The sequence below is a fragment of the Ranitomeya imitator genome, chromosome 6 (genome assembly GCF_032444005.1).
Source record: "Ranitomeya imitator isolate aRanImi1 chromosome 6, aRanImi1.pri, whole genome shotgun sequence".
NCBI classification, from domain to species: Eukaryota; Metazoa; Chordata; class Amphibia; order Anura; family Dendrobatidae; genus Ranitomeya; species Ranitomeya imitator.
Genome location: NC_091287.1, coordinates 439,838,150 through 439,910,238, shown reverse-complemented (window position 1 = coordinate 439,910,238; position 72,089 = coordinate 439,838,150). Strand labels below are relative to the sequence as shown.

Sequence of the window (72,089 nt, the reverse complement as noted above, 5' to 3'; positions counted from 1 at the left end):
AAAAGTGTTGGAGGCGTCTCAGCTACAGCAACAAAATTTTGCACAGACACACGTCTGGACCCTGAGAGCGTCATAGGCTATGTTGTGACGTGAAATTTTAACCCCTCGCTTTCCAATTCACCAAACAATTTTGCCCCTATCTACATAATGGGGAACAAGTGAAAGGAAAAGTGTTGGAGGCAAATTGACAGCTGCCAGATGTGAACAAGGGGGACTTAAAGAGTGAAAGCGATGGCGCCAAAGAGTATATACAGTACAGTTGCTAAGGTGGGGCCTCACCACACACGGGGATATGAACACACACACAAAAGGCGCCACAAACTACCACGTGCTTGAACACATATACCACCCTCAGCACACATTTCACCACACATACACCAACCTCGCCACATATAAGTCGAAACACAAGTCGCCGCTCAAAACTCGCCACGCTCAAAACTCGCCACGTGCAAAACTAGGCTCACGCAAAACTCGCCACACGTGCAAAACTCACCTCATGGAAAACTCACCACACGCAAAACTTGCACACGCGGAAAAATTGCCACATGCACAAAAGTTGCAACACATGCAAAAGTTGCCTCACACAAAACTTGCACATACTCAAAACGCACCACACACAAAACTCGCCACGCGCAAAACTCGCCATGCGCAAAACTTGCTGCACACAACTTGCTACACTAACCTGTCACATGCAACTCGACACACAAAAAGTTGCTATACGCATGTCGCCATACAAAACTCATCTCACAAAAGTCGGTACATGCATGTCGCCACACCAACTCAACACACACAACTTGACACATGAAACTCGCCCTAAAACACACACAAGTCTGGTATTGTCCTTCAAAACTAAAAATCTGATTAATAAGCAGACAAACTACAAGAGCAACAAATGTACCATATAGGAAATACGGCAGCTGTCAGTCACATGACCTGTCTATTATGTGTATGTGTGAGCTAATATATACTGTCAGGGGGAGGGCTTCCTGTTGGCTGGGGATTTATCAGGCTGACAATTTAGCTTACAAATACTGAGGTAAAAATACTGACCAAATAATGTGTGAATGCGGTCTAATACAGGAGGAGATGACACACAGATATATGCTATATACAGGAGGAGATTACACACAGGTATATGCTATATAAAGGAGGAGATGACACACAGGTATATACTATATACAGGAGGAGATGACACACAGGTATATACTATATACAGGAGCAGATGACACAAGTATATACTATATACGGGAGCAAATGACACACGTATATACTATATACGGGAGCAGATGACACACATATATACTATATACAGGAGGAGATGACTGACAGGTATATACTATATACAGGAGGAGATGGCACACGTATATACTATATACAGGAGGAGATGACATACAGGTATATACTATATACAGGAGGAGATGACACACACATATATACTATATACAGGGGAGATGACATAGGTATATACTATTTACAGGAGGAGATGAAATACAGGTATATACTATATACAGGAGGACATGACACACAGGTATATACTATATACAGGAGGAGATGACAACCTGTTATATACTATATACAGGGGAAATGACATACAGGTACATACTATATACAGGGGCGATGACACACAGGTATATACTATATACAGTGGAGATGATACACAGGTATATACTATATACAGGAGGAGATGACATACAGGTATATACTATATACTGGAGGAGATGACACACAGGTATATACTATATACAGGAGCAGATGATACACAGGTATATACTATATACAGGAGGAGGTGACTTACAGGTACATACTATATACAGGAGGAGATGAGACACGTATATACTATATACAGGAGGAGATGACATACAGGTATATTCTATATAAAAGAGGAGATGACATAGGTATATAGAGGAGATGACATACAGCAGGTATATACTATATACAGGGGAGATGACATACAGGTATATACTATATACAGGAGATGACATACATGTATATACTATATATAGGAGGAGATGACATACAGGTATATAGTATATAGTATATACAGAAGAGATGACATACAGGTATATAATATAGGAGATGACACATGGGTATATACAATATACAGGAGGAGATGACATACAGCAGGTATATACTATTTACATGGGAGATGACATACAGGTATATACAATATACAAGAGAAGACATACAGGTGTATACTATATATAAGGGAGATGACAAACATGTATATACTGAGGTGAAAATGAGGGGTGTGAGGTGAAAATGAAAAGGTGTGAGTGCAAAATGAGAGGAGTGAGGGAAAATAGTGGAGTGATCGGAAAATGACAGATGTGAGGTCGAAATGACAAGTGTTATGGGGGTATGAGAGGAGTGACGGGGAAAATAAGAGGAGTGAGGGGGAAAATGAGAGGTGTAAGGGAGAAAATGAGAGGCATGATGGGAAAATAAGAGACGTGAGGTGCTATAACTAACCACAGATATTTACTATGCCCAGGCAACGCCAGGCTCTTCAGCTAGTCTAATATATAAAGCTGAATGTGTGTGTGTATGTGTGTGTGTGTGTGTATGTATGTATGTCCGGGATTGGCATCTGCACCGTCGCAGCTACAGCCACAAAATTTTGCACAGTCACACGTCTGGACCCCGAGAGCGTCATAGGCTATGTTGTGAGGTGAAATTTTAACCCCGTGCTTTCCAATTCACCAAACAATTTTGTCCCTATCTACATAATGGGGAAAAAGTGAAAGGAAAAGTGTTGGAGGCGTCGCAGCTACAGCCACAAAATTTAGCACAGTCACACGTCTGGACCCTGAGAGCGTCATAGGCTATGTTGTGAGGTGAAATTTTAACCCCGCGCTTTCCAATTCACCAAACAATTTTGCCCCTATCTACATAATGGGGAAAAGTGAAAGGAAAAGTGTTGGAGGCAAATTGACAGCTGCCAGATGTGAACAAGTGGGACTTAAAGAATTAGAGCGATGGCGCCAAAGAGTATATACCGTACAGTTGCTAAGGTGGGGCCCCCGACATGGGATACTCACCAAACACGGGGATATGAACACACACACAAAATGCGCCACACACTACCACGTGCTTGAACACATATTACCCTCAGCACACATTTCACCACACATACACCAACCTCGCCACATAAAAGTCGAAACACAAAAGTCGCAGCTCAAAACTCGCCACGCGCAAAACTCGCCACATGCAAAAACTAGGCTCACGCAAAACTCGCCACAAGTGCAAAACTCACCTCATGGAAAACTTGCCACACGCAAAACTTGCACACGCGGAAAAATTGCCACATGCACAAAAGTTGCAACATATGCAAAAGTTGCCTCACACAAAACTTGCACATACTCAAAAGGCACCACACATAAAACTCGCCACACGCAAAACTTGGCATGCGCAAAACTTGCTGCACGCAACTTGCTACACTAACCTGTCACATGCAACTCGACACACAAAAAGTTGCTACACGCATGTCCCCACACAAAACTCAACACACACAACTTGACAAACGAAACTCGCCCTAAAACACACACAAGTCTGGTATTATCCTTCAAAAATAAAAATCTGATTAATAAGCAGACAAACTACAAGAGCAACAAATGTACCATATAGGAAATACGGCAGCTGTCAGTCACATGACCTGTCTATTTTGTGTATGTGTGAGCTAATATATACAGCCAGGGGGAGGGCTTCCTGTTGGCTGGGGATTTATCAGGCTGCCAATTTAGCTTACAAATACTGAGGTAAAAATACTAAGCAAATAACGTGTGAACGAGGTCTAACACAGGAGGAGATGACACACAGGTATATACTATATACAGGGGAGATAACACACAGATATATACTATATACAGGAGAGATGACATACAGGTATATAGTATATACAGGAGGAGATGACATACAGGTATATGTTGTATACAGAAGATGACATACAGGTATATACTATATACAGGGGAGATGACACACAGATATATACTATATACAGGGGAGATGACACACAGGTATATACTATATACAGGAGGAGATGACATACAGGTATATACTATATATAGAAGGAGATGACATACAGGTATATACTATATATAGGAGATGATGACATACAGGTATATACTATATACAGGGGAGATGACACACAGCAGGTATATACTATATACAGGTGAGATGACATACAGGTATATACTATATACAGGAGATGACATACAGGTGTATACTATATATAAGGGAGATGACAAACATGTATATACTGAGGTGAAAATGAGAGGTGTGAGGTGAAAATGAAAAGGTGTGAGTGCAAAATGAGAGGAGTGAGGGAAAATAGTGGAGTGATCAGAAAATGACAGATGTGAGGTTGAAATGACAAGTGTTAGGGGGGAATGAGAGGAGTGAGGGAGAAAATAAGAGGTGTGAGGGAGAAAATGAGAGATGTGATTGGGAAAATGAGCGGCGTGATGAGAAAATAAGAGAAGTGAGGTGCTATAACTAACCACAGATATTTACTATGCCCAGGCAACGCCGGGCTCTTCAGCTAGTCTAATATATAAAGCTGAATGTGTGTGTGTATGTATGTATGTATGTATGTATGTCCGGGATTGGCATCTGCACCGTTGCAGCTACAGCCACAAAATTTTGCACAATCACACGTCTGGACCCCGAGAGCGTCATAGGCTATGTTGTGAGGTGAAATTTTAACCCCGCGCATTCCAATTCACCAAACAATTTTGCCCCTATCTACATAATGGGGAAAAAGTGAAAGGAAAAGTGTTGGAGGCGTTGCAGCTACAGCCACAAAATTTTGCACAGTCACACGTCTGGACCCCGGGTGTTATGATGCGGTGGTCTAGGAGCAACATGGAACGAGCTCTGAAGGAAGTGGTAACTGTACTGACCACAGTCCCTAAGCTCAACACAACACTAGAAGTAGCCGTGGAATGCTCCTAACTCTCCCTAGGCATCTCGTCACAGCCTAAGAGCTAACTACCCCTAAAGACAGAAGCAGGAAAACTATCTTGCCTCAGAGAAAATCCCCAAAGGATAGATTAGCCCCCCACAAATAATGACTGTGAGTGGAGAGGGAAAAGATATACACAGAATGAAACCAGGATGAGCACAGGAGGCCACTCTAGCTTGATAGATAGGACAGGATGGAATACTGTGCGGTCAGTATAAAACACTACAAAAATCCACGCAGAGTTAACAAAAAAAATCACCACACCTGACTAAAGGTGTGGAGGGTAAATCTGCTTCCCAGAGCTTCCAGCAAGACAGAATTAATTCATACTGATAACGCTGGACAAACATAGAAAGCACTGAACGGATAAGTCCACAATCTGTGAACAGAAAAGCGCAAGCAAAAACTTAGCTTTGCTGAACTGGTCAGGATAACAGGGAAATCCAAAGAGATGTGAATCCAACCAGGAAACATTTACAAGTGGCACTGACTGAAGGAAGAGCCAGGCCTAAATAGCCGAGCAGAAGAGATGATAAGTGGAGGCATCTGATGACAGCTAACTCCAAGGAGCAGCCATACCACTTAAAACCACAAGAGGGAGCCCAAGAGCAGAACTCACAAAAGTGCCACTTACAACCACCGGAGGGAGCCCAAGAGCGGAATTCACAACACCCGAGAGCGTCATAGGCTATGTTGTGAGGTGAAATTTTAACCCCGCGCATTCCAATTCACCAAACAATTTTGCCCCTATCTACATAATGGGGAAAAAGTGAAAGGAAAAGTGTTGGAGGCGTTGCAGCTACAGCCACAAAATTTTGCACAGTCACACGTCTGGACCCCGGGTGTTATGATGCGGTGGTCTAGGAGCAACATGGAACGAGCTCTGAAGGAAGTGGTAACTGTACTGACCACAGTCCCTAAGCTCAACACAACACTAGAAGTAGCCGTGGAATGCTCCTAACTCTCCCTAGGCATCTCGTCACAGCCTAAGAGCTAACTACCCCTAAAGACAGAAGCAGGAAAACTATCTTGCCTCAGAGAAAATCCCCAAAGGATAGATTAGCCCCCCACAAATAATGACTGTGAGTGGAGAGGGAAAAGATATACACAGAATGAAACCAGGATGAGCACAGGAGGCCACTCTAGCTTGATAGATAGGACAGGATGGAATACTGTGCGGTCAGTATAAAACACTACAAAAATCCACGCAGAGTTAACAAAAAAAATCACCACACCTGACTAAAGGTGTGGAGGGTAAATCTGCTTCCCAGAGCTTCCAGCAAGACAGAATTAATTCATACTGATAACGCTGGACAAACATAGAAAGCACTGAACGGATAAGTCCACAATCTGTGAACAGAAAAGCGCAAGCAAAAACTTAGCTTTGCTGAACTGGTCAGGATAACAGGGAAATCCAAAGAGATGTGAATCCAACCAGGAAACATTTACAAGTGGCACTGACTGAAGGAAGAGCCAGGCCTAAATAGCCGAGCAGAAGAGATGATAAGTGGAGGCATCTGATGACAGCTAACTCCAAGGAGCAGCCATACCACTTAAAACCACAAGAGGGAGCCCAAGAGCAGAACTCACAAAAGTGCCACTTACAACCACCGGAGGGAGCCCAAGAGCGGAATTCACAACACCCGAGAGCGTCATAGGCTATGTTGTGAGGTGAAATTTTAACCCCGCGCTTTCTAATTCACCAAACAATTTTGCCCCTATCTACATAATGGGGAAAAAGTGAAAGGAAAAGTGTTGGAGGCAAACTGACAGCTGCCAGATGTGAACAAGGGGGACTTAAAGAGTGGGAGCGATGGCACCAAAGAGTATATACTGTACAGTTGCTAAGGTGGGGCCCCGACATGGGATACTCACCACACACTGGGATATGAACACACACACAAAATGCGCCACACACTACCACGTGCTTGAACACATATACCACCCTCAGCACACATTTCACCACACATGCACCAACCTCGCCACATAAAAGTCGAAACACAAAAGTCGCCGCTCAAAACTCGCCACGCGCAAAACTCGCCACATGCAAAACTAGGCTCACGCAAAACTCGCCACACGTGCAAAACTCACCTCATGGAAAACTCGCCACAGGTGGAAAAATTGCACACGCGGAAAAATTGCCACATGCACAAAAGTTGCAACACATGCAAAAGTTGCCTCACACCAAACTTGCACATACTCAAAACGCACCACACATAAAACTCGCATCGCGCAAAACTCGCCATGAGCAAATCTTGCTGCACACAACTTGCTACACTAACCTGTCACATGCAACTCGACACACAAAAAGTCACTACATGCATGTCGCCACATGCAACTCAACACACACAACTTGACACATGAAACTCGCCCTAAAACACACACATGTCTGGTATTATCCTTCAAAAATAAAAATCTGAATAATAAACAGACAAATTACAAGAGCAACAAATGTACCATATAGGAAATACGGCAGCTGTCAGTCACATGACCTGTCTATTATGTGTATGTGTGAGCCAATATATATTGCCAGGGGGGAGGGCTTCCTGTTGGCTGGGGATTTTTAAGGCTGCCAATTTAGCTTACAAATACTGAGGTAAAAATACTGACCAAATAACGTGTGAACGCGGTCTAATACAGGAGGAGATGACACACAGATATATACTATATACAGGAGGAGATGACACACAGGTATATACTATATACAGGAGATGACACACAGGTATATACTATACACAGGAGATGACACACAGGTATATATATACAGGAGGAGATGACACACAGGTATATACTATATACAGGAGAAGATGACACACAGGTATATACTATATACAGGAGCAGATGACACACATGTATATACTATATACACGAGGAGATGACACACGTATATACTATATACAGGAGGAGTTGACATACAGGTATATACTATATACAGGAGGAGATGACACACATGTATATACTATATACAGGAGGAGATGACACACACATATATACTATATACAGGGGAGATGACACACAGGTATATACTATATACAGGAGGAGATGACATACAGGTATATACTATATACAGGAGGACATGACACACAGGTATATACTATATACAGGAGGAGATGACATACAGGTATATACTATATACAGGAGGAGATGACAACCTGGTATATACTATATACAGGGGAGATGACATATAGGTACATACTATATACAGGGGCGATGACACACAGGTATATACTATATACAGTGGAGATGACACACAGGTATATACTATATACAGGAGGAGATGACATACAGGTATATACTATATACAGGAGGAGATCACACAGGTATATACTATATACAGGAGCAGATGATACACAGGTATATACTATATACAGGGGGAGATGACTTACAGATACATACTATATACAGGAGGAGATGACACACGTATATACTATATACAGGAGGAGATGACATACAAGTATATACTATATAAAAGAGGAGATGACACATAGGTATATAGAGGAGGAGATGACATACAGCAGATATATACTATATACAGGAGATGACATACAGGTATATACTATATATATAGGAGGAGATGACATACAGGTATATAGTATATACAGAAGAGATGACATACAGGTATATACTATATACAGGAGATGACACATGGGTATATACAATATACAGGAGGAGATGACATACAGGAGGAGATGACATACAGCAGGTATATACTATTTACAGGGGAGATGACATACAGGTATATACTATATACAAGAGAAGACATACAGGTGTATACTTTATATAAGGGAGATGACAAACATGTATATACTGAGGTGAAAATGAGGGGTGTGAGGTGAAAATGAAAAGGTGTGAGTGCAAAATGAGAGGAGTGAGGGAAAATAGTGGAGTGATCAGAAAATGACAGATGTGAGGTCGAAATGACAAGTGTTAGGGGGGAATGACAGGAGTGAGGGGGAAAATGAGAGGTATAAGGGAGAAAATGAGAGGTGTTAGGGAGAAAATGAGAGGTATGATGGGAAAATAAGAGACGTGAGGTGCTATAACTAACCACAGATATTTACTATGCCCAGGCAACGCCGGTCTCTTCAGCTAGTTTAAGTAATAAATGAGACAGCAGAAGGCGGCTGATGGGACTATTACTCCCATCAGCTTACCCCTGCTGCCGCTAATAACAGTGACAGCAGGAGCTGCCCATGTGGGTGTATTCATCAGCTGCCGCCTGTGCTATAAATAAATTAAAAAAACAGAGTGGGTTCTCCCCTAGTTTCTATAACCAGCCAGGCAAAACTCACAGCAGAGGGCTGCAGCCCTCAGCTGTCAGCTTCAGCAAGGTTGGATGCCAAGAATAGAGGGGTCTCCGCTGTGTTTTATTAAATTATTTAAATAAGTAAATAAGTTTAAAAAAGGCTTGGGGTCCCTCCCCCCCCCATTTTTGCAACCAGCTTTGCTAGCTCACAGCTGGGGGTTGGTATTTTCAGGCTGGTAAGGGGCCATGGATATTGACTCCCCAGCCTAAAAATAGCAGCACACAGCTGCCCAGAAAAGGCACATCTCTTAGATGCACCAATTCTGGTGCTTTGCCTGGCTCTTCCCACATGCCCTGAAGCGGTGGCAAGTGGGGTTCATATTTGTGGGGTTGATGTCACCTTTGTATTGTCCAGTGACATCAAGCCCACTACTTAGTAATGGAGAGGTGTCTATAAGACACCTCTCCATTACTAATCCTATAGTTATATAGTAAATAAAGATACTAAAGAAACAGCCAGAATAAAGTCTTTCATTAGAAATAAAACAAAACACACTTTTCCATTTTTATTTAAAAATAACAAACATAGGCGAGTATAACTAATGTCTAATTCTACTGATGTCCTCATTCTCCTGTAATAAAACAAAAATAAAAAACAACCATATCCTTCAGCTGTCGGTTGTCTGTCCCATACCATAATCGAGGTCTGGGGGAGAAATAGTTTTCAACCTGGGTGGTGCCAAGATGCGATCGTCCAGACTGGAAACCACTGGTGAATGAGATGCTGACCAGCGGTGACGTCATAGAGGTTACCTCCAGTCACTGAGGCTCCGTTCCCAGCCAGGCTGAGCTGCGGTGACCTCGGTGAGATTGTCACTAGCACCATGAGCTAGCAGAGATCTCACCGAGGTCAACTAGTTTTTTTCATTTATTTATTTATTTATTGCGCAGGTGGCTGCTGATGAATACCCCCATCAGCCGCTCCTGCCATCACTGGTATTAGCGGCAGCAGGGGTAGGCTGATGAGTGTAATAGTCCCATTAGCCACGGCCTGACATCTCTTTTATCACTTAATTATAACTCTCATCATTCTCCCCTGCTTGCGCCAATCTCCGGCAGAGCAGGGGAGAGTGATGAAAGCCGTGTTCAGCACCCGGTGCCGGGGAACAGCGCTTAATATAACGCTTCTTCCCTGGCGCCCATCCATGTGGTACTAATGCGGCACACGGGCAGCAAAGTGATGCCACACGTGTGCCGCAAGTACTACACACACGGACACACAGATACTGACCTCTCTGATACCGTTTTTTTCCGGTACCGGAAATATCAGGACGTGTGAAAGAGGCCTTGTAGCGGGTATTTATGGTTGGCTTCTGTCACACACTAAAAGATGCTTTTTATTGCAAAAATTAGTTTTTGCATCACCACATTTTGAGACCTATAATTTTTCCATATTTTGGCACACAGAGTCATGTGATGGCTTGTTTTTTGCAGGACGAGTTGATGTTTTTATTCGTACCATTTTCAGGCACATGACTTTTTTGATCGCTGAATGAGCAAAAACTAGGTATCCATGAATTTATTGTGGGGGTGGGGTTTATGCCATTCCGTGTGCGATAAAATGGATAAAGTAGCTTTATTCTTCGGGTCAGTACTATTACAGCGATATCTCATTTATATAATTTTTTTATGTTTTGGCCTTTTATACAATAAAAACTATTTTTATAGAAAAAATTATTATTTTTGCATCACTTTATTCTGAGAGCTATAACTTTTTTTTTGCTTATGGAGCTGTATGGCAGATTGTTTTTTGCGGGACAATATGACGTTCTCAGCGGTGCCATATTTATTTTATTTATATCCGTCTTTTTGATCGCTGGTTATTCCACTTTTAGTTTGGTGGTATGATGATAAAGCATTGTTTTTTGTCTTGTTTTTTATCTATTTTTTTAATGGTGTTCACTAAAGAAATTATACAGAGGGACAGTTTTATAGGTTGGGTCCTTGCTGTAACGGTAGTACCAAATATGTGTACTTTTATTGTTCATATTTTTTTTCATTAAAATATTCATTTAGAATATACAGTTGCTTCTCACAAAATTAGAATATCATCTAAAAGTTAATTTATTTCAGTTCTTCAATACAAAAAGTGAAACTCATATATTATATAGAGTCATTACAGACAGAGTGATCTATTTCAAGTGTTTATTTCTATTAATGTTGATGATTATGGATTACAGGCATCCAATGAAAATACCCCAAATCATTATCTCAATAAATTAGAATACTTTATAACACCAGCGTGAAAAATTATTTTAAAATCCGACATTTTGGCCTTCTGAAATATGTGTTCAGTAAATGCACTCAATACTTGGTCGGGGCTCCTTTTTGCATCAATTACTGCATCAATACGGCGTGGCATGGAGGTGATCAGCCTGTGGCACTGCTGAGGTGTTATGAAAGGCCAGGTTGGTGTGATAACAGCCTTCAGCTCCTCTGCATTGTTGGGTCTGGTGTCTCTCATCTTCATCTTGACAATTCCCCATAGATTTTCCGTGAGGTTAAGGTCAGGCGAGTTTGCTGGCCAATCAAGCACAGTGATACTGTTGTTTTAAACCAGGTATTGGTACTATTGACAGTGTGGACAGGTGCCAAGTCCTGCTGGAGAAAGAGATTTCCATCTCCAAAAAGCTTGTCGGCAAAGAGAAGCATGAAGTGCTCTAAAATTTCCTGGTTGACGGCTGCGCTGACTTTGGTCTTGATAAAACACAGTGGACCTACACCAGCAGATGACATGGCTCCCTGTTATGTCTGCTAATGAAAGGTGTAATGAAGGCAATCCAGAGACACAGTGTGCCTAGCGATCAGAGCGCACACAGTGATCTGACAAATACCCAAAAACAAAAGAACGAGCTCTGAGACGTGGAAACTCTGTAGACTGCACACCTGATCCTATCCTAAACACAACTAAAAGTGGCTGTGGATTGCGCCTAACCACTACCTATGCAACTCGGCACAGCCTAAGAAACTAGCTAGCCTAAAGATAGAAAAATAGGCCTGACTTGCCCCCAGAGAAATACTCCAAAGGAAAAGGCAGCCCCCCACATATAATGCCTGTGAGTAAGATGAAAAGACAAAACGTAGGGATGAAATAGATTCAGCAAAGTGGGGCCCGATATTCTTAGACAGAGCGAGGACAGTAAAGCGAACTTTGCAGTCTACAAAAAACCCTAAAGCAAAACCCACGCAAAGGGGGCAAAAAAGACCCACCGTGCCGGACTAACGGCACGGCGGTACACCCTTTGCGTCTCAGAGCTTCCAGCAAAACAAAAGACAAGCTGGACAGAAAAAAGGCAACAAAATAGCAAAAAAGCACTTAGCTATACAGAGCAGCAGGTCACAGGAACAATCAGGAGAAGCTCAGATCCAACACTGGAACATTGACTAGGAGCAAGGATAGCAGCATCAGGTGGAGTTAAGTAACGAAGCAGCTAATGAGCTCACCAGAACACCTGAGGAAGGAAGCTCAGAAGCTGCAGTACCACTTGTGACCACAGGAGTGAATTCAGCCACAGAATTCACAACAGTATCCCCCCCTTGAGGAGGGGTCACCGAACCCTCACCAGAGCCCCCAGGCCTACCAGGATGAGCCGCATGAAAGGCACGAACAAGATCGGGAGCATGAACATCAGAGGCAAAAACCCAGGAATTATCTTCCTGAGCATAACCCTTCCATTTAACCAGATACTGGAGTTTCCGTCTAGAAACACGAGAATCCAAAATCTTCTCCACAATATACTCCAATTCCCCCTCCACCAAAACCGGGGCAGGAGGCTCAACAGATGGAACCATAGGTGCCACGTATCTCCGCAACAATGACCTATGGAATACATTATGTATGGAAAAGGAGTCTGGGAGGGTCAGACGAAAAGACACAGGATTGAGAACCTCAGAAATCCTATACGGACCAATAAAACGAGGTTTAAATTTAGGAGAGGAAACCTTCATAGGAATATGACGAGAAGATAACCAAACCAGATCCCCAACACGAAGTCGGGGACCCACACGGCGTCTGTGATTAGCGAAAAGTTGAGCCTTCTCCTGGGACAAGGTCAAATTGTCCACTACCTGAGTCCAGATCTGCTGCAACCTGTCCACCACAGAATCCACACCAGGACAGTCCGAAGACTCAACCTGTCCTGAAGAGAAACGAGGATGGAACCCAGAATTGCAGAAAAATGGAGAAACCAAGGTAGCCGAGCTGGCCCGATTATTAAGGGCGAACTCAGCCAACGGCAAAAAGGACACCCAATCATCCTGGTCTGCAGAAACAAAACATCTCAGATATGTTTCCAAGGTCTGATTGGTTCGTTCGGTCTGGCCATTAGTCTGAGGATGGAAAGCCGAGGAAAAGGATAGGTCAATGCCCATCCTACCACAAAAGGCTCGCCAGAACCTTGAAACAAACTGGGAACCTCTGTCAGAAACAATATTCTCAGGAATGCCATGCAACCGAACCACATGCTGAAAGAACAAAGGTACCAAATCAGAGGAGGAAGGCAATTTAGCCAAGGGCACCAGATGGACCATTTTAGAAAAGCGATCACAGACCACCCAAATGACTGACATCTTTTGAGAAACGGGAAGGTCAGAAATGAAATCCATCGAAATATGTGTCCAAGGCCTCTTTGGGACCGGCAAGGGCAAAAGCAACCCACTGGCACGAGAACAGGAGGGCTTAGCCCTAGCACAAATCCCACAGGACTGCACAAAAGTACGTACATCCCGTGACAGAGATGGCCACCAGAAGGATCTAGCCACTAACTCTCTGGTACCAAAGATTCCAGGATGACCAGCCAACACCGAACAATGAAGTTCAGAGATAAGTTTATTAGTCCACCTATCAGGGACGAACAGTTTCTCCGCTGGACAACGATCAGGTTTATTCGCCTGAAATTTTTGCAGCACCCGCCGCAAATCAGGGGAGATGGCAGACACAATGACTCCTTCCTTGAGGATACCCGCTGGCTCAGATAAACCCGGAGAGTCGGGCACAAAACTCCTAGACAGAGCATCCGCCTTCACATTTTTAGAGCCCGGAAGGTACGAAATCACAAAGTCGAAGCGGGCAAAAAATAACGACCAACGGGTCTGTCTAGGATTCAAGCGCTTGGCAGACTCGAGATAAGTCAAGTTCTTATGATCAGTCAATACCACCACGCGATGCTTAGCTCCTTCAAGCCAATGACGCCACTCCTCGAATGCCCACTTCATGGCCAGCAACTCTCGGTTGCCCACATCATAATTACGCTCAGCGGGCGAAAACTTCCTGGAAAAGAAAGCACATGGTTTCATCACTGAGCAATCAGAACCTCTCTGTGACAAAACCGCCCCTGCTCCAATCTCAGAAGCATCAACCTCGACCTGGAATGGAAGAGAAACATCTGGCTGACACAACACAGGGGCAGAACAAAAACGACGCTTCAACTCCTGAAAAGCTTCCACAGCAGCAGAAGACCAATTGACCAAATCAGCACCCTTCTTGGTCAAATCGGTCAATGGTTTGGCAATGCTGAAAAATTACAGATGAAGCGACGATAAAAATTAGCAAAGCCCAGGAACTTTTGCAGATTTTTAAGAGATGTCGGCTGAATCCAATCCTGGATGGCTTGGACCTTAACTGGATCCATCTCGATAGTAGAAGGGGAAAAGATGAATCCCAAAAATGAAACTTTCTGCACACCGAAGAGACACTTTGATCCCTTCACAAACAAAGAGTTAGCACGCAGGACCTGAAAAACCATTCTGACCTGCTTCACATGAGACTCCCAATCATCTGAGAAGATCAAAATGTCATCCAAGTAAACAATCAGGAATTTATCCAGGTACTCACGGAAGATGTCATGCATAAAGGATTGAAACACTGATGGAGCATTGGCAAGTCCGAACGGCATCACTAGATACTCAAAATGACCCTCGGGCGTATTGAATGCAGTTTTCCATTCATCTCCTTGCCTGATTCTCACCAGATTATACGCACCACGAAGATCTATCTTAGTGAACCAACTAGCCCCCTTAATCCGAGCAAACAAGTCAGATAACAATGGCAAAGGATACTGAAATTTAACAGTGATCTTATTAAGAAGGCGGTAATCAATACACGGTCTCAGCGAACCATCCTTCTTAGCTACAAAGAAGAACCCTGCTCCCAGTGGTGATGACGATGGGCGAATATGTCCCTTCTCTAGGGATTCCTTCACATAACTGCGCATAGCGGCGTGTTCGGGCACGGATAAATTAAATAATCGACCTTTAGGGAATTTACTAGCAGGAATCAAATTGATAGCACAATCACAATCCCTATGCGGAGGTAGGGCATCGGACTTGGGCTCTTCAAATACATCCTGATAATCAGACAAGAACTCTGGGACCTCAGAAGGGGTGGATGACGAAATCGACAAAAATGGAACATCACCATGTACCCCCTGACAACCTCAGCTGGATACCGACATGGAATTCCAATCCAATACTGGATTATGGGTTTGTAGCCATGGCAACCCCAACACGACCACATCATGCAGATTATGCAACACCAGAACGCGAATAACTTCCTGATGTGCAGGAGCCATGCACATGGTCAGCTGGGCCTAGTACTGAGGTTTATTCTTGGCCAAAGGTGTAGCATCAATTCCTCTCAATGGAATAGGACACCGCAAAGGCTCCAAGAAAAACCCACAACGTTTAGCATAATCCAAATCCATCAGATTTAGGGCAGCGCCTGAATCCACAAACGCCATGACAGAAAACGACGACAAAGAGCATATCAAGGTAATGGACAGAAGGAATTTGGACTGTACAGTACCAATGACGGCAGACCTAGCGGACCGCTTAGTGCGCTTAGGACAATCAGAAATAGCATGAGTGGAATCACCACAGTAGAAACATAGCCCATTCAGACGTATGTATTCCTGCCGTTCCACTCTGGTCATAGTCCTATCGCACTGCATTGGCTCAGGTTTAACCTCAGGCAATACCGCCAAATGGTGCACAGATTTACGCTCGCGCAAGCGTCTACCGATCTGAATGGCTAAAGACAAAGACTCATTCAAACCAGCAGGCATAGGAAATCCCACCATGACATCCTTAAGAGCCTCAGAGAGACCCTTTCTGAACAAAGCTGCCAGCGCAGATTCATTCCACTGAGTGAGTACTGACCATTTCCTAAATTTCTGACAATATACTTCTATATCATCCTGACCCTGGCACAAAGCCAGCAAATTTTTCTCAGCCTGATCCACTGAATTAGGCTCATCGTACAGTAATCCGAGTGCCAGGAAAAACGCATCGACACTACTCAATGCAGGGTCTCCTGGCGCAAGAGAAAATGCCCAGCCTTGAGGGTCGCCGCGCAAAAAAGAAATAATAATCAAAACCTGTTGAATAGGATTACCAGAAGAATGAGGTTTCAAGGCCAGAAATAGCTTACAATTATTTTTGAAACTTGGAAACTTAGTTCTATCTCCAAAAAACAAATCAGGAATAGGAATTCTTGGTTCTAACATAGATTTCTGATCAATAGTATCTTGAATCTTTTGTACATTTATAACGAGATTATCCATTGAAGAGCACAGACCCTGAAAATCCATGTCCACACCTGTGTCCAGAAACACCCAAATGTCTAGAGGAAAAAAAAAAAAAAAAAAAGTGAACACAGAGCAGAGAAAAAAAAAAAATGATGTCAGAACTTTTTCTTTCCCTCTATTGAGAATCATTGGGCGGCTCCTAGTACTGTTATGTCTGCTAATGAAAGGTGTAATGAAGGCAATCCAGAGACACAGTGTGCCTAGCGATCAGAGCGCACACAGTGATCTGACAAATACCCAAAAACAAAAGAACGAGCTCTGAGACGTGGAAACTCTGTAGACTGCACACCTGATCCTATCCTAAACACAACTAAAAGTGGCTGTGGATTGCGCCTAACCACTACCTATGCAACTCGGCACAGCCTAAGAAACTAGCTAGCCTGAAGATAGAAAAATAGGCCTGACTTGCCCCCAGAGAAATACCCCAAAGGAAAAGGCAGCCCCCCACATATAATGCCTGGGAGTAAGATGAAAAGACAAAACGTAGGGATGAAATAGATTCAGCAAAGTGGGGCCCGATATTCTTAGACAGAGCGAGGACAGTAAAGCGAACTTTGCAGTCTACAAAAAACCCTAAAGCAAAACCCACGCAAAGGGGGCAAAAAAGACCCACCGTGCCAGACTAACGGCACGGCGGTACACCCTTTGCGTCTCAGAGCTTCCAGCAAAACAAAAGACAAGCTGGACAGAAAAAAGGCAACAAAATAGCAAAAAAGCACTTAGCTATACAGAGCAGCAGGTCACAGGAACAATCAGGAGAAGCTCAGATCCAACACTGGAACATTGACTAGGAGCAAGGATAGCAGCATCAGGTGGAGTTAAGTAACAAAGCAGCTAATGAGCTCACCAGAACACCTGAGGAAGGAAGCTCAGAAGCTGCAGTACCACTTGTGACCACAGGAGTGAATTCAGCCACAGAATTCACAACAGCTCCCCAAACCATCACTGATTGTGGAAACTTCACACTAGACCTCAAGCAACTTGGATTGTGGCCTCTCCACTCTTCCTCCAGACTCTGGGACATTGATTTTCAAATGAAATGCAAAATTTACTTTCATCTGAAAACAACATCTTGGACCACTGAGCAACAGTCCAGTTCTTTTTCTCCTTGGCCCAGGTAAGACGCTTCTGGCATTGACTATTGGTCATGAGTTGCTTGACACAAGGAATGTGACACTTGTAGCCCATGTCCTGGATATGTCTGTGTATGGTGGCTCCTGAAGCAATGACTCCAGCAGCAGTCCACTCCTTGTGACTCTCCCCAAAATTTTTGAATGGCCTTTTCTTAACAATCCTTTCAAGGCTGCAGTTATCCCTGTTCCTTGTGCACCTTTTTCTACCACACTTTTTCCAACTCAACTCATTAATATGCTTGGATACAGCACTCTGTGAACAGCCAGCTTCTTTAGCCTTTTGTGGATTACCCTCCTTGTGGAGTGTGTCAATGACTACCTTCTGGACATCTGTCAAGTCAGCAGTCTTCCCCATGATTGTGGAGCCTACTGAAACAGACTAAGGGACCTTTTTAAATGCCTAGGAAGCCTTTGTGTTTTTTGTTAATTATTCTAATTTACTGAGATAATGACTTTTGAGTTTTCACTGGCTGTAAGCCATAATCATCAACATTAACAGAAATAAACACTTGAAATACATCACTCTGTTTGACTCTATAATATATGAGTTTCATTTTTTTGTAATGAAGAACTGAAATAAATGAACTTTTTGATGATATTCTAATTTTGTGAAAAGCACCTGTATTTATATTTTTTATTATTATTTTTAAAATATTTTTATAATTATTGGAAAAAAAATTATTATTATTTTTTTTTTCATTTTTACTTTGTCCCACCATGGGTGGGACTCTCATTTTTTGCAGGCTGATCGCTGCTATAGCATGGAGATAAAGCAGCATCTCCATGCTGCAGAACTCTCAGCTCTGCACTGACAGAGAAAGCTGATCATGCACTGCGCAAGATCAGCAAGTCTCTTAGCTCTTGTGACCCAAATGTTGTCATGATGACATCCGGTCACCATGGCAACGATCGGGACCCTGTATGACTGCTCCTGGCACTCAGTTCCGGGTGTCAGCTGATTCTGTGTGAGCATGTTGATCGCGACGATGTAATATTCCGTCCCTGGTCAAATAGGCCCAGGGTACAAGGACGGAATATTAAATCAAATGTCAGAAAGGGGTTAAAGGGGTATTCCCATATCTAAGATCCTATCCTAATATGTAGTAGGTGTAATAATAAAAATATTAGCAAATACCTCCAGTTACAAATGTAGTATAGTTTTTCTGATTTGCTATGTCTTTTTCCTCATGTGCAGGCATTGTAGGACCTTAGGTATCAATGGTTACAACCACTGATTAGTGACAGCTAGTTGCTAGTGGTTGTAACCATGGTTATCTAAGATCCTGCAATGCCTGCACATGAGGAAAAAGACATAGCAAATCAGAAAAACTATACTACATTTCTAATTAGAGGTGTTTGCTAATATTATTATTGCACCTACTACATATTGAGATAGGATCTTGAAGATGGGAAAACCCCTTTAATCGAGGTCCTTGGTTTTAGTCACTATGAGCCAATGCTGTTAAACATCTGGATCATAGAGTCAGTAACTTTAATTAGGTGCAGAGGAGTGATTACTGATCATTTTTTTACTTTTTTTGTTGAAAAGTCAGTGGACCATAAATGACAATAAGAGCTGTATAAATCAGACAAGTGCTATCTGTTGTTTTGACAGATAGCACTCATCCCTGTTGTGAATTCTGTTGTCGAACTCCCTCCTGTGGTCGTGAATGGTACTTCGGTGAGTTCTGTCCATGGACTCCCTCTGGTGGCTGTGAGTGGAGCTGCTGCTTCTGAGGTTCCTTACACAGGTGACGTGGTTTATCCTTTGGCTGGCTGCTCTATTTAACTCCACTTAGATCGTTACTCCATGCCAGCTGTCAATGTTTCTGCATTGGTTCAGTTCGCTCCTGGATCTTTCTGGTGACCTGTCTACTCCAGCAGAAGCTAAGTTCCTGATAGTATCTAATTTGTTCATTGTTTTCTTGTCCAGCTGGATATCATGATTTTGTCTTGCTAGCTGGAAGCTCTGGGATGCAGAGTGGCATCTCCGCACCGTTAGTCGGTGCAGAGGTCTTTTTGCACACTCTGCGTGGTCTTTTGTAGTTTTTTGTGCTGATCGCAAAGCTACCTTTCCTATCCTCTGTCTATTTAGTAAGTCTGGCCTCCCTTTGCTGAAACCTGTTTCATTTCTGCGTTTGTGACTTTCATCTTTACTCACAGTCAATATATGTGGGGGGCTGCCTTTTCCTTTGGGGAATTTCTCTGAGGCAAGGTAGGCTTTATTTTCTATCTCTAGGGCTAGCTAGCTCTTAGGCTGTGACGAGGCGCCTAGGTAGAGTCAGGAGCGCTCCACGGCTATTTCTAGTGTGTGTGATAGGATTAGGGATTGCGGTCAGCAGAGCTCCCACATTCCAGAGCTTGTCCTGTGTGAGTTTTAACTATCAGGTCTTTCCGGGTGCTCCTAACCACCAGGTCATAACACATCCCCCATCCGCGTGATATTTTATGGGGCCGTGCACATCTTTGATTTTTTTTTCTAAGACCGAGTCAATCCAAGGAAAAAAATTGCAGGATGAAGGAATTGCATCAGATTATTGGATCATACTCAGCCATTCATGTCTATGGATCTGTGGAAAAAAATCAGGCCTCACTCGGACGTCATTCTTTTTTCCTGAACTGACAAAATGGAGAAGGTGGAGAATTTTTTTTTTTATTCTCCACATGTGAGAAAATCGGATCACACCGTCATCAAAATCTGATCAGAGTTTGATCGGAGTGTTATTAGCATAATTGGCACAATTTTCACAGATAAAAAAATCAGTCCTGTTAAACTTGCCTTACAGAAACAGCCAGAGAGCAAAGGCCTTGTTACTTAAACCAATCAGTGAACAAGTGTTCGTATGAACATGCATTCTCGATTATCTGCCTGTGTAAACATGCCAGCACTCACCTGACAAATAAGCAGTATGTTCATTTTGTTCATTATGTTCATTTGTTGAGAGTTTGTACTTTTATGCAAGCATAAAAATCGGCAGCACATTGTCCCATGTAAACAGGTTATGTGCAGTCGATAACATGTACTGTAGGACACGGCCATCATATTTGTGACCCTTCTTTCACCATCATTACTCATTGGCCTGTTTAAACAGGCAGGTAATAATGAATTTTCAGCCACATGAAAATAATCAAAATCCTTGGCATGTCCCCCTACACACTAGATGACAGTCAGACGGACAATGTTTTGGCTAATTGTTCGGCCAACAGTCATCTCAGCCGTCTTTCCCATACACAAAAGAGCTCGTTCAGCTTAGCGCTTCTGTTGTCTTACCACAGACTTCACTGCCGGTGGCTTATTTCCAGGAAAGCAAAGTGATCGGCGGTCTATAATCAAGAATGCCAAATTGACTTCTTCCCTAGCAATCAGTTGACTGGCACCTCTATATAAGTTAGAGTTTTGGCTAAACCCGTCGATTTTGGCAGTTGCGGTCAACATTAGTCCAATGGATACAAGCCTTAAATGAGCAAGTGTAAATGGCCCATAAGTATTGATAAAGGAGGGTGATAACATGAAAAAAGTTCCCCCCAACCCAGCAATATGTGAAGCCATGCAAGGACAGGAGGGGATTACAAAGCACGGTTCCTCCTTTTTCCCCTGATGACTGCGAGCATATCTCCCGATGGCTACCCTGGACTCCTATACATGTGTCAAACTGGGGTACCTATGGCCCACAGATATAACTGAGTATTCAGCGCGCTCTTGCGGCTTATGAAAGTGGAGGAGAGGGAAAGCGCGCGCTGGAAACTGGGCTTTGACTGTGGTGAAAAGCCGCCCACAGCCCGGTTAAGCATAGGGGTGCATGCGACTGGGTCACGCCTGGGTGATTCCAGGAAATCTGGAAGTTGACGTGACATCAGCGGATGCGTACTAAGCGAGCAACAATAGCGCCACTCAGACAAATATTGCAGCAGAAGGTATTTACAAAAATACTTAGTTAAAAGGTATAAATTGATGGGGGTATTATACAATTTAGTGACCAACCTCTCTAAATGTTGTTGACCACGGTCACACTATCAGTATTTGGTCAGTATTTTACATCAGTATTTGTAAGCCAAAACTAGGAGTGGGTGATAAATACAGAAGTGGAGCATATGTTTCTATTATACTTTTCCTCTAATTATTCCACTCCTGGTTTTGTCTTACAAATACTGATGTAAAATACTGACCAAATACTGATAGTGTGACGGCAGCCATAGTGTCAGCAATGAAAACATCAGTGCACCACACAAAAAATAAACACCCATACAGCTCTATAAAAAAAAAGTTATGGGTCCCAGTAAATGAGAATACAAACCAATTACTTTTGCAAATTTTTGGATTCCAAAAGCCAAACTGTACACATTTTTTTTATTACCATAATCGTACCGACCCAAAGAATCATATTGACAAGTAGTTTTTTCTGCGCAGTAAATGTCGTAAAAACAAAACCGACCGACAACGTTGAAATTGCATTTTTGTCGCCAATTTTATAATACCTATGTATAGTAAAATCAATAATGTCACTCGCACAACAAGAAAAACAAGCCCTCATACAGCTATGGCAAAAGAGAAGTAAAAAAAGTTACGGCTCTTGGAAGAAGGGGGGAAAAATTAAAGCACAGAACTAAAAACTGGGAGTGGTGGGAAGGGGTTAATGTTATTGCTGATCAGTGTGTATCTGTGCTTCTTTTTAAGGGCACTAAATGTTAAGCTACACTTAAAAAAAAAGGTATTTTATGTTTATGGTAGGAGAAAGATATTTTAATGGACCAATCATAGTTCAAGGAACAGGAGAAAAAAAATGCACCGTCCAGAGTTCAAAAGGTTGTGAATGTTGGAATGGCATTTGTGTATCCACCAGGAGCAAATGTAAACAGATGCCAGGTCTAAGCCTTCCTAAAACTGACCATGTGCACAGGCCCTGGCTGGAAAAAATGCCTGTGCATGTGAAAGAGCAGACTGTAAGAATTCAGTGCAATATTGGTGTCAGACTTCCCATCTTAGTATACAAATGTTGCATATAAGAATATTATGAATATTACACCTTCCTCGAGGCTGCTTTTTTAATCTACCTACTTACAACAGCGGCCCCATAGTCCTTGAAAGGGTTGTAGGAAAATAGACAAAACGCATCTCATTCTCCCATAGAAAGTGGTGCTATTGTCTATTGGCAGTGTCTGGTTCAGATCAATTCACCAAAGTGTGGCTCAGCTGCAATACCAGCCTTATACAAGGGACAGGAGACTATTGCCAATGATTTTGCTTAGCACCAGAGATATGTTAGGTTGTGACCTTGTGCTTGGTTAAAGGGGTTTTCCCACAAACAAAAGTTCATTTTAATCAATAGATCTTGGAATAATAATAAGTTCCACAATTGGATGTGAGTAAATAAATTGTTCCTGTGCTGAGATAATCTCATAAATGTGCCTGTGTGCCATGTAATGGTCGTGTGACTTGACATAGGGTATTCGTGATGCCTGTGAGTTTCACCTATAAACCAACCTTTTGAAAAACATATTCGACCTACCCAACCAAAGTACCCCGACCCCCGCCCAAATAACGACTCACCATACCTTCATTTGGATAAATTGGCCACAGCAGCCTTTATTATCATTTAATATAACAGTTTATTTGTTTAACATTATCCAATTATCCACGGGGAGGGCGGTCCTCGAAGCCCCAATAAGTAACCAACTCAGGTCAATGTCCATAAACTTGGCCTCCAGGTCACGTCTTGCCTCTAGCCACTATGCACCAGCTCAGAGACACTAAAAGACTCGCCCGGCCAATATCCGCCAAAATACCCACGGACCCAGTCATCTCATCCGTATGACCACTATATTCCATTCCATTTAAACCACACCAGGGGGAGTCCAGGACCTTTAAGTTCCCCCCCTCCGAGCCGCCATTTACTACCACCACCAAATTCGAGGACCTCCTCCCCCCAGCCACCAGCATAAATGTTCTGACCCCTCAAACATTTATGTCACGCCACACCAACAACCCCTTCTCAATGCCCTCTTGTATCGCCAAGCACCATAAATCCAGACCAATTGCATTCAAGTGAATACCATCCTTCCTCCAGAACTCCTTTACCTGATTCCAAATCAACATGCCGAACCACAATAGCCCCATTTCTGACCATAAAGCGGGAAACTGCTCTATTCACTTTTATCCTGGCCCTGTTTAAACCTTGCACGGACCGCACCCCATACCACACTTTTCTGGGGATGATATCTGACCAGATCACTAGCAGTCGTGGAAACATTGTCCATAGCCTCAGCAAGTCATATTTAATGTCATTAATCAATTCTCTGCATGGACGCTTCCCTAGGTCATTGCCCCCTAAATGTATCACCAACAATTCCGGCGCCCGTTCCACACGACTAAATCTGTGAAACTCGGGTAACAGTTGTTTCCATGTCATCCCTCGTTTACCGATCTACCTCAAGACTGCCGATGTCTTCGGCACACCCAGTTGTCTCCCTTCTGGACGAACGTCTGCCCTCAACGCTGCCCAAAAGATGAAGGAATGACCCATAATCCACGTGAGCAATGACTCCGGCACTGAAAGAGAAAGAAAAAACACAACACCACAACCATAACAACTGAAAATCACTACCCAGTCATCAACCAGACAACACCCCTTGGATCAGAGACGGGCGAATGTACGAATGGAATCTCATGGACTCCCAACGGCCAATCCTCTGCACTAATTCATCACCCAAACCTCATCTGGCTGCCTCTGTAGCCGCCCCAATGCAGAATGAGCGCCCACTGAAATTCTTTGTCGAAATGCCCCCTCTTGCTAAACAGCGCTTAAATACCGTTACAGACTGAAAATGAGATAAGAATGAAACATCCTCGTGTACTAACAACGGATCGCTTCCCAAAACCGAACCCCCCCAAGAATTGTCTAAAACAGTGTAAAGGACATAGAGGGGAACCGTTTACCTCGAAAAGAACTACCCTACAACCCTTTCCATCCGTATCTATTTTTGAATACCTTAAAAATATCACCAACCTGTCCCCATACATATCCACATATTGTCTAAGTAAACCCCCTTTACGATATCTGGAAGAGCTAACCAACTCGCCCAAACGAAACGCGCCAAAAAATGCCAAAGAAAAAGCCAGTTTCAACAGAGTTGCCTCCGTTGGAGTAGAACAAACGTCCACCAATTGCTCCCCTAAAATCAATAGTACTTCATAAAACACGGGACGCCTCCCATCCACAACCTTCCAACCTTTTCACCACCCCCTTAGCACTTGAAGAACCAAAAACGACTTTGGGAAATCTTGCAACCCTCTGAATTTAAAGCCAAAAGCTATACCTGATAAAAAAATTATTAACTCTCGGGACCGACCATCCTGATTCCAAATTATGCCCCATTAGCAACAGCAACTTGCTCTCATCCTCCAAACCCGTCCCCAATTTAGCCTTTTAATCCTCCCATATGTTCCATGCCCTAACGTAATGTGACCATGTCCCAGCTGCCAAGGATCTGGATATCAGATTTCTTACTGCCCCAACGGAAGATTCCATAAGTCCTCTGGGCAGGCCAATCCTGTGAGTTCCGTTTGAGGTGCCAATTCCTGAACACTATCCCACTACGAACAAGAAAGAGCTTCAAGAATAGGGTAATTTTTATTAGGCTGGAATTCCACCGTGACCCATAAATTACACTGCAAGCCTACCCACACCATGTGCTGTAAAACTTTCAGCAGAGCCGGATCGGATGATGACAGCGAGTTTATGGCCTTCACAGCCCCCTCCGATCCGCAACCAAAACAAATCTTTTTATTCTGAACGCTCCCTCCCCACAATGATAGCGCCACAACGATAGGGAACACCATGCACAACACCTGATTGGCCGATAAGCCCTTCTCTACCCACAAATGCAGACAGTGGCACACCAACCAACTGTTCCTGAAAAACAAGCTAAATCCTTGCTCGTCAGCTGAGCCCACCAGAATGCCCAGGGACTCGGCTAGCACCACTGATGCAATCCACAGCGACTTCCCATTGTATGAGTCCAAGAAAAGTGCCAACACCTTCAAATCATCCTTCAACACCTTCCTAAGTCTAATGAAATGTGACGGCACTTGAATCCCTGCCATAGCCAAAGACAGCCTACGACAAAATGCTCTGCCCATCAGCATGATCCGACAAATTCAACTTTCCCAGTAATGATTGAACCTCGCGCAACGTTACCTTCTTCAGCCCAGTAACCCGCTTCACTTCCATTCTCATGTCCACCAATTTTTCCTCTGGCAGCCTGCACTCCATCGCGACCGTATCTATCTCAATACCCAGAAAGCTCAATGACGTTACAGGACCCACGTTTTTTTCCGCTGCCAACGGAACTCCGAACTTCTTTGCCAGTCCCTCCATTGTGTGAAGCAAAACTGAATAATCTGCAGACTGCGCCAAACCAGCAAACAAAAAATCATCGAGATAATGAATACAAGACCGAAGCCCAGACACGTCTTTTACTGCACTTGACAGTGAACACCCCATCGGCAGCAACGATCCACGTAAAATCCCTCGTTCCAAAAACACCCCAACAAATGCAAGCTATCCGGGTTAACTGGTAGCAAGCGAAACGCAGCCTCAATGTCTGTTTTTGCCAACCAAGCCCCTTGCCCACAATGTCTAATCCAACTCATAGCCGCATCAAAGGACGTAAACAAAACCGAACACAATTGTGGGTCAATGCCATCATTAACCGATAAAACTTTTGGAAACGAAAGGTGATGAATCAACCTGAATTTATTAGCCTCTTTTTTCGGAACTACCCCAAAAGGTGAGACCCTCAAATTCTCAATGGGGATTGAGTGAAATGGGCCAGCCATTCTACCTAACACCACTTCTTTATTCAATTTCTCTGTGACCACTTCCGGAAATTCGTAGGCTGACTTTACATTTTTTGTTGATAACTGCACCTTAACATCCACAAAAAGAATCGTAAACCCATCCCTAAAACCGTCCCGTAATACGGATGCTGCTTCCCTATTTGGGTACCTACTTAGAAACTGCACTGGTGTCACTCCTTTTTCAAACCCATCTGACCCTTTCTGTTTCCCTCCCCTGAAACATCTCGATGCCCCATGATTGCCTCCGCACGATGAACATTCATGTTTAAATTTACATTTGGCCCTGAACCTGCAAGCCCCTTCGTTAAAGGAAAAACACAGTCCTTTTGGTATTGCCACCGAGTGCCCTGACTGTCCTGCACCCACGGTGTCCCCGAGAAATGACTGAGATCCCTGTCCTGATCTACCCGGAGGTGCTACTCTCATCCATAAAGCAATGTCTTTATGATCCCAATGGATGCTCGTTCGGACCGCCTTCTGCTGACGGAATTGCTCATCGTATCTAAGCCGACCCTGTCTCCCATAAACTCTATACGCTTCTCCAATTGCATCCATATAACAAAACAATGGGGCACAATTCTGACTTTTCCCTGATGACACTAGCTAAGATAGCAAATGCCTGTAGCCAATTAGAGAAAGTGCGGGGCATCATCCTAAACCTCCTCATGTCCTCGTACTCTGGCTCCCCTTCTGACCTAGCCGTTCCAGATGAGGGGAAGGCCGACACTTCCCCCCGATGTAGGCCCCGCCAAGATGGAGGATTCCTCCCGGCTCCCTGTCCGCGAGCCCTGGGCCTGCGGCACGCGACATCGGCCGGAGGGTCCCCGGAGGGGCTCCTTACATGGCGCCGGGCCCGGGGGGGGTAACCTCAAGGCTAAGGCGCTCCGGAGGCCTGGATCTCCGAGGCCGGCGCCCTTCATTCTGGGGCTGAGGGTGCCCAGCTCCCCGTCAGATAGCAGGCCTTGTAATGATGCCTGCAGCCAGCCTGTACCTCTGGTACCGGCAGCATCCCTCAGTTTTTGCAGTATTGCCTCAGTCTCCATGGAATAAAGGTACCCTCCAGCTAAGTTTGCTTTTCTGATATGGGGGTGCAGTGCCCCAGAGTCCTGGTCGTTGCAGTAATGTCGTTCTTCCACCAGGGGGAGTGATGTTACGTCTGATGGCACCAAAGGAGTTCACCCTGCCAGGTATCACAGCCACACACACACTTCACACGCCAGTCCACCAGGGGAGCTAAGGGTTCTATGTACTAGGCCACTCCTCACAAAGGGTAAAACTGGTGGGTTGGTTAGGAAGTCAGTCAGTCAGAGTCGGAGAGTCGGAAGGAGAAGGAGAGGGAGAGAAGCAGACTGGGCTCAGCCCAGGGAATTCTTGTCAGGCAGACAGAGGAAAAAGGAAAGAACATCAGCGGCTCAGTGGGAAAGAAGGACACGGAGCTGCGCCTGCAACCCATGCGGCAGCCTCCTAAGAGAGGACAAGAAAGGAAGTGTGCCATAGTGAGTGAGCACAGAAGTCACAGTAACAGGAGTGAAACATCAGTGGGAGACCAGCTAGAAGCAGGCTGCCTCCATCTGAAGCGCAGATCCAGTGGCCGGAACACCGAGGGAGTAATAGACTCTACGCTTTACTTCAGAGACCGGCATGGCAGTCAATTCCAAGTTGGCTGTCCAACCTAAACACCTAAGCAGACAATGTGGCAACGCTGAGGAGGGGCGACACTAGGGTCCCTATAAAATAGCCTCAGGCCACCACCGTCATACGGGTATGTCCTATCCATCTGGGGGACAGAGAGAGAGAAGTACAACAGTGAGGACCTTATGGTAGCTAATGCAAGTAGGGACCTACTACGTTACTGTGCACAAGGGGAAGGCTACTGATTTCCACCTGGATAAGGGGACTCTGGAATTGCCATCAGACCGGCCAGACCCTGCCTACCCTATCATCCGGCACTCTGGACTGTGGATGCTGAAGCCTTCAGTAAAGGTAAAGAGACTGCACCCATTGTGTCCTCGTCATTTACCGCACTCTGCACCATCCACCATCAACATCTACATTTCTTGGAAGCCCTGGGGATATACTTCACCTGTGGGAAGGTACACCATCTAGCTGCCATTCCATCACCCCAGCGGACCCCTAAGCAGCATCGGTCACTCTGACCGAATACCACAGGTGGCGTCACGAACACTACCGTTATCTATGAATTCTGTCTTTTATTGGGCGCACCTCATAGGGCTACGGTCCGGGTCGGGCCACCGTGACATCCTCGCTGAGGGAACTGAAGGACCCGGTACCGAGTTCCCCATTGCCCTTACGTGGGGGTGATCCAAATGTTGGCGTCGCGAACAGGATCTACTTAAGCCTGAAGAATTGGGTCATGTGTGCCTTAGAACTGTGCCAGAATTGTGTTTGAACTGTTTGTGCTTAAGAACTGTGTATTGCCATTTACCGCAAAAAATTCCCGCCAAACCGCTGCCATTACCACGCCACGAGGAGCGCTGGAGAAGAAGAAAGGCGTGGAGTTGTGGGCGTGAACGAACTGAGAAGCGCAAAAAACAATGGCCGCCCAGTCTAAATATTTCTGTACCTTGAGGACGTGTCCGTCAGCAGCCGAGATCCGCCTCCTGATCCTCAATGGCGGGCGGAGACAAAGAAAACGAAACCGCCCCAGAAGAAGAGAGCGGGAAAAAGACGAGGAGGACAGCAGCCACGTGGAGTACGCCATGGCAAGTCACCCGGAGCCAGAGCGTGGGGTCGGAGCAGGAGACTCCCCCAGCTACCCGGAAGGGTGCCACAGCCCAGTCCTCACTGCTGATGCTGATTCTTTGCAGCTTGGAATGGAGGAGCTAATAGATCAACTCCTGCAGCTGCAGGTGAAGACCAAGTCCTCATACCAGGTGGTGCCTGCGGAAGATCCACAGATGCTGACGCCATCCCCTGCACCGCCACTGGAACCGCTACCGACACCGCCGCTGGTGGAGCCACTCGAAACCCAGGACACCGAGGTGGCAGGTAAAGACGCTGACCCTGCCCCGGTGACTGAGGACCTACTAGTGGGCCCAGTACTCACCGCCTCCAGCGCCTAGAGCCCTGGGACCAGGCCACAGGTATGGAGCAGTTCTTAAAGACCCCGATTGCGCCCACCACCCTGCCGGGTGAGATCTACGCGGAGCGGACTGTATACCGCTGGTGAACTCCGGGCAAGATTTCATGGGGTTCCCCGGGGCCGAACAGCAAGAGGGGGAGACGGTGGAGGTCCTCAGTTGGGAGGAATATCAGGCCCAACTTGCCCGGTGGTGGGAGGAGAAGGAGGCAGAATACCAGGTCCAGCGTCAGGCCTATGACCAAAAGGACCTTGCGGTCAAGGCCAACACCCGCAAGGACCGCAGCACCCACCTGGCCCCATGGAAGCAGGGCAAAGTCGTGGCTTTTAGACTCCGTGGAGGTTGGGGCTTTATTAAGGAACCTGGATTATACGCGGAGGTATTCGTCAACCGCCGAGATGTGGAGTCGCATCTCCGGGAGGGACACCCTGATCAGGACCTGTACCCGGGAGACACCGTGACATATACCGGGCACTTCGGTGAGAAGGGCTGGTTTGCCCTCAACGTGCATAAAAAGAAGGACCCTGTTGTGCACCAGGCCAAAGCCCCCGCCCAATCGACTCCCGTGACAACAGTGCCCCCTTGTGTCCAGACGTCCGCTGTCACGAAGACCACTATTGCCACTCCGACGTGTACCATCGTCAGGACCACCACCTGTACCATCGCCACCACTACCACCGTGGTTGCCAAGGAATTGACCGCAGTGATGGTTTGCGCACCAGCTGTGCCTAAACAGAAAACTGTGGGCACGCAGACCCCTGTCTGGAGTGAGGGAGCCGCTTACGTAGCACCTGGTAGCTGCCAGTATCCGGCTGGGCTACCTCGACCATTGCTACCGCCAGAATTCGAGTAAACCTCGGAAAACCAAAACTGTATATAGTTCTTTTAAACTGTTCTTTCTTTGCTGCTTCAAACCCGTCTAGGGTTAATACTTAAAGGGATCCCTTCGTTTACCCGGGATCCCTATTTGTTCTTAAAGGTGCTTCACCTTCTTAAAGGTGCTCTCTACTGGTTTTACAAGAAAGAAGACTTTGCAAAGAAACTGTTCCTGATGACGACGTGAAAGTTTCTCTTCTCTTAAAGTTGATTACTGACTTGTTGATTGTTTGCACTACCTCAGAAAAGACTAGTTTCCCTCTTAAAGGGAATGTTTGGTTGTTGCATCCTAATAATGTTTACATAGCTGGTAATATGTATCTAGATAGTGGTAGAATGTTTAATTACGTACTTTAAATAAAAGTGAGGTTTTAGGAAGGAAGATGCAGTGGGCCCGTAGGGGTAGACAGATAGTCCTGCATGTGAAGAAGAAAAATAAAGACAATGTTGAAATTGCACATTAAGGGTTAATGATAGTATACCCTTAGAGGGTACTTGCACTTAGTAAGATAGAATACCTGTATGGGTAATTATGTTTCATACTTAGATAGTAACTGTTTTTCCAAGTTGCCTTTAAAAGTCAAATGCACAATGTAAATATGTTCTGGTTTGTAACGTTCAAGTGTTCTCACCTCCCATAAAGGGAAGCACTGTTAAATTAATTTGTTTCATAGCATTTCAAAATTTTGCATGTCTTTTGTTAACCTGTAATTGTTGTGTTCTTTTCCCCGCCCGGGAGTGCTGGATTTAACGGGGGGGAAGTGCAGCGCCCCAGAGTCCTGGTCGTTGCAGTAATGTCGTTCTTCCACCAGGGGGAGCGATGTTACGTCTGATGGCACCAAAGGAGTTCACCCTGCCAGGTATCACAGCCACACACACACTTCACACGCCGGTCCACCAGGGGGAGCTAAGGGTTCTATGTACTAGGCCACTCCTCACAAAGGGTAAAACTGGTGGGTTGGTTAGGAAGTCAGTCAGTCAGAGTCGGAGAGTCGGAAGGAGAAGGAGAGGGAGAGAAGCAGACTGGGCTCGGCCCAGGAAATTCCTGTCAGGCAGACAGAGGAAAAAGGAAAGAACATCAGCGGCTCAGTGGGAAAGAAGGACACGGAGCTGCACCTGCAACCCATGCGGCAGCCTCCTAAGAGAGGACAAGAAAGGAAGTGTGCCGTAGTGAGTGAGCACATAAGTCATAGCAACAGGAGTGAAACATCAGTGGGAGATCAGCTAGAAGCAGGCTGCCTCCATCTGAAGCGCAGATCCGGTGGCCAGAACACCGAGGGAGTAATAGACTCTACGCTTTACTTCAGAGACCGGCAGGGCAGTCGATTCCAAGTTGGCTGTCCGATCTAAACACCTAAGCAGACAATGTGGCAACGCGGAGGAGGGGTGACACTAGGGTCCCTATAAAATAGCCTCAGGCCACCACCATCATACGGGTATGTCCTATCCATCTGGGGGACAGAGAGAGAGAAGTACAACAGTGAGGACCTTATGGTAGCTAATGCAAGTAGGGACCTACTACGTTACTGTGCGCAAGGGGAAGGCTACTGATTTCCACCTGGATAAGGGGACTCTGGAAATGCCATCAGACCGGCTGGACCCTGCCGGACCATCAACATCTACATTTCTAAGAAGCCCTGAGGATATACTTCAACTATGGGAAGGTACACCATCTAGCTGCCATTCCATCACCCCAGCGGACCCCTAAGCAGCATCGGTCACTCTGACCGAATACCACAGGTGGCGTCACGAACACTACTGTTATCTACGAATTCTGACTTTTATTGGGCGCCCCGGTCCGGGTCGGGCCACTGTGACATCCTCGCTGAGGGAACTGAGGGACCCGGTACCGAGTACCCCATTGCCCTTACGTTGGGGCGATCCAGGGGCACCTAAAATGGTTGTTCCACTAAGATGGATGATCCCATTTATACCAGCCCCCCTAGCTCCACCCCATTTCCCTCATACTCTCCCACAGCCCAATCCTGGCCCTACAATTCAAATCCTTTATCATTTAGTATACTTCCCACTTCATTTGTTCACTCCCTATAGGTCCTCTCAACCCAGTCATGTCATCCTCCCTTGAAAGGCCTACGGCCCAGTACGTCCTCACTGTACAGGGACATGGGCTTGTCATACCACAGCTCCTGGTCATGGGAGAAAAGAAAAGAGTATACAGACATTACAGCACAGGATCACAGCTACTGCTTTCTGTGAGGTAAAACATTTTTAAAAACGGGCTGAGAAATGTTTTTCCTCACAAAAAGCAGCAGCTGTGATCCCGTGCTGTAATGTCCATATACTCTTTTCCTTCCTCCCCTGCCTATGAGCTGTGGTATGATCAGACCAAGTTCCTGCACAGTCAGACACGGCCATTACACACTACATAGCAAGGGCCCATTTATAAGATTATCTCAACACAGGAACATTTTATTTAAACACATCCAATTGTGTAATGTATTATTATTGCAAGATCTATTGATTAAAATGTACTTTTTTCCATTGGACAATGCCTTTGAGTAGCAGGGTTCATGCCCAATGGTTATATTAAAGAAGAATCCATGTTTCAGACTGTTTTTGTGCCAGTACCATTCATCCATGTGCTTCAGTATAAAATCATTGTTTCCTTTTTCTGATGAATTCAATGACACCGTTACAGTGCCCATCGTCGTTGTCAATAAGCTGCAAAAAACACGAATGTACTGCTAAGTGATGTTTTACGTATACTTGCAACTTGAAACCATAGTAAGTACAGGTGCAGCTTCAGAATTAGTGGTAATCCGCAGGTAGTTACCTTGCACAGATGTAATACGTATGAGCACGTGTAGCACTAGTGTCCTAGGGTTGTGCAAGATAGCGATGTAAAGGAGCCGTGAGAAAAGCCGTCTACCTCCGGCATCCGCAGCTCTTCTTTTGATTTGCTGTGCTGGCACATCATCATCATTGCAGTGTGATGCCCATATGATGTCACCAGGCTGACTAATCAAAAGAACCATGGATGCCGTAAGATAAGAGATAGTTTTCAGGGCTCCCAGCCAAGGACCACGGACAATTGATTATGCTGCTGGACTGGATCCTGCTAAACCAACCAACTCTAGTCTTCAACTGTTAATGTGCGTTTCTTCTCAGGACTCCAGTTTGAAGCACACTGATTTTGCTCCTGTCCTCTATAAAGGACATGAGGGGTGCAAGTAACGTGTCTGTTATTCTGGTCACTTGCTAGAAGTGAATTGCTTGAAATTGGTAAAAATCCAACTTATCAGAATAATTGGGATGTCAAATGGTGTCACAGCTTTAGGATCCTTTTTAGCAGTGCCACTGATGGATGCTCTGTTTGTCTGGAATACTATTCGAAATATACGGGATACACATTTCTTTCACAAGCTTGACAAATAGATCTGCTGGGGGATGGGAGCTGAGAAATTTCAGAGGGGTGAGGGGTGAAGACACAGATAAAAGAATGTTTAAACTAAAAAGACTTCAGCAAACCCTAGTGTGAGATGCAGAGGGAGGGGACAGGACCGATGGGAGAAAACACACAATTAACCCCTTAATGACCGCCAATACGTCTTTTAACTGACCTGAGATATAAGAGAATAGTATCACCATACAGACGACAATCCAGCATCTGTCGGTTGTACACTATAGCTGACAACTTGCTGTACAAGCCACGATCAGTATTTGCACCTTCTAAATCTGTTTAACCCCTTAGATGCTGCTGTCAATAGTGATTACATCATAATAAATGGTTAACAGAGTGTGGGGGCTTCTTCTTTATCCCAATTGGTGCCCTGAGATCATGATTTTGTTGTCCTGATGTTTGCGATGGCAATTCATGACCAAATAGCGGCCTTAGAGTCTGACGGCTGTTGTAACCTGTTCAGAGGTTAGAGGCATTTAGGTGGTAAAAATACACATTTTCATTTCTGTCATGCCACTTTGCATTAATTCCTGTAAAGCACCTGAAGGGTTAATAAACTACCTGACAGCAGTTTTCAATATGTTTAGGGGTGCTGTTTTTAAAATGGTATCACGTTTTGGGGTTTCCCAATATATGAGACACCTAAAGTCACTTCAAACATGGATAAGTCCCTAAAAAAATAAATTTTGAAAATTTCTTTGAAAAAATGAAAAATTGCTGCTACATTTTTAAGCCTCCTAAAATGCTAACAAAATAAAATAACATTTTACAAATGGTCCTGATGTAAAGCAGACATGTGGGAAATGTTATTTATTAATGGTTTGCTGTGGTATGACCATCTGGATTAAAGGGATAATCATTCAAATTTAGAAAATTGCTAATTTTTTAACATTTTTCTCAAATTTTTGATATTTTTTATAAATAAACACAAAAAATGTTGAACTAAATTTACCATTATCATAAAGTATAATGTGTCACGAAAAAACATTCTCAAAATCACTGGGATTTGTTGAAGCGTTGCAGAGTTATTACCACATAAAGTGACACTGGTCAGATTTCAAAAATTTGGCTCGGTCACTAAGGGGTTAAACACACCACAATGATTTTGTAGATGGGAAATTTGTGAGTATATACCACACTTGGCCCTCTGTATCACGCTGGATCCATTGACTTGGCCTCAATTCATTCAGTTATGACATGTTACATACAGAAAAAATATATCTTTGGTTCGTGTTGGCTGGTAGATAGAAAAATATTAAAATTTAAGAGTCCTCAGTGCTTGATACCTTTTAATGGCTGAAAAGATGGTGACAAATAACAAGCTTTCTGGACTACTCAGGACTCAGGACTGATAAAGAGCAGGACTGAAAAAAAGTATGCCTAATGAAGACACCTGACAAGTCTCGAAAGCTTTTGTTACTCCTGATGAAGAGGGCCGAGTAGTCTCGAAAGCTTGAGATTTGTTGCCATCTTTTTAGTCAGCCGTTAAAAGGCATCAACCACTGAGGACTCTAAAATTGACATGTCAGATGAATATTGTTTGGTCCAAGAGCCAAAATGTACTGCCTCAGCCATAATACAATCTGTGTTGTATATATTTATATCAGTGCCAAAAGAAACTATAAGGGCCAATACTTCATCGTGCCTCTGATTTCATCTGCACACCCTGATTTTTTTCTCATAGATTTCATATTATCCTGTGAGACAACATTTTTTTTACAAGTAATATGGATGTAAAGCTTTAAGAGGTGAATAGATTTCCTCATAGAGGCACACAAGGCAGCACTTGTGCCTACAGGACTATAACATGGACCCATACAGATTTCTTGTAAGGGGTCAGTGCATGCGGCAATGCAGACCCTAAGACTGTGCAACTAAATAATAAATCCAAAGTTACCTAACATGATTATTATTATTATTATATTATATTATTATATTATAACATGATGTACAGCTTCACGTCTGGTCAGATGGAGGTCCTTCGCACATTGGATTACATAGCGACAACAATCTGGCCCCACTGTGAGCTTCTCACAATATTAGTTGACAAATGTATATCTTATTTTGATCTTATTTTGAGCTACAACTTGTAGATTACAGATATAATGGAGACTACGAGCCCAGAACCAGGTTGACATGCACAGGCTAAAGGCCCTTTATACTGACTGTTGACTAGTGATGAGCGAGTATACTCATTGCTCGGGTTTTCCAGAGCACGCTGGGGTGGCCTCCGAGTATTTGTAAGTGCTCGGAGATTTAGTTTTCGTTGCCTCAGCTGCATGATTTACAGCTGATAGACAGCTTGAATACATGTGGGGATTCCCTAGCAACCAGGCAACCCCCCACATGTAAATCATGCAGCTGCAGTCAACAAAACCTAAATCTCCGAGCAGTTACAAATACTTGGAGACCACCTGAGTGTGCTCGGGAAAACCCAAGCAACGAGTACACTCACTCATCACTACTGATGACCCATTAGACAAGCCTTTGTACAAATGTTCGTTTCCTTCAAATGCCCCAATCAAACATGGCGTTCGAATGCTCGTTTATCATTTGATGACATCTTTTATATGGACAATAATATCATCACATATTGGCAACACATCCCCGACACTAAAGAAAATGTGTGTTGCCGACACTAATGAAACTGACTGTGAATGAAATATCGTAGGAATGATCACTCGATTACCTACTGTTCTATTTCATGCTCCATGTTAATAAAGCTACAAGGGAACAATTGTGTGCTGTTTTAGGCTACTTTTACACTAGCGTCGTGCACTGCACGTCGCTATGCGTCGTTTTGTAGAAAAAATGCATCCTGCAAAAGTGCTTGCATGATGCGTTTTTTCTCCATTGACTTGCATTAGCGTCGCATTGCGACGCTTTGCCACACGTCGCAACCATCGTGCGACGTTTGCGCCGTGTTGTGGCGGACCGTCGGCTGCAAAAAATGTTACATGTAACGTTTCTGCTTCCAACGGTCCGCCATTTCCGACCGCGCATGCGCGGCCGGAACTCCGCCCCCACCTCCCTGCACCTCACAATGGGGCAGCGGATGCACTGGAAAATTGCATCCGCTGCCCCCGTTGTGCGGCGCATTCACTGCTAGCGTTGGTATGTCGGCCCGTCGCAGTGCGACGGGCCGAGTACGACGCTAGTGTGAAAGGAGCCTAAGAGTCATCACCGTGATATTGTTATGGCGAGAAGAATTGAATGTGTATGGGGAGAAGAGGTCAGGGGGCTCCTTCTACGTGATTATCTGCCCAAAGGATGCATCGATCAAAAGTATTGCAAGTTTGTCACTTGTTTACTTCAGTTCTCAACAGTCATCGTCACTCTATGTGACCAAACAATCATTATTTTGAGCATTCATCCTCATAAGGCCCCCATACAAATGAATGTGGGAAGAACTGATCAACCATTTGATGTGTTGGGGACTTTCTCTCGACAGATGATATTGGTAAGAGAATCTATCCTTTGGAAATTCAATGGCCGTTCCTTTGGTTTTCATCAGAGATGAGGCGCTGCCAGATGAGTATGGCAGTGGCTTTCTCTTCTTTCCCCATTGAGTCAGAAGAGACAGCTGTCGGCCAAGCAAACATTTGGCCATAGTTATTTCATGTGTATGGCCAGCTCTACAGTTTTGTTATTCTCAGCAGCACATCCACAATAACATCATGGGATGTGATGCAAACATGATTTTTAGGTCACATAAAAGAAACGATCAGCCAACAATTGAGGGTTTGCTAATTTGTCTGCTGATTGCTGGAATTGTTACACAGGGCAATGATCAGTTCCTAATCACTGGGCCATCTAAGAGGGCATGAAACACACATCCATATGTAAAACTACAAATCATTCATCTGGATGAAGGAACCTTCCCCACTGAATAGAGGACATTCTGTGTGCCAGTGTTATCAGAATATCCGACAGTGCAGGGAAATTCACCCTCACATCTTGGCTGCCTTTCAGGGATGATGGTGTATGCCGAGTAACACTGACTGACGAATCAGAAGTCTCAAATTAAGGATTCAAATCTGTAACAGGTCAAAATATTTTTGCTGATGTGAAAAGCTGCCAAAATATATAGTGAATGTGACAGTTTTGTATGTATATGGGTACATGCCATTAACAATAATAATGACATTGTGCAGTACAATGCGCTAGTCTTTTTTTCCCTTTATTCCTGTATATAGCACTATTAATCTCACAGCGCTTCACACTATCATCATTGTTCCCATCACAATCATGGAGGAAACCGGAGAACCCAGAAAACCCACACTAACACGGGGAGAACACAGGGCTGCCACTAGAAATTTCGGGGCCCCATACTGGCAAAATTTTCGGGGCCCCCTTGAGACTCCGCCCAGGCTCCACCCCAGCCCCGCCTCTAGGCTCCACCCCTCGAACTGTCCACAGTCCCACCGCTCTCTCTTGGAAAAACTCCACTTCTCACCTATCACACATTGACAGTTCCCATCACCAGATCACACATATAGCCGGCAGCTTTTGTTTTGGCCAAAAGATTTTTTAAGCCGCCACCATAACACGGTAGACACTTTTGGCCGGGCCTTACTCTACTGTAACCTATTAAATATTTGTTACAATATGCAATACAATTTAGGTATATTTTTATTTATTTTTCAATTTTTAAAATGACCAATAATATCACATACAAGGAACAAATACCGCTACACCATGACCAGATGACATATTACCACCACAGTGATCGAATAATATCACATACAAGGAACAAATACCGCAACACCATGTCCAGACCGCATATTACCACCACAGTGATCGAATAATATCACATACAAGGAACAAATACCGCAACACCATGTCCAGACCGCATATTACCACCACAGTGATCGAATAATATCACATACATACAAGGAACAAATACCGCAACACCATGTCCAGACCACATGTTACCACCACATAGTGACTGAATACTACAATTCTGATCAGTAATTAAAAAAAAAGCACCATACTATCACCATAAGTGCCATTATACACAGGATATCTGTACTTAGTATGCAGTGTCTGTGTACAGATAATACAGTGATCACTAGTGAAATTATACAGAGGAGCTCTGTATACAGTGTATAGTGTCAGTGTATAGGTAACACACTGACTCACCAGTGACGTCTCTAGGTGAAGTCCTTCATCTTTCATCCAGCCCAGACCGCCATCACTTCATCCAGCCAGGACTCGTCTCTGCAGGAAATAACACAGTTATCTCGAGCTCTGCTTGTAGAATACATTACTTAATTTTTCCCAACTTCTACATTACACCACATGAAGAAAAAGAGGCGACATAGTGTCACTCTACATAGTAACAGGACCACCCCCCCCATTTAAAACCGTGTCTTTAAAAAATAAAATAAATACATCACTGCAGTAATAATATCCCTAAATTAGCCCCTATGGTAATAATATTCCCCATCCTGGCCACCGTGTGTCTCATTCCTGGCATCAGCCATATGTTCTCCCATCCTGCCCTCATGAGTATCCATTCTGCCCCATGTGATCTCTCCATCCTGCCCCATCTGTCTCCATTGTATCCATCCTGCCCCATGATCCTGCATGATCTGTCTCCAATTCTGCCCCCAGTGTCTCCAATCATGCCCCATGTCTCCATTCTGCCCCCTATGTCTCCAACCATGCCCCCATGTCCAGCATTCTGCCCCCGGGTCTCACAGTCTGCCCCCGTGTCCAGCATTCTGCCCCCACTGTGTCCAGCATTCTGCCCCCACTGTGTCCAGCATTCTGCCCCCACTGTGTCCAGCATTCTGCCCCCACTGTGTCCAGCATTCTGCCCCCACTGTGTCCAGCATTCTGCCCCCACTGTGTCCAGCATTCTGCCCCCACTGTGTCCAGCATTCTGCCCCCACTGTGTCCAGCATTCTGTCCCCACTCTGTCCAGCATTCTGCCCCCCACTCTGTCCAGCATTCTGCCCCACTCTGTCCAGCATTCTGCCCCCACTGTGTCCAGCATTCTGCCCCCACTGTGTCCAGCATTCTGCCCCCCACTCTGTCCAGCATTCTGCCCCACTCTGTCCAGCATTCTGCCCCCCACTCTGTCCAGCATTCTGCCCCACTCTGTCCAGCATTCTGCCCCCCACTCTGTCCAGCATTCTGCCCCCACTGTGTCCAGCATTCTGCCCCCCACTCTGTCCAGCATTCTGCCCCACTGTGTCCAGCATTCTGCCCCCCACTCTGTCCAGCATTCTGCCCCACTCTGTCCAGCATTCTGCCCCCCACTCTGTCCAGCATTATGCCCCCCACTGAGTCCAACAGGACTGGAGTGACAGTTCTCCATGACTAAGAGCACAGAGCTGCACAACTGCCTGACAGGGGGGAGGAGGAGAGACCTGAATTACCGCCAGCAGATGCAGCCACCAGAAGCCTCTTCTCACTGGATGTGCAGTCTCCTCACTCCTCCTGCTCTCTGCCTCAGCCCGCCCGACGACAACACAGCCACACTCCTCCAGAATGAGGAAGTGCTCAGTGTGTAACGTGACGTCGGGACCATGATGCACCAGGGCCCGCAAATTAAAGGTATAGTGCCCATTTCTCTCTGCCGGATACATTAACAACGCTGTAGGTGTAACTTTAAATCACCACAGCGTTGTTATGTATCTGGTCTGCGGCAGCTTTAAACAAAATATCCCAGGGGCCCGATGAGCATTAGCAAAGAGAGGGGGGCCCGCCCAGACCGGGGTGCCAGCGTGTGCGGGCCCCCCTTTTTGCTTCAGCTCATCGGGCCCCATACTGTAGTGATGGCTGTAATGCCCTGATGGCGGCCCTGGGAGAACATACCAACGCCTTGTGGTGACTGCCTGACTTGTACTACTATCAGATATTCCTCCTTCTCGTCATCTGATGAACTTAAACAGTAACAAACTACCTCCTAGATGTCATGTAGCACTACACATGGGACGCATTATGTCACATCACCATGTTGAAATAATCCATATTGGCCTCACTTCACGAAAATTATATATCCGTACATAGGAACACATTAGGGACAATTTGGTAGCAAGAGAGATAGGTCCTTAATGATTGTAACCCCCTAGACCCCGAGTATGTGTCATCTATAGGGTCCACTGTTGTATCCAAGGGGGAGCAATGGGAAGCAAATTTTGACTCAACTCAAATGCCGGTGGATTGTGACCTTGGATCTAAATAAGAAACTGAGCTTTGTTCCTTTTTTTGTAACTTTGTCTCAATTGGATTTTAAGGTTTTTTTTTTTTTTTTAAGTTTTGCCATTTGTCATTGAATATGCTTTAAATTCTTCTGTTGCGTGAGTGTCCAGATAGGCCATCATGTGAAGAAAGGTAGTATGGAGGAGTCCATGTGGAAATTTCATCCATTCGATGATGAATTTGTGGACCTTGTAGGTACTAAGCTCCTTTTTATCTTCTCATATTCATAATTAACTTATTGATTTTTTTTTACTTGCGCTGTATTTATTACATTTGAATTTTACATCCACTTAATATTATATTTTATTTATATATATACATATACATATATGTATATATATATATATATATATATATATATATGTCTTCACTATTGCACATTACGTACTATCAGCAATACCTATATTACATTCTCAAACTTTAACCCCTTCACAACCTTGGGGTTTTCCGTTTTGGTATTTTCCTCCCCTTCTTCTCAAAGCCATAACTTTTTTTTCAGTCAATATGGCCATGTGAGGGCTTTTTAACAACACTATTGATTTTGCCATATAGAGTACTGGAAATGGTAAAATGCGGTGAAATTTCAAAAAAGTGCAAATTCACAATAGTTTTTTATTTACCCTGTTCACTAAATGTTATAACTGACCGGCCATTATGATTCTCCAGGTCATTATGAGTTCATAGATACCAAACATGTCTAGGTTATTTTTTATTTACGTGGTGAAAAAAATCCAAAGTTTGTAAGAAAAAAATGTTGCCATTTTCCAAGACCCTTAGAATCTTCATTTTTCAGGATCTCGGGTAGGGTGAGGGCTTATTTTTTGCATGCCGAGCTGACGTTTTTAATTATATCATTTTGGGATAGATACAATGTTTTGATCGCCTGTTATTGCATTTTTATTTCAATATTTTGGCGACCACAAAAACGCCATTCTGGAGTTTTGATTTTTTTCTTCTCATTAAGCCATTTACCGATCGGACTAATTCTATTTATATTTCGACAGAGGGGCATTTCTGAAAGCATTGATACCAAATATGTGTATTTTTTAATTGTATTATTATTAATGGGGCTAAAAGGGGGTGAGTTGGAACTTTTATATTTTTTAAATCTTTTTAATATTTTTTAAAATATTTGCCGGGAAAGATGTGGGCTCAGTGCCAGAGCCCGCATCAAAGGGAAGGAGGTGACTTATGGTGTACCTACCATCAACAGGTCATGTTTTCAGGATTTCCTTAGTATTGTATAGGTGATGGAATTAATGCTTGAGCAGGTAATGAAATTATCACATGTGTGATACTAAGCAAATTCTGAAAATTTGACCTGTTGGTGGGTCTTGAGGACTGGAGTTGGGGAACACTGGGTTAATCAATGTTATTCCCACTTTGCACTTATGTTCATCATGGCAAATGTAAAAAACAAATTTAGTCCTGAATAACATGGCCTTCCTCACCAGGCCATAACAAAATGGCTGCCTATGTGTGCATGCTGCTGTATCTCATGAATTCACAGCACCATTGAAGACTTTTTAACACCTTGTTAGTGACGTTAAGAAGGAATTTTCCCTCTGACACCCCCGCGCCTCGCAATTACAGACAGATTCATGGCACGAAACGCTGTCCACATCCGGCAATTAACTCGCGCTGTGTGCACAATTATTAGGATTTTTTTTATTTTTTTTTTGATGATTCATTTTATTATTGAACAACAGTGCTGACGATTAAGCCAAAAGGTTAATAAACATGAATATTTTATAAAGTAAAGTGAGGTTTTGTCTTTCTTAGGAGAATATCTACAAGTGCTTCTCACAAAATTAGAATATCATCAAAAAGTTAATTTATTTCAGTTCTTCAATACAAAAAGTGAATTTCATATTATATAGACTCATTACAAATAGAGTGATCTATTTCAAGTCTTTATTGTAATGACTCTATATAATATACGAGTTTCACTTTTTGTATTGAAGAACTGAAATAAATTAACTTTTTGATGATATTTAATTTTGTGAGAAGCACTTATATGTTTGTATAAATATTGAGCACGTATTACTTTGTAGAATCATTATACAACTAAAGAAAAAACGTAAATCTTCCCATCTGAATGTTTATTTTCATCTGCTAAAGTGAGAATAATAACTCCACAACCCAAAATATACAGACACACATTTCTGACATTTCAAAAAAAAAATATATATATATATCAGTGACTAATATGCCGCCCTTCTTTTCAATACCAGTCATAAGTTTTCCATTCATGGAGTCTGACAGTTTGTTAATCTGTTAATAATCAACTTTTTGAGCGACAACAACCACGGCCTCCCAGACGCTGTTTTAGAGGTGTACTGTTTTCCTTCACTGTAAATCTCCCTGTTAAGAAGGGTTCACATGTTCTCAATAGGGTTTAAGTCAGGTGAGGAAGAAGCATGTCATTATTTTTCATCTTTAAGGCCTTTACTGTCAGTCAAGCAGTGGAGACTTTGATGCTGTGATGGAACATTGTCCTGCAAAAAAATTATGGTTTTCTTCAAAGATGCAGACTTTTTCATGTACCACTGCTTGAGAAAGTGTCTTAAAACAACTAGCAGTAGGTTTGGGAGTTTATTCAAAGTCCATCTTCAACTTGAAAAAGGACCAGCTAGCTGATTGTTAATAATACCAGCCTATAGCAGTACCTCACCACCACCTTGCTGGTGTCTGAGTAGAAATGGAGGTCTGTGCTCATTGCTGATCCAGCCATGGGCCCATCCAACTGGTCCGCTTGGAGTTTCTCTCATCTCATCAGTCCACAAAACCTTTGAAAAATCTGTCTTCAGATATATTTTGACCTAGCCTTAACATTTCCTTGACGTGTCTTGCTCAGTGGTGGTCATGTTGTAAGGAGGTGGCGGAGAACCTCATTGCTTCTCTCTCTCCATGTGCTGGGCCCGTGCATTTTATATGGTACCCAAATGCTGTACCTGTATTTTTAATGCCTTGTGTATTAATGTATTACCCTTTTATTCCTATGCTGTTATCTGTTGAATTGTAATGTAACGTATGTGCTGTAATGTCTGATAATGTTCACTATGGTTATTGCATGTATGTTAGAGACAGGGACAGAAGGGGTTAACCCAGGGGGTTGGATTAACAGCTCCAAAAAGGAGCAGGAAGCTCCTGCTTCTGAGTTTGAGCTGAGGCAGGCTTGCCTACAGCAGAAGGTGCTCCCCTGCTGGGAGCTGGCAAAACCCCAGGAGGGGTAGAGACTGCTGACCAGGACCACGGGCAGTGAAGTAGGCACCAGGACTATGTGGTGCTCCTCCAAAGGGACTTTAAGTGTCCAGATTCCGGCATATAGACTATCTCCTCTTTCGGCCGCCGTGGCTGCTGTGGGTATGCCCGTGGAAGTCATTAGGGAGAGAGCAGGAAGGTTGATTGATTTGCTGCAATAACATTTTTCTTCCTTCTACTTATTACCACAGCCTCTACACATTCAATAAAAAGTTATCCTGTTGGATTTTAACTGAGTTCCTGGATCCTGTTTGCCTGTGCTGTAACGACTGTGGAGAAGAGGTAATTCATCTGGGTTATATCTGTCCTGTCCATTTCATGTGCAAAGGGCTGGGGTGCTCGCTGACTGTATGCTCAGTGGATTCTGTTTGTGAACTGTAGCTTTAAGTGACACGGCTGGGACTACTACCCTGTGCCACCTTGTTACAGTGTTTCAGCCTCCTCACCTTGGGCATGCCTCTGAGCACTGAACACCTTCTACTACTGGGCCTTTCAGGGAGCTTGTGGTACTGGAATATGACAGCAGTGGAGGATCATGGCTTCCTGGTTGTTTCTCGTTTGATTCTTCTCAAATCTTTGGAAGTTAAGGCTGGGTTCCCATTGCGTTATGGGACCGCGTTAAACGGACAGCGTTGCACAGCGAAATTAACGCTGTGCAACGCGGCCGTTAACACGCCCATTGAAGGCAATGGGAACGCGCTTCACTAGCGCGTGCCATGTTCGGCACGCGCTAGCGACGCGCCGGTGATTCCTGGCGCGCCGCGGACACTGCTTGCAGCGTCCGAGGCGCGCCCGCGGTCCGTTCCCCGCTCTCGCAGATCGGGGATCTGCGAGAGCGGGGACGTTACCGCGACCCCGACCGCAGCCCCATAGAAAACATTGCGTTAGCGCAATCCGCTAGCACTAGCGCTAAACGGATTGCACTAACGCAATGTGACCCTAGCCTTAATGTGCGTCTTTTTTTCTCAACATGTTTCTGCGACACTGACTATTTGCCACAAAACTTTTGATGATTCTGTGATCACTCCTCAATATCTTAGCATGTTCAAGAATGCTGCGTCCGTCTGTCAGACTTTTAACAATTTTTAGCTTTTCTGAGTGAATTACCGTAAATCTTTTTTTTTTACCATTCTGCATAATAATTTTCATAATAATTCTGCACACTATGATAAAGGATGATGATATCCTTAGGCCACAGCCTTCCTCATGACATAAATACATGATCTGCTTCATCCAATAAGGATTCAAGTTTATACAGCGTGGAATTGGAACATCTACATAAAAATGAAGATATGGTCAAAATACTCACTTGTACACAGTGTGTATAACACCCAGACAGACAATTTACAGTCCTTTCCCTTGAAAAAGCAGTATGTACCACACTTTATCTATAAGACTACATGGGAAATTATAGACATTACTGGTATTATGTTTGCTTCGCCTTGTATTTTTTAACACTATATTGCTATAGAGATCTATTTATTGCATATGTTTCTATACTTTATGAACTTTACTAGATCTTATTCATTGGTATACTGGAGTTCCTCCATGACTTGTAATTCTTACTGACAGACCTCTAATGAAATGTAAGAACTTTTAATAACATTTGGAATAAAGAATCTTTTAGATATATTTTGTATATTTTCAGCGACTCCATGTAGGATATTGGGTACATAGAAATTATCTGGTTATTATTGTTAGTGATTATTGGTAGGAGGAACTGTATCCTTGACTATGTTGCAAACCTGTAAATGTTGGACTGGCTGCTCATATTATGGGTGCTGTAGACGCTCCTGTCCAATGGACCCTTACAGACTTAAGGCATTATACACATTTGAATATAGTCAGCCTCAATTTTTAATAAAGAACTCTTCAGCTATCTAATGTATATGGAAGCCTCCAGATTCTCCCTCAACTGAGAGGAAAATCAGGCATGTTGAACTAGAGCACACAATCCATTTGTTTCCCCACCAGAGCTGTGTACCAACTGAGTACTAACCTTTCCCTATTAAAGGGAATCTGTTATCACATTTTTTCTATGTAATCTGACAGCAGCATGAGGTAGGAACAGAGACCTTGATTCGAGTGATTTGTCACTTAGTTTACTGGATGCTGCAGCTATGATAGAGTCACAGCTGTCTCTGCTGCAGATTGAGATGATGAGCCCTGTGCAACCCCACCCACATCACAGCTTTCTGTGTACATTGTATAGTGACAGAATCAGTGCTGGGGGCGGGTTGGACTAGGAGGCATGAGGCCAATTGTCCTGTAGTGATAATTTCCTGATGATAAAACACTTATTGTATTGAAACAGCAAAACACAGGCCAGTAAGTTTCACATCTCTATATTCAGGGTCTCTGCCCCTACATGATGGTGCTTTCAGAATTCATAGCAAAAACCTGTTGACAGATTCCCTGTAAATACACATGCACACTTAGCTCATGAGTAGAGATAGCTGGCAGCCGAATAAGCTGGCCGTCTGCTACTTAAGCTGTATGAGTAGCTTTAGGCTAGCATCGGGTGTGGGTGCTCCCAATTACACCTCTGCAGAATACATGAACCCAACCCTATACCCTTGGTAATAACAATATATTAGTAACATTAACAATTAATTAATTTTTTTTCCGTAAATGAATCTGTAGGTTTTATACGTTCTGACTAATACAATTGTATTTTTTTATTCTTCTTGAAGTTCATCTCCCTTTAATGACCCATCTTTCCCAACATTGCACAGTCATCCCCACCTCATTAATCTGTCTATTGCAATTATGTCTGCGCGTATGACATTATCACTGAACAGCAACAGCAATTATGTAGTCACCATTAACAGGATGTGTGCATATAATGTCTCATTCTTTGCCTGATCTGCAGGTTAGGACACTATAAATGGGGAATCTGAGCTAGCGAGCTAGTCCCTTTCTTCTTTCACTGGTAACAAGAAACCATATTTAAATATCAGATGCCCAGATCGGTCACCATTAAAGGGATACCAGCATCTCCTATTGTTATGGTATATTGCTAGGATGCTATGCCACGATGTTATGGGAGGTGCTAGTCCGTCTTCTAGGACTCCTGAAAATACTTTGAATGAAAAGACATAGGCTGATTTGGCATTTTCCCTGCACTTTGGTCCTCTCGTCTACTGCGCTGGGAACTGCAACATGGCTCCATTCAAGAGAACAGAAAGTAGGAGGAAAGAAGCATCACACTGTGAGGAAAAACTGTGAAACTAGTGTAGTGCTTTACTAACAATGCTTATACTGAGGACACAGTTAGACCCTCACTCAGGCTTGGGCTGGCCTACTGGAGAATCAGAGAATCCTCCGGTGGGTCCCCCGTGGAAGAGTAGGTCACCACTCATAGGCTTGGACTGGCCCACTGGAGAGTCAGAGAATCCTCCGATGGGCCCCCCATGGAATAGTAGGCACCACCCATAAGCTTGGACTGGCCCACTGGAGAGTCAGAAAATCCTCCGATGGGCCCCCCATGGAAGAGTAGGCCACCACCCATAGGCTTGGACTGGCCCACTGGAGAGTCAGAAAATCCTCCGATGGGCCCCCCATGGAATAGTAGGCACTACCCATAAGCTTGGACTGGCCCACTGGAGAGTCAGAAAATCCTCCGATGGGCCCCCCATGGAAGAGTAGGCCACCACCCATAGGCTTGGACTGGCCCACTGGAGAGTCAGAGAATCCTCCGATGGGCCCCCCATGGAAGAGTAGGCACCACCCATAAGCTTGGACTGGCCCACTGGAGAGTCAGAAAATCCTCCGATGGGCCCCCCATGGAATAGTAGGCACCACCCATAAGCTTGGACTGGCCCACTGGAGAGTCAGAAAATCCTCCGATGGGCCCCCCATGGAAGAGTAGGCCACCACCCATAGGCTTGGACTGGCCCACTGGAGAATCAGAGAATCACCCGGTGGGCCCCTGTGCAAGAGTAGGCCACTACCCTCTTATATGAGCAGTACTTGACACTATATACCTGAATCACTGTGTACAGACAAAGGCGGCATTTTATTCATTGAACAATCTACCCAGTTCATTGTTATATGAATTGGTGAATGAAGATAATGTCACATTTGCATGTAGCTGAAAAGTGGGGCCTGGAGTTGGTTACTTGTGGGCCACTAGCACCCCAGTCCGACCCTGCCCTCACTGGTCAGAAAGTCATGGTATATGCTATTGTAGGGAAAGCACATTTAAAGTAACAACAGCAAATTAAAACATTCTTCTTGTATCTCCTATAATTGCACCAGTACTGTGGTCACAAAACACAAGCATAACCAGGACACCCTGAGGCCCAGGCACTATCTTTCCCTTTCTGGTAATTAAGACCAGAACAGTCAATGTCAAATCGCACCATTTCTCATTGGTCCTAAAAGATCCCTTTCTTGGAACTGACCAATAAATTTGTATTAACGGGATTGCCCAGGATTGGAAAAAAAGAATTGCTTGTTTTCACCAGAAACAGCGCCACCCTCATTCATGGGTTGTGTCTGGTATTGCATCTCTGCCCCAAGTAGTTTAACTACCCAGTCATAAACCATACATTTTAATCATCAAAATACTTTTTTTTAGAGTTAGACTGGTAGAATTATTTAACAGTGGTCACAAGAGGTAAAACATTCTACCTGAAAGGTGCTTAAAAGTTTGTGAACCCTTAAAAATGTTCTATATTTTTACATAAATTGGACCTAAAACTACATCACATTTTAACACAAGACCATACAGTAGATAAAGATAACCAAATCAAGCAAATGAGTCAAAAATATTAGTCTTTGTCATTTTTTTACTGAATAAAATGATCCAGTATTACATCTGTGAGTGGTAGAAGTATGAGAACCTTTGCTTTTAGTAACCGATGACAGACCCTTGTGTCTCATTAATGGCATCTAAACGTTTCCGGTAATTGTTGATTGGTCCTGTACATCGGTTTGAAGGCATTTTAGTCCATTCTTCCCTAACAAACAGCTTCAAATCTGTTTTGCTGGTGGGTTTTCACATTTCAAAACGTTAGCTTTATTTTTCTTTAACCATACTTTTGTATAACAAATTGTGTGCTTTGGGTCGTTGTCTTACTACCTGACCCCCATTTCCAGCACATGGACCGATGTACTGAAATTTTCCTTTAGAATTTGCTGATAAATTTCTGAATTCTTTGTCCTGTTTATTGAAAACCATCCTAGCCCATATGCAGCAAAACAGGCCCTAAACCATGATACTACAACCACTATGTTTCACAGATGGCATGAGGTATGTATGCAACAATGCAGTGCTTTGCTGTTTCCAATCATAATCATTCTCATTTAAACAAAAAAGCTCTATTTTAGTCTCATCTGTTCACAAAATAATGTCCCAATAGTTTGTGGCTTGTCCAGATGATCTTTGGCAAACTGTACACAGTCAGCAATGTTCTTATTGTAGAGCAGTGGCTCATGGACAGCATGTCAATTGAATGAACATTTGCATTAGCTAATGTCAGATAGGCCTTTAGTTGTTTAGAGGTTACCTTGGGTTCCTTTGTGACTTCAAGGACTGTTATACGCCTTGATCTTGGAGTCATCTTTTGATAGATCACTGTTCTTCAATTAAAACAGGTCACCCACTTACACATGATTGTCCTCCCATTGATTGAAAACACCAGACTCTTAATTTTAATTCAACTCATCTGCTAGTGCTAATCCAAAATATTGACATACTTTTGTCACTCACAGTCATGTGACATTTGATCATTTTTCTCCTGACAAAGTCTAAAGTTTTTGTTTGATTCATTTTGTTTGTGTTTCTATCTACTCTTAGGACTTGCGTGTGAAAACATGGTGTAGTTTTAGATCGGCCCTGCGCTTAGTAACCCGATGTTTACCCTGGTTACCAGGGGACTTCGGCATCGTTGGTCGCTGGAGAGCTGTCTGTGTGACAGCTCTCCAGCGACCACACAGCGACGCTGCAGCGATCGGGATCGTAGTCTAGATCGCTGCAGCGTCGCTTAATGTGACGGTACCTTTAAGGTGTATTTATACTTCATGATTATCGGGAACAAGCTACTGAGAACCCAACAAACAAAGAGCTTGCATGTCGGGTCAAATGATATTTTGGCCCGACAGATTACTGTTCTCGGCAGCACGTTATCCTGTGTAAACATGATCACTGTTGCCAAGAACAATGGCAGCTTATGTACACTAAACTATTATATTACTGATCATTCAGTGCACATCTGAAGTGCAGTTGTCCTGTCTAAAGAAGGCAATGTAAACTAAGGCTGTCTATACAATTAGATCCCTGTTGCTGGAACTATCATCCAGGTGACAGTTATCTCTCCTGATTCCCGCACACACAGCAATGCTCTGGTCTGCATTATCTGAGAGAGTCTCAGGCTGTGTGCACACGTTCAGGATTTTTCGCTTTTTTTGCTATAAAAACGTGATAAAACTGCGAAAAAATGCATACATTAAGCATCCTATTATTAGAATGCAATCCACAATTTTTGTGCACATGTTGCGTTTTTTTCCATGGCAGAATCGCATTCCGGAAAAAAAACCACTGCATGTTCATTCTTTGTGCGGAATTGCGGGGATTCCGCACACATAGGAATGCATTGATCCACTTACCTTTCTCATGTGGCTATGCCCACCATGCGGGAAGTAAGCGGATCATGTGCGGTTGGTACCCAGTGTGGAGGAGAGAAGACTCTCCTCCAGGCCCTGGGAACCATATACCTGTAAAAAAAAGAATTAAAATAAAAAATCGTGATATTCTCACCTTCCGGCGTCCCTCGCAGCGTTCCTGCTCCTCGCGATGCTTCTGTTCCCAGTGATGCCTCGCGGCAATGACCTGTGATGACGTAGCGGTCTTTCGTGATGCTGAGTCATTTGGGGTCATTGCTGCGAGGCATTATTGGGAACGGGAGCATCGCGAGGAGCGGGAAGGCTACTGTGGACGCCGGAAGGTGGGAATATCATGATTTTTTATTTTTTTTAATTATTTTTAACATTAGATTTTTTTACTATTGAGGCTGCATAGACAGCATCAATAGTAAAAAGTTGGTCACACTTGTCAAACACTATGTTTGACAGTTGTGACCAACCTGTCAATCAATTTTCCAAGCGATGATACAGATCGCTTGGAAAACGCTAGCATTCTGCAAGCTAATTACACTTGGAAAACACTAGTGTTTTGCGGGAAAACACATTCCAATTCTGCATGCATTTTACCAGCAGCACAGTTGCAGAATTGCCGCGGAAATTTCCGTGGCAATTCCGGACATGTGCACATAGCCTCAGGCAGAATCATCTGGCAGCGGCTTATCTTCCAGATGAATAATAAGATCAGGCGACTGAAATCCAACTGACCGATCCTCCTTACTCCTGAAATAATCTGTCATGGAGAACTCCACAAACAGACCCCACATACTCATCAGAGGATTGTCCATTCCAGGCCAAATTGGTGGTTTTGGATGATTTTTATCCATTTATTAATAATGCTTGCTTGAATAGTTAAGAATATGCACAGCACTTCACAGACATCATCATCACTGTCCTTATTGGGGGTCACAAACTACATTCCCCAGTGCCCAGAGGAAACCTACATTCCCCAGTGCCCAGAGGAAACCAACGTTGAACGGTGAAAACATACAAACTCATTGCAGATATCGTCCTAGCTGTTTTTTGAACGTAAACCCCCCGTGATGCAAGACCACTGAGTCACTATACTGCTTTATTGTTTATGGGGGTCTTAACAACCCAATCCTAGTTTTCCCTGGTCTTCCATCCGTAAACAGTCGTGAAGTTCACAAGTACATAAGATTTCCAGGAGTTCTGCATGATCTCCTCGTGTTTGAGTGAGTTTCCTCTAGATTCTCCAGTTTCTTCCCACACTCCAAGACATACTGATAGGGAATTTAGATTGTGGGTCCCAATGGGGACAGTGCCAATTATTTCTGTAAAGTGCTGCGGAATATCATAGATAATTGTATAAAATGAAGAAGAAATATGCAGAATATGTTAAATAATTGTATAAAAGTATGAAATCTATCTATATAATCGTCTAAGGGTCACTTCCGTCTGTATGTCTGTCACAGAAATCCCACGTCGCTGATTGGTGGCAGCCAGCCGGCCGCCACCAATCAGCAACGGGCACAGTCCGACCGCGAATTCGCCCTTCCGTACTCCCCTCCAGACAGTGCCCCCTCCCTACTGCCCTCCAGTCAGTGCCCCCATAGCGGTTTAGCAGTCCGTTAAATGGACTGCATTAGACCGTGGCATAACGCGGTGTAACGCAGTCCGTTAACGCTGCTACTAACCCTGTGTTAGGGGTTGAGTTCCCGCCTCTGCACAGGGGGAATCTCGAGCCATCTCCGCTGCGGTCTCCGATTCTTCTCCTGCCGCAGTGGAGTCTGTTCAGTAGAGGCGTCGGTCCCAGCGTCTCGCTCAGTCTGACACTGTGCAAAGGGTTACTGTTGCCTTTCCAGCTTCTGCCATTGTAGCCAGTACTGGTCAGTGGCGAGCAGACATCTTTGGGACTAAGTCCTACTTTTCCCCTTCTGAGCATGCCCAGGGTAAGATCTCTCATTGGAGATCAAGGGTCACACGCTCAGGTACTGCAGCAACTCCCATTGGTCCACAGAAAGGTCCTGAAGTTGCTCAAGTTCTGTGGGAGCCTCTCATTGGTCCTTCTGGGAAAGTCCTGTAGTTGCTGCAGCTATAAAAGGTTCGCATGACCGCACGGCCATGCGCTAGTATTAATCCTTGTTATGTGCTTTGCGCCAGTGTGGTCATGTATGCCTGTGGTCAGGGTCGGCTGTAAAAGCCATTAGAATACCGGCACCTCCGGTCAGGAGTTTGGTTGCATGTATTCAGGGCCGGCTGAAATAAGCCACTAGAATACCGGCTCCTCCGGTGAGGAAATGGTTGTGTGCTTTCCTGACTGCATGACCACTGACTGCTATCTGCTCAGCAATTATCTGTGTGCTCCTGTGAGCTTAGCAGGACACAGTTCTTTTCTATATCAGCGACTCTGTGAGGTAACAGATTTCGTGTATAGCAGCAGGTTCCTCCTGCACGGTGGACCCCGGGCTGCGAACGCACCAATAACTTCATCTATTTACTCGGTACGTTCCGCTAGCCTTGACACCCTGTGTGACCAACTTTTTGCATAGGCAGCATCAATAGTAAAAAGATCTAATGTTAGAAATAATAAAAAAAATAAAAAATCGTTATATGCTCACCTTCCGGTGCCTTTCCCGCTCCTCGCGACGCTCCGGTCCCAAGAATGCATTGCGGCAATGCCTGGAGATGACGTAGCGGTCTCGCAAGACCGCCACATCATCACGTGTTATTGCCGCAATGCATTGTTGGGACCAGAGCGTCGCGAGGAGCATCGCTAAATGCCTGGGCTGGATCCGGGGGCTGCCGGAAGGTGAGTATATAACTATTTTTTATTTTTATTATTTTTTTAACAGGGATATGGTGCCCACATTGCTATATACTACGTGGGCTGTGTTATATATTGCGTGGCCTGTGTTATATACTACGTTTCTGTGCTATATACTACGTGGGCTGTGTTATATACTACGTGGCTGTTCAATATACTACGTGGCTGGGCAATATACTACGTGGTTGTGTTATATACTACGTGGGCTGTGTTAGATACAACGTGGGCTGTGTTATATACTGCATGGACTGTGTTATATACTGCGTGACCTGTGTTATATACTACATCTCTGTGCTATATACTACGTGGGCTGTGGTATATACTACGTGGCTGTGCAATATACTTCGTGGCTGGGCAATATACTATGTGGGCTGTGTTATATACTACGTGGGCTGTGTTATATACTACGTGGGCTGTATTATATACTGCGTGGGCTGTGTTATATACTGCGTGGGCTGTGCTATATACTACTATACATATTATAGAATACCCGATGCGTTAGAATCGGGCCACCATATAGTAAGTAATATAACAGTGCATAGTACAGCTCTGTTATTTCCTTGTATTTACATGTTTACCAATGTCTCATAATACACTTTGATAAAGATGCCTTAAAAAGTTATTATGAACTGCTATAATTAATTGCCTGCCAATATATACTGCTTGGTAGGCAAAGAACTGTCTGCCCAAGTCCATTAAAGGCCGGATATCAGAGGATAAATCTTGCCCTTTATGTCCTCTTTTTTTTTTTTTTAAGGCATTGGTACAAATTTTCAAGATAGACAATGTCAGATCCACTCCTGACCTGTTGGTTAATTGACTCATAAAGATGAATGAAATTATCTAAACTTTCATGGTCAAATTAATACATCATCATATATGTGTCAGATCATTAATTGCCCTGCTCCAGTTTTTCTCTAAAGAAAAACCTCAGAGATATAGTTGATATCACTTAGTTTCTTTCGTGAGAGCTCTTCTTGCACTGAGCTTTCTAAACAGGGACATCAATTATACAAATTAGCTAAAAAAAAAAGCCCACTAATTCCATGAGCAGGATATAATTTTAACTCTTCTAAATGTGCTGAATATAGAAATATATTTTCTTGGATCCCCGGCTGAGAACCTTATCTTCCTGTGTGTATTGTGCTATCTGCCTTGTGTGCCTGTATCTAATGCTTGTTTATTTCTGTTTGTGGTTTTAGAGTGTTTCCTGTCTGTGTTTAGATCATGATACTGAATCTGCTTCCTCCTCTCTCTTCCATCCCCTTGTGCAGAGCCACAATCTCCTACATTTCAGTCCTGCAGATGGGAATCCTCACTGTACAAAGGATTGTCACTTTCAAACTTTAAGAATATATTAAAGCATACTTGTCAACATCATCAGGTAGAGTCCAAGATGTCATGTATGAGCCATATGCTTCGTCCATTTATGCTCCAACCTAAAGCATGTCAATCACAAGTAGATCATATGATCCCCATCACCATTGCCCAGAATGAATACAGACCCCAAACAGGACCACCTTGCCTAAATAAATATAGACCCTAAACCAGACCCATTTAACAAAAAGAGACTACAAACCTCAAGATAAAATGAAAAAAAAAAACAGATCCAAGATCTGACCACAAAGTAAATATAGACCCCAGACCAGACCCCCTGAGTGGTGGTAACTCTAGAAGTACAGAGGAGAGCAGAAAAAAAGGAGAGTACTTAATTAGGATGCAGGGCACCTATGAGACTTGTCTGCTCTTCCAAAAGTTTAGAAGGTCTTCCATTTTTGCTGGAGCCTCCCAATATTTGGACAGTGACCGAATCTTCGTGATTTCAGGTGTCACAGTGATACCGCGACAGAGTGGGGTCAGACAATCACAGTGGCTGGTGACACATACACCTGCAACAGTTAGAATGGCTTCACCGTCCTATTAGCAGTTCTGACTTTCTTTGATCAGGTGCTACAAGGGTTAAACTGCTAAGTTGGACTCCTGGAGTTCTCTGTCTTGGGTTGTATCAGCTGTTCTGAGTTTGTTACTCCCAGCAGGTATAAGAACCCTCCTCCTTGCTTCTGGCCTTGCCAGCGATAGTTACCACTACTTAGTTGGAGTTGAAGAAGAGAGTTCAGTGTTTGGAGTAGGCAGTTAGGCTACGTTCACATTTGCGTTGTTGGGTGCAGCGTCGGCGACGTGACGCAACCAACAAGGCATGTACACAACGCAGTGTTTTGCGACGCATGCGTTGTCATAAGATCCTACAGATCAAGAATTTCGGCGCAGGGAAAACGCTACAAGTAGTGTCCTCTGCGCCCTGTCTTGTGCATCTATATGACGCATGCATCGTAAAACGCAGTACAACGCATACCGGCGCATGTCCATGTGCCCCCCATGTTAAAGATAGGGGCGCATGACGCATGCGTCGGTATGTGTCGCCGACGCTGCGCCCAACAACGCAAATGTGAACGTAGCCTTAAAGAGTTTTTTCAGAAGATTACTGTGTGGAGCTGGTTTGCATGTTTATCCTTATCCTCTCCCATTAGGTTTCTTCCTTCCTATTCCTCCCATTTCCCACTCTGTTGTTTTGTGAGTGTATTTGTTTGATTGTTATTTTTTTTATTTTATCACTGTCTGTTTACCCCTGTCTGTCTGGTTAGTTTTTGCGTATAAACTTCAGCCCCAAACCTCCCTGGGTGGGCGAAGAAACAGATAAGGGTAAGATAGGAGCATAGCATGGTACGCGGCCCTGGCATCTCCACCATCTGGGCACAATCTTTGAAACCTTTTTTTGTTGTTGTTAGGGAGTTATAAGGGTTAAGGGTATGTGCACATGTCAGGATTTCTTGCAGAAATTTTCCTGACAAAAATCGGACATTTCTGCCAGAAATCCGCATGCGTTTTTACCGCGATTTACCACGTTTTCGCGCGTTTTTGGTGCGTTTTTGGTGTGTTTTTTATGCGTTTTTTCCCAAATGCAGAAAATGCGGAAAAAAACACATAATGTGCACAAAACATGCAGAATGCATTCTAAATGATAGAATGTATAGAATGATAGAATCGCATAATGTATGCGATTTTAATGAGTTTTTATAGCGTTTTTACCGTGAAAAAAACGTGAAAAAAACTGAACGTGTGCACATAGCCTAAAAGTTGAACAGTGATTTCTTATTTTTCCAACAAAATTTACAAAGCCATATTAAGGGACCACTTCACATTTGAAGTGACTTTGAGGGGTCTATATGACAAAAAATAACCAATAGTGACACCATTCTAAAAACTTCATCCCTCAAGGTATTCAAAATCACATTCAAGAAGTTTATTAACCCTTCAGGTGCTTCACAGAAATTAATGTGGAAGGAAAAAATGAACATTTTACTTTTTTTTCACAAAACTTTTACTTCAGACACCAATTTTTATTTTATTTTCGCAAGGATAACAGGAACAAATGTACCATAAAATTTTCTGTGCAATTTCTCCGGAGTACGCCAATACCACATATGTTTGGGAAAACTACTGTTTTGGTGCACAGCAGAGCTCGGATGGGAAGGAGTGCGATTTGCTGGAATAATTAGGGGACGTCATGTCGAGTTTGGAGAGCCCTTCATGTGCTTAAACAGTGGAAACCCTTCCTCTGCAATGCCCAGTGATGTCACTGTCACTATTGACATGAGCGTCACAGGGGTTAAACACCCAGCACCCATGGTGGGCATTGCTGCAGGGTGTCATTCATCCTGGAGAAGTACAGCTGGGCTGTCAGGTTTCCTGCTCTCCAAGCTCTCCTCATAGCAGCAGTCTGATCTATTCCACTCCAGTTGCCGGTTTCTAGCAGGTGACATGGAGCTTTTTGTGAAACTCAGAAAGAAAACCAGATACTAGATCATAAATTGTAAGAAAGCGCTAGAAAAGTTCAACAATGATGCAAAACAGGCAGAGACATGGCTACATCAGCAAGCACAAAAGGAAGGGTGAAATAAAGCCACCAAGTTACAAAGAAGAAAGACTGCAGAGGGTCTTGTGGGTCTCCAGGAAGACAATAAGGCGGTGATGGTGGAGGTGAATTTTGGAGACCGACTGTGAAATGTGAAGTATAAGCAGCTAGATCAGCAGGCAGCACTTTGTGTTCTGAGACATTGTCAGAGTGGGGAGCAACACCAGGCTTCTTATTCAAAGGGTTTCCTGCCTCGGGATCTTGCACATGAAGACAGATGAATATTTTCTTAAAGATGTTCTCGCAATAACAATTGGAAAACTTGGAGAAAACCTGCTACTGAGAAGGGCTGCATGGGCCATGGTCTCTCCTGACATGTTTATTGGCTGGAACATGCACAGCGCTTTACAGGCTGACCTACCGTCTTTGAAAAACAACTCTCATATATAGCGGACACCCGCATTTGATTGCGGTGGCGCTCAGTGTGAGCCCACGCGATCCTGTCATTGTTTGCAGGAACGCAGGTCCAGTGGCGCAGCATATATACAACACATGAAGACACAAAAGAGAATAGTAAAACCAAAAACACTCAGTTTGAAAAAATGTTGCAGTAATCCGCAAGTGCTAGTAAAAGATGTAAAAAACAGGGTATTTGGTTGATACGTTTTTTGCAAAAAATGTATACTAAGCTGCTCTACCAATCTTCACGGTATACCCTTATCAGAGCAGTCCTAACTAATGTATGCAATCCCTATCTGATGTATTTAAAAACCTGATCATCTGTATATAACCTGTGTGAACAGGGTTCAGAGAGGAAAAATCCATGTGTGCATACAGGGTAGAACAGCTTTTGTGCAGATAGCCCAAGAGGATATATACAACACATGTCTGGAAAACGTTTTAAACAAAATTTACAAAGCCACAATTTTAGCGATCACATCAAACTTGAAGTGATTTTGGGGGTCTATATGACAGAAAATATCATTTTTTTTGCTCCCCTTCTTCCCAGAGCCATATCTTTTTTTTGTCAAAATGGCCATGTGAGGGCTTTTTTTTTTGGGGGGGGGGGGGAGGGGGGATGAGTTGTACTTTTGAACGGCACCATTGGTTTTACCATATTGTGTACTGGGAAAAATGGCAAAAAATTCCAAGTGCGGTGAAATTGCAAATAAAGTGCAATTCCACAATGGTTTTTTGCTTTGCTTTTTTACTAGGTTCCCTAAATGTTAAAACTGACCCGCCATTATGATTCTCCAAGTCATTATGAGTTCATAGACACCAAACATGTCTAGGTTCTTTTTTATCTAAGTGGTGAAAAAATTCCAAACTTTGTTAAAAAAAAAAGAAAGAAAAAATTGTGCCATTGTCAGATACTCGTAGCGTCTCAATTTTTCGTGATCTCGTGTTGGGTGAGGGCATATTTTTTGTTTGCCGAGCTGACGTTTTCAAAGATACGATTTTGGTGCAGATACGATCTTTTGATCGCCTGTTATTGCATTTTAATGCAATGTTGCAGCGACCAAAAAAATGTAATTCTGGTATTTTGACTTATTCTCTTATTACGCCGTTTAGCGATCGGGTTAATTATTTATATTGATAGATCGAGCATTTCTGAACGCGGCGATACCAATTATGTGTTTGTTTGATTTTTTATTGTTTTCATTTTTTCATTTTTTTTAAAACATTTTTTTTTTACTTTTGGAATGCTTCAATAGTCTCCATGGGAGACTAGAAGCTGCTATAACCTGATCACCTGTGCTACATACAGGCGATGATCAGATCGCTTGAGTGTAGCAGGATTGCTGACTTCCTATGAGGGCCGACCCCAGGGCGGCATTCATAGCTTTCCGGCAGTGACAACCATAAAGGTCTGCTGGAGACCTCTGCTTGTCATCGGTGACCCGGGTTCATGTGACATGGGCGCCGATGGGCGGGATTTCCAGTGTGCTTGCCGGAAGCGCGTGTTAAATGCCGCTGTCAGAGTTTGACGGCGGCATTTAATGGGTTAACAGCTGCGGGTGGTTCACGATTCCACCAGTGCCTGTTGCAGGCACATGTCAGTTGTTCAAAACAGCTCACATGTGCTAGGAAGATGTGGGCTCACCGCCGGAGCCCACATCAAAGGGAGGGTTTCCGACATCGGTGTACTATTGCAAACAATGTTGGAAGGGGGTTAATGTGTAAGAGGGTGAACTGTAGTCCCACTGAGAGGGCACTAGGACCCTGTGGTTTTTGCCTGTTGCAGCAGAGGACAGACCTCCCAGAGACAATGTGTGCTGCGGGGTGGGGTCTAGTGTCTCGAGTGTAAAGTGAAAGTAGGAAGTGAGAGCTGAGAGAGAAAAGGCGGGAAGAAAAGGAGAAGCTGCTGTGAGATCTTAAAAAGAGACTGTGTGGATTTACTGCAAGTGTTTTTGGAGGAAAAGAAGCTTTTGAGAGACTTTTTGTTGCTAACGTTCCCCTGGAGAAGAGCTAACCTTTTGTTTAACTCTGTGAGAGACTTGTGTTGCTAACGTTTCCTGGAGAGGAGCTAACCCTTTATCTAAGAAAAGACAGAGACTTTGCTAAGAACCCAGTACGAATTTGGAAGTCTGTGGATTCCCTGTGCATTGAGTGGAGGAACAAGTCTGGACAGACTGCTGATACAGAGATGGACGGATTGTCGTGGAACCATTCCTAGGAGCTACAGAAGCAGAGACTACATCGTGAGACCACTAACTAAGCCCCCAGCGTTTGGGCTCGGCATCGGCCGACAAGACAAGAGGAGCTTGCTGTAACATATTGGCGCTGAAGATATGAACTGGCTACAGCCTCTGCGGATTCCTGCCTGAGAGGAAATCCATCTCAGGATACGGTACCATAGTTATAGATACCCGGGTATCTCTGCTCAGAGTGTTAAATTGTTACTTTAGAGGTGTATCTTATATTAGAGTTGTGTAAGTTATACTCAGTGTGCCATTCCAGGGGCTCCCTTAATAACACTACATTCAATTTACACTTGTTCCTGTTTTTAGTTGCCTGTTAGGTAAATTTCTTACTAGTCTGTTGTAGTACACAGTTCTCAGGAGACCTTTGAGTGGCACAGTGATTTCAGCTGCTGCTGAATTAGTGTATCTTTGCATCTGCCTTAATATTCTCCATATTACCTTGATTAATTTGCCTTTGAGTAAATACCGTTGGAGATTTCTGCCTTGGTCTTGGTTTGTGACTCACTGGATCTTATTTGGACCTCTGGTCATTACATTTTTGGCGTAGTCGGCAGGATCCAGTGTTTGTCATGGACGAGGGCGAGGGTGGAAATGACCCCGCTGTATCCGCATCCTCCTCGGGGGTTGGGGTTCCCCTGGCAGCCGCTGCGACTCCGGGAGGGTATGTGCCTGTAGGAGCTTTACTTCAGCACATGCCGAAATACGATGGGCGCAATATGGCGTTGCAAGATTGGGCTGAGAGAATCCGGAGTATTCTGCGCATGTGTAATTTGACCCCCGCGTTACGCGCTGAGCTGGCATTAAATGCACTGGAGGGTGATATTAGGCGTATGGTGATGGTGCGCCCAGAATCAGAGAGGGATACATTAGAAAAGATTTTGGAACTGTTAGAGGGGAGTTTGGGGGGCCGAGCGCGTGTGGCCCAGCTTCGGTCCCTATTCTTTAATCGTCCCCAGAGAGAGTATGAGTCCCTGATGCAGTACTCTAATATTTTACAAGAGATGTTGAATGAGATGCAGCGACTAGACCCGGGGGCCATGGGGGCGTTCCGGGAGGTAGACCGCTTGCTCCGAGACCAATTCATCACCGGTTTAGCCCATAGACTTCTCCGGGACAAGCTGTTGGAAATGGCCCGGGTTGCACCAGAGTTATCTTTCTGGCAGATTTACCGAGCTGCAGTGGAAAGGGAAGAGAAATCAGCCTATGTTCCCGAGGGGTCAGTGAACAGTGCCCAGCTGGAGGAAGGTGTGTCATCAGGGTCGGGGGGAGAGGGGCTTGTAAGCGTGGTACAAGCTTTGCGTGCTGAGGTGAAGGAGTTGAAGCTGAAATTGTCTCAACTGACAGTTGATCCCGCCTCTACCACCTCACGGGAACCTCCTGCCCCACCCCCTGGAACGGTGACCCCGCAAATGGCCAGGTCGTCCTATCAGAATGAGTCAAGCCCTCGCCCACGAGGAACAATCACCTGCTGGAAGTGTGGCCGCCAGGGACACATCTCGCGTTACTGCCGGGCGCTTACAGCCCCAGAAACCCCGTCGCCGGCTTTAAACTTCCGGCCGCTGCCATGAGAGGGCAAGCAGCAGCGGCCCCACCCACACAAAGCCCTCGACGGAATGAACAAGATTTGTTTGCATGTAGTCCAGTGATAGAAGCAGAGTTTGAAGGGCGGAAGATGAGGTGCTTGGTTGACACGGGATCCGAATGTACTATAATGCCTCTAGAAGTATATGAGAGATACTTCAGTCGACTAGTGATTCCAGAGGATGGCCGAGTGATACGACTGACCGCCGCAAATAATGGTCAATTGTCAGTCAAAGGGATCGTGTGGATGCAACTAAAAATGTTTGGTCAAGAGCTGGGGCAGAAAGAGGTAGTACTGGTGGATCACCCCCCTAGAAGAGGGATGGAAGTGACGCTCGGAATGAACGTGCTGCGAGATTTGAATCACCAGATGTATGCCAGTGAAGGACCCCGATACTGGGCCCGTGCGACAAGACACCGACCCACACAGAGAATTCTACACCGTCTAGTGCTGAGTTGCGACTTGCTGAAAACTGCGGTCCCAGGTGGCCGGGTGGGCCGGGTCCGAGTGACTTCGAGGGCCCCGATCCTGCTGGGACCCAGACAAGAGGAACTCTTAATGCTGCCTGTGGGAGCTGCACAGAGATTGAATGGGCTTGAAGTGCTACTTCAGCCCGCCCGAGAGGGTTCCTCATTTGCCAAGGTACATGTGGCCCGGTCTTTGGCGATTGTGAAGAATGGACGAGTGCCGGTCCGATGCATCAATGTTTTAGATGAAGCTGTTGCAATTCCCGCTGGGACCATACTGGCTGAACTGTTCGTGCCGGCAGAGAAGGTGCCGGAAAATGCAGGGTTCGAATTGCGACCAGACCAACAGTCATCCTGGACATTCGCGGTCGAGGTAGGCCGGACTGAACCTCCTACGGAGGAATGGAATGTTCATGTGATCATGGAGCAGATGGGAGTGGATCGGGAGAAGCTGACCCCCGTGCAGTTGGAGCAGTTGGAGAGAGTTTTGTGGGAACATCAAGAGACATTTTCCCGACATGGAGAGGACTTCGGGTGTACCCAGACGATTGAGCATGAGATTCCAACGGGGGATACTCCACCCATTAGAGAAAGATATCATCAAATTCCTCCGGCGCTCTATCAAGAGGTGAAGAGCATGGTGGCCAGTATGCTGGACAACCAAGTGATCCGAGAGAGCCGGAGTCCCTGGGCAGCCCCTGTAGTCTTGGTCCGCAAGAAGGATGGGACACTCCGATTTTGTGTGGACTATCGGAAATTGAATGCCCACACCGTACGGGACGCATATCCTTTACCCCGTATTGAAGAATCCCTGTCGGCCCTGGGTCGGGCCAAGTATTTCTCAACGTTGGATTTGGCAAGCGGGTACTGGCAGGTCCCAATGGCTGAAAAAGATCGGGCCAAGACGGCGTTTGTCTTGCCAATGGGGCTCTTTGAGTTCAACCGGATGCCCTTTGGCCTCGCTACCGCCCCAGGAACCTTCCAACGCCTGATGGAACATTGCTTGGGCGATCTAAATTTTGAATCAGTCCTGATATATCTAGACGACATTGTGGTGTTCGGAACCTCATTTGAAGATCATCTGGAGAAGCTGCGTCAAGTTCTCCGGCGGCTCAAGAGCTACGGCCTGAAAATAAAGCCAAAAAAATGTCAACTGTTACGAAACCAGATTGAATATTTGGGGCATCTGGTGACCCCGGACGGGGTACTACCTTTAGCCAGTAAGATTAAGGCGGTACAAGAGTGGCCACCTCCTTGTGACCTGCGAGAAGTGCGGGCCTTCCTGGGCCTAGCAGGATACTATCGGCGGTTTGTGCCTAAATTCTCACAAGTGGTGAGTCCCTTGAATGAACTTTTGAGAGGGACAGCGCTGGGTCCTCGAAATCGCCCCATTCCATGGGGGCCCCTACAGAAAAAGGCATTTGATGGAGTGAAAACCGCCCTAACGAGTGCCCCATTGCTGGCCTACGCCCGGTTTGACACCCCTTTTTTGTTGTATACCGATGGTAGTCTTCATGGGTTGGGGGCAGTACTAGCACAGGTGCAGGACGGCCGAGAACGAGTGATTTCTTATGGCAGCAGATCTTTAAGAGACTCCGAGCGAAATCCGGCTAACTACAGCTCATTCCGGCTGGAATTGCTGGCCCTGGTGTGGGCAATGACAGAACGCTTCGCCGAGTGTCTAACAGCGGCTGAGGTGCTAGTCATGACAGATAACAACCCGCTAGCTCACTTAGAGAATGCAAAACTGGGGGCGTTGGAGCAGCGGTGGGTCGCCAGACTGGCCAAGTTCAATTACCGCATTAAATTTCGCTCTGGTCGAGAGAACGGCAATGCAGATGCATTGTCAAGGGTGCCCCTTGGGTCATCCGGGGAAGATGTTGACGAACAACTTGAGGATACTGAAACTCCAGCTTTGGGGCAGATACCTATCTTCCAAAGTGTGGTACACTCAAGTGGGGTGGCCACCGGGATGCCCTGTGTCCTGGGTAAAACACCCTCAGATTGGACAAGAGTCCAGGATGAGTGTCCGGACATTGCACTTGTGCGCCGTTGGGTACAAAACAAGGCCTGGCCCAGTGCAGAGGACAAGGCTCAGTTGTCCATGGAAGGAATGAAACTCCTTCGACAATGGGATAAATTGTGTGTGGAGCAAGGTCTTTTGTATCGTAAGGTGTACCTGCCATCGGAGCTGCAGCATCGGTACCAACTGATAATTCCTGTGGGGATGGGGCCAGTGGTCGCTCGTGAGGCGCATGAGAAGGGGGCCCATTTTGGAAGTGAAAAGACACTTCAGTGGTTGCAGCGAGTCCTCTACTGCCCTGAGTTGGGAGGGATGGTGGCCGACGCGTGTCGGCAGTGCCGAATTTGTGGGCTCAACAAAAGCCCTGAGCAGCGGGCTCCCACACAGTCTATTAAGACTTCAGCTCCACTGGAGCTACTCATGATTGACTACGTGTTGATAGGGTACTCTACGTCAGGGTACTCCTATTGCCTGGTGATGACAGATCACTTTACCAAGTATGCTGTAGCGGTGCCGACAAGAGATCAGACGGCCAAGTCAGCGGCTGAGGCAGTGTGCCGACATTTCTTCCAAGTGTTCGGGTGTCCGCAGAGAATACATTCAGATCAAGGGGCCTGCTTTCAGGGGACGCTGATGAAAGAGTTGCACCAGCTCTATGGTATCGAGCAGTCGAGAACAACGCCTTACCACCCTCAGGGTAACGGGGCGTGTGAGCGTTTTAATCGGACCCTGTTGCAAATGTTGAGGTCCTTAGAGAGTCAGCAACAGACATGCTGGCCTGAGTATCTCCCTGAATTGATGTGGGCTTACAATAACAGGGTGCACAGTACTACTGGTTACTCACCACACATGTTGATTTTGGTAGACCTGGCCGAGACATTGAGGATTTGAACATGCCAGATCCCTCCTCCGCCCCCCTTCGGACTGCATCCGAGTGGGTACGAGAGCATCGGCGGCGGTTGAGGGTAGTGCATCAGGTGGTGGGCGACCGCCTTCGACAGGTGGTCCATAAGGACACGCGACCTGTACAAACAGAGCTGTTCTCTCCGGGGGACAGAGTGTTGGTGAGGACAAAACGACGGTCAGGAAAGCTGAGTGACCGATGGGAGGCGATACCGTATCTGATAAAAAAACAGGTGAACCCTAAGATTCCAGTGTACGAGGTCCAACCGGTGGGGACAGGGGGGCCAACCCGTAATTTGCATCGTAACATGTTACAACGGTGCTGGTTTGAAGATTCGGCGCCTACCCCCCTAGAGCCAGAGGCCATGTTCCAAGGGGCGGAAGCTCTGAATGATCTTGAGTTTGATGGTGTGCTTACTCCTGCGCCTGCTTATTTGCCCCCTGTGACCGATCTGGCCTCGGGTGATGAGAATGTTGGGGATATGGAGGATGTTGTTGAGGAGAGTGCATCAGGTCAACTGCTTGGTCCTGACGCTGTATCACAGGACATCGAGCCGCAGGAGGAGACAACTCCACTTACGCCCACTAACACGACCACGGAAGAGACTCTAGCTCCCTCTAAGGTCGCACCTGTTGATGTAGGACTCAGGAGAACTACACGATCTACGGCAGGAATACCGCCTCAGCGATATGCTCAAGATGAATTTGAGTGGGAAGGTATGTCGAGGACGCCAACCTCTAGTGGGGTGGCATGTAAGAGGGTGAACTGTAGTCCCACTGAGAGGGCACTAGGACCCTGTGGTTTTTGCCTGTTGCAGCAGAGGACAGACCTCCCAGAGACAATGTGTGCTGCGGGGTGGGGTCTAGTGTCTCGAGTGTAAAGTGAAAGTAGGAAGTGAGAGCTGAGAGAGAAAAGGCGGGAAGAAAAGGAGAAGCTGCTGTGAGATCTTAAAAAGAGACTGTGTGGATTTACTGCAAGTGTTTTTGGAGGAAAAGAAGCTTTTGAGAGACTTTTTGTTGCTAACGTTCCCCTGGAGAAGAGCTAACCTTTTGTTTAACTCTGTGAGAGACTTGTGTTGCTAACGTTTCCTGGAGAGGAGCTAACCCTTTATCTAAGAAAAGACAGAGACTTTGCTAAGAACCCAGTACGAATTTGGAAGTCTGTGGATTCCCTGTGCATTGAGTGGAGGAACAAGTCTGGACAGACTGCTGATACAGAGACGGACGGATTGTCGTGGAACCATTCCTAGGAGCTACAGAAGCAGAGACTACATCGTGAGACCACTAACTAAGCCCCCAGCGTTTGGGCTCGGCATCGGCCGACAAGACAAGAGGAGCTTGCTGTAACATATTGGCGCTGAAGATATGAACTGGCTACAGCCTCTGCGGATTCCTGCCTGAGAGGAAATCCATCTCAGGATACGGTACCATAGTTATAGATACCCGGGTATCTCTGCTCAGAGTGTTAAATTGTTACTTTAGAGGTGTATCTTATATTAGAGTTGTGTAAGTTATACTCAGTGTGCCATTCCAGGCGCTCCCTTAATAACACTACATTCAATTTACACTTGTTCCTGTTTTTAGTTGCCTGTTAGGTAAATTTCTTACTAGTCTGTTGTAGTACACAGTTCTCAGGAGACCTTTGAGTGGCACAGTGATTTCAGCTGCTGCTGAATTAGTGTATCTTTGCATCTGCCTTAATATTCTCCATATTACCTTGATTAATTTGCCTTTGAGTAAATACCGTTGGAGATTTCTGCCTTGGTCTTGGTTTGTGACTCACTGGATCTTATTTGGACCTCTGGTCATTACAAATGCAATGTAGAAGGAAAAAAAATAACATTTTACTTTTTTCACAAAATTTTTACTTAAGCTCAAATTTTTCTTTACACAAAGGTAACAGGAGAAAATTGACCTCAAAACTTGTTGTGCAATTTCTCCTGATTATGCCAATGCCCCATATGTGGGGGAAAACTACTGTTTGGTCGTATAGCAGAGCTTGGAAAGGAAAGAGCACGGTTTGACTTTTTGAACACAAAAATGGTTTGAATCAAGAGGGAAACCATGTCGCATTTGGAGAGCACCTGATGTGCCTAAACAGTGGAAACCCCTCACTGCTGACCCCATTTTGGAAACTAGACCTTTCATGGAATGTATTTAGCTGTGTGAAAACTGGTGGGCACCTTGAACTCCCAGGAGCTTCACAGAAGATTATAATGTAGAGCCGCGAAATAAAATGTAAAAAAAATCACATTTTTCATATAAAAATGTTCTTTTAGCCCCAATTTTTTTATTTTCACAAGGATAGCAGAAGAAAATGGACCTCAGAATTTGTTCTGCAATTTCTCTTCAGTACACCGATAAACCATATGTAGTTGAAAACTACTTTTAAAGCATATTGCAAAGCTCAGAAGGGAAGACTGGTTTGAGGGTGCCATGTCACATTTGCAGAGCCCCTGAGGTGCCTGGACAGCAGAATTCCTCCCATAAGTGACCTCATTTTACAAACTACACCTCCAAATGAATTCATCTAGGGGTTCAGTGACCATGTTGACACCTCATGTGCCTCACAGAAATTTATGCCATTGGACAGTGAAGACCGCTACATCATCACGTGTTATTGCCGCTTGGGACTGGAGCGGCGTGCAAGGAGCCAGAAAGGCCTGGGATGGATCTGGGGGCCGTCGGAGGATGAGTATATAACTATTTTTTATTTTAATTCTTTTGTAACAGGGATATGGTGCCCACATTGCTATATACTGCGTGGGCTGTGAAATATACTATGTGGGCTGTGTTATATAGTACGTCGGCTGTGCAATATAATACGTGGCTGTGCTATATACTACGTGGGCTGTGTAATATACTATGTGGCTGTGTAATATACTGCGTGGCCTGTGCTATATACTGCGTGGGCTGTGCTATATACTGCGTGGGCTGTGTTATATACTGCGTGGGCTCTGCAATATACTGCGTCAGCTGTGCAATATACTACGTGGCTGTGCTATATACTACGTGGACTGTGCAATATACTATGTGGCTGTGCAATATACTACGTGGCTGTGCAATATACTATGTGGGACTACGTGGGCTGTGTTATACACTACGTTGCTGTGCTATATACTACGTCGGCTATGCAATATACTATGTGGGCTGTGTAATATATTACGTGGCTGTAATATACTGCGTGGGCTGTGCTATATACTGCGTGGGCTGTGTTATATGCTACGTGGCTGTGCTATCTACTACGTGGGCTGTGTAATATACTATGTGGCTGTGTTATATACTACGTGGGCTGTGCTATATACTATGTGGACTGTGCAATATACTACATGGGCTGTGCTATATACTACGTGGCTGTGCAACATACTACGTGGCTGTGCAATATACTATGTGGCTGTGCTATATACTACTTGGCTGTGCTATATACTATGTGGGTCTACGTGGTTGTGTTATATACTGCATGGGCTGTGATATATACTATGTCGCTGTGCTATTTACACTGTGTGCAGAATTATTAGACAAGTTGTATTTTGATCACATGATACTTTTTATACATGTTGTCCTACTCCAAGCTGTGCAGGCTTGAAAGCCAACTACCAATTAAGTAAATCAGGTGATGTGCATCTCTGTATTGAGGAGGGGTGTTGTCTAATGACATCAACACCCTATATAAGGTGTGCTTAATTATTAGGCATCTTCCTTTCCTTTGGAAAAATGGGTCAGAAGGGAGATTTGACGGGCTCTTGAAAAGTCCAAAATTGTGAGATGTCTTGCAGAGGGATGCAGCAGTCTTGAAAATGCCAAACTTTTGAAGCGTGATCACCGAACAATCAAGCGTTTCATGACAAATAGCCAACAGGGCCGCAAGAAGCGTGTTGGGCAAAAAAGGCGCAAAATAACTGCCAATGAATTGAGGAAAATCAAGCGTGAAGCTGTCAAGATGCCATTTGCCACAAGTTTTGCTATATTTCAGAGCTGCAACGTTACTGGAGTAACAAAAAGCACAAGGTGTACGATACTCAGGGACATGGCCAAGGAAAGGCTAAAAAACGATCACCTTTGAAATAGAAACATAAGATAAAACGTCAAGACTGGGCTAAGAAATATCTTAAGACAGACTTTTCAAAGGTTTTATGGACTGATGAAATGAGAGTGACTTTTGATGGGCAAGATGGATGGGCCAGAGGATGGATCAGTAAAGGGCAGAGAGCTCCACTCCGACTCAGACACCAGCAAGATGGAGGTGGAGTACTGGTATGGGCTGGTATCATCAAAGATGAACTTGTGGTACCTTTTCGGGGTGAGGATGGCGTGAAGCCCCACTTCCAAACCTACTGACAGTTTCTGGAAGACAACTTCTTCAAGCAGTGGTACAGGAAGAAGTCGGTATCGTTCAAGAAAAACATGATTTTCATGCAGGACAATGCCCCATCACATGCCTCCAACTACTCCACAGCGTGGCTGGCCAGTAAAGGTCTCAAAGAAGAAAAAATAATGACATGGTCCCCTTGTTCACCTGATCTGAACCCCATAGAGAACCTGTGGTCCCTCATAAAATGTGAGATCTACAGGGAGGGAAAACAGTACACCTCCCGGAACAGTGTCTGGGAGGCTGTGGTCGCTGCTGCACGCAATGTTGATCGTAAACAGATCAAGCAACTGACAGAATGTATGGATGGAAGGCTGTTCAGTGTCATCATAAAGAAAGGTGGCTATATTGGTCACTAATTTTTTGGGGTTTTGTTTTTGCATGTCAGAAATGTTTATTTCCAAATTTTGTGCCGTTATATTGGCTTACCTGGTGAAAATAAACAAGTGAGATGGGAACATATTTGGTTTTTATTAAGTTGCCTAATAATTCTGAACAGTAATAGTTACCTGCACAAACATATATCCTCCTAAGATAGCCAAATCTAAAAAAAAAACACTCCAACTTCCAAAAATATTAAGCTTTGATATTTATGAGTCTTTTGGGTTGATTGAGAACATAGTTGTTGATCAATAATAAAAATAATCCTCTAAAATACATTCTAATAATTCTGCACACAGTGTACTACGTGGGCTGTGTAATATACTGAGCGGGCTGTGCAATATACTTGTGGCTGTGCAATATACTACGTGGGCTGTGCTACATTCTACATGGCTGTGCAATATACTACGTGGGCTGTGTTATATACTACGTAGCTGTGGTATACACTACGTGGGCTGTGTTATACACTACGTGGGCTGTTATATACTAAGTTGCTGCGCTATATACTACATGGACTGTGTAATATACTATGTGGATCAAGAGTCACCTCTGCTTCTGAGGATAAGTTTATCCGAGTCACCAGCCTCAGAAATCGCAGGTTAACAGCAGCTCAGATTAGAGACCAGGTCAATGCCACACAGAGTTCTAGCAGAAGGCACATCTCTACAACAACTGTTAAGAGGAGATTTTGTGCAGCAGGCCTTCATGGTAAAATAGCTGCTAGGAAACCACTGCTAAGGACAGGCAACAAGCAAAAGAGACTTGTTTTGACTAAAGAACACAAGGAATGGACATTAGACCAGTGGAATTGCACACTCTTGGCATTCTCTTGATGAGCATCAAGAGGTAGTCACCGGAAATGGTCTTCCAACAATCTTAAAGGACTTCCCAGAGATGCTTAGCATGTGTTGGCCCTTTCACCTTCACTCTGCGGTCCAGCTCGACCCAAACCATCTCGATTGGGTTCATGTCTGGTGACTGTGGAGGCCAGGTCATCTGGCATAGCACCCCATCACTCTCCTTCTTGGTCAAATAGCCCTTACACAGCCTGGAGGTGTGTTTGGGGTCATTGTCCTGTTGAAAAATAAATGATGGTCCAACTAAATGCAAACCGGATGGAATAGCATGCCACTGCAAGATGCTGTGGTAGCCATGCTGATTCAGTATGCCTTCAATTTTGAATCAATCCCCAACAGTGTCCCCAGCAAAGCACCCCCACACCATTACACCTCCTCCTCTATGCTTCACGGTGGGAACCAGGCATGTAGAGTCCATCTGTTCACCTTTTCTGTGTCGTTCAAAGACACTGTGGTTGGAACCAAAGATCTCAAATTTGGACTCATCAGACCAAAGCACAGATTTCCACTGGTCTAATGTCCATTCCTTGTGTTCTTTAGCCCAGACAAGTCTCTTCTGCTTGTTGCCTGTCCTTAGCAGTGGTTTCCTAGCAGCTGTTTTACCATGAAGGCCTGCTGCACAAAGTCTCCTCTTAACAGTTGTTGTAGAGATGTGTCTGCTGCTAGAACTCTGTGTGGCATTGACCTGGTCTCTAATCTGAGCTGCTGTTAACCTGCGATTTCTGAGGCTGGTGACTCGGATA

General features: G+C 44.6%; 1 pseudogene; it reads left to right on the top strand.

The window, feature by feature from the left end:
- Positions 1–51,543: 51,543 nt before the first annotated feature.
- LOC138643416 (elongation factor Ts, mitochondrial-like) lies at positions 51,544–58,509 on the top strand (annotated as a pseudogene).
- Positions 58,510–72,089: the final 13,580 nt, after the last annotated feature.